Source organism: Pan troglodytes, chromosome 4 (assembly GCF_028858775.2).
Source record: "Pan troglodytes isolate AG18354 chromosome 4, NHGRI_mPanTro3-v2.0_pri, whole genome shotgun sequence".
Taxonomy (NCBI): Eukaryota; Metazoa; Chordata; class Mammalia; order Primates; family Hominidae; genus Pan; species Pan troglodytes.
Genome location: NC_072402.2, coordinates 61,144,303 through 61,216,391, shown reverse-complemented (window position 1 = coordinate 61,216,391; position 72,089 = coordinate 61,144,303). Strand labels below are relative to the sequence as shown.

The window sequence follows — 72,089 nt, the reverse complement described above, 5'->3', positions numbered from 1 at the left end:
AAAAAGAAAGAACAGAAACTTCACAGTTGGGAAAAGAAAATACCTCATGGATATGGGTTTTATTGCAAGCTATGCATCTGAGTTAAAGATGTTAATGCTGAATTCGCCCACCAAGATCAAAACTCCTACAAAACTCTTCCAGCTGCAGCATTTATGGCTCCAGGTTTTGTTTCAGAAAGTGAGGAATATGTTCCAGGATTATGATCTTATTTCTCTTTCTTGCCTGTTGTAAGCATAACCATAGTCTGCTCTTTTAATGCTATGAAAATGTTCAGTTGGCATTGTTTTTCCCACAACCATGGAAACACCTGCTTCCAAATTAATTTATAATCTATTTTACACCTATGGCTGCAAGCCATAGTCTAGTTTATTTTTTAAGGAATTTTGGTAAAGCATATAAGAAAGTTTATAATGTCTGCTTCTTCTCTTTTTTGTTCCTCATGACATAATGTTGGCTTTTACACATTTCGTTTTATGTCCAGCTTTTTAAGATGCTAATAATATGTAAAGATATGTGATATGTTGGAATATATGTAAAGTTTTTTTTTTTTTTTGACTCTTTCAAAGCATATCCTAACACAGATATTGTACACCACACATACTTTTCTTGAATCTTGGGCCCAATTTCTCCTTTTATTTGGCCAGACTAAAGCATGCAGTAAAGTATCTTTCAAGTTTCTTGAACAAAAAAAGAAATCTGAGTATGCCCACAACTTCACTAACTTCAAATATGAGTGATTCACTTCTGTAAAAATACGTTATTTCCTGCTTAGATTTTATGTTAAGGTAAAGAGAAGTTTTTAATACATCCCAGATGATCCTATGAAAGAAGGATTATGAAAATCAACTTACCTACTGTTTCTTTGACTTTTCTTTGTTCTGTTTATCAATTACAGGGAAACAAAATTTCACAACTAAAACAACATTAAGGCTATTTTAAATATTATATTGAGATTACTAATGAGTTCATATATGTCCATTTTTAAATATATTTTAAGAACATTATAAAAGTAATCAAAACAAAGAAAATAACAAAGAAACACAAACTAAATCAACTTCAGTAACAGAAATGTCTGGTCTGACAAAAAAAAACTGGCAACTAAAATTAATGATTCTTAAACATCTGTCATTGTCAGTTCAAGAATTCTGATACTATGTTACTAGGTATAGAAAAAGCAACAGTTAGGCGGGGCGCGGTGGCTCACTCCTGTAATCCCAGCACTTTGGGAGGCCGAGGTGGGCGGATCATGAGGTCAAGAGATTGGGGGCGGGGTGGGGGGGGGGCTGGGGGGAGGGGCGGCGGTAGTGCGGAGCTTCCAGTGAGCCGAGATCGCGCCAGCGTGGGTGACAAGGGCAAAACTCCGTCTCAAAAAAAAAAAAAAAAAAAAAGCAACAGTTAAAAATATTCAAGTTGAAAATTTTGTAAGTCCTGAACTTCAGAGAAAAAAAGGGCAGAACACAGGGTGGAAATGGAAGCACTTGTTTCCAATAGCAAAATATGAGCTTGCAAGTCAGGGCTAATACTACTCAACAATTCCAGATTCCCAAGCTGAGGATGACTCATAATTCATGAGCATCAAGACTAAAGATGATCACTTGCTTCTTTCCATCACTGAAAGATGGGCTGTGTAATGTAAGGATAGAAACAAATATTTTCAGCCTCTACTAGTTTCATGTGGCATTGTTATAAGGAATTTGTGTTGCAATCACTTCCATTATTCATGATTGTTTTAATTCCCATGCAAGTTAATGAACAGAACAAAGAGGTAGTAAACTAACTCTCTAAAACTAGTGAGTTAAGAGTTTTTGACCAATATTAAATGTTACTCCATTTTTTTTCTCATTAAATTTCCATTCAATAGAATACACACTGATTTTACAAGAGGTCATTAATATACAACATTTTTGTAATGTGAGATGTAGGTCACAATCACTTAAAGTCTCATGGAATTATGTTGTTGTTGTCGTTGTTGTTGTTTTGTTTTTGCATCGCTGTTGTCTGTCATACCAGCCTACGAGCTCACACAAGAGTGTCAGCAGAGGGTACCTTTACAATTCACAGGCTAAGACTCATAGTTCAATCCCTCTGAGCCCTACAGCATTCTTGCTTGATTTGTATATCTTAGTAATCTTTTAAAATTTAAAAAAACAGATTCTAATGCAGAGGAAACAGATAACAGATACATAATCAGCCTTGACTTTATAGGAAAGGATTAGTAACATTACCTTGTAAAAATGAGCACAAGTAATTGCCTAATTGGTAAGCCATGCACTTCTGAAGGCAATGTAAGTCAACTACCTATTTACTTTTTGTTTCATGTATTATATTTACTTACAGGTTTTTTCCTGTCTAAAGACCCTTCATAACATGCCACATTGGTATTGTTCATGCTAGATTATAAAACCTCAAGGCTGGGGCTATGGCATAAAGATACATAGTATAAGTGCTTTACAGAGGGTGGATGGATGGGTTAGTTGTGAAATAAATATTTCTACAAAGTCTTCAGTACTTATAAGGCACCTACTGTTTAGGACACTATCATTTCAGTGGTTCATTTTAGTGTTAGAGAAAAGTAAATTTCACTTTGGTTATCCATTTCTGAGCAACAAAGTGGTTCATTGCCATCTTCCTGATATTTGCAGAAACTGTCATAAGACATTACCAGAGGAAGATTAAGACTGTGGGTACAGGAAAAGATTGATGACTTAGACCTTTTAGTTATCACCTACATAACAGAAGTGAAAACATTCATAAGGACTAAGTTCTTTTTCTTTCCTGCCTCTCTTTCTAAACCTGTTGGCATCATGAAGACTGTTCTTCCCTCCCTGGGTCTTCTTCCTTTTTCCAAAGAATTCTAAAAATGGGCAGCCTCCAAGGTTGAGTCTTCAGGCTTGCCTCAATCAGGGATGCCAGCCTCAATCACTACAGCTATGCTGGTGGCTCCCAAACATATATTTCCATTCCTAACATCCCATAAGAATTCTTGGCCTATATTTTCCAGAAAATAATATTACTTATGTGTCCAAACTCACGTTTTTTGTCCATCTCTCTGACAACTATCTTCTTTACCAGCTTTCCTACTTTAATTATTTATCATTGTACCTTCTTCATATACTCCCCAAATCATTATTCCCTTTCTCTGTTTAATTTTCTTCAAATAATTCATCAACAGCTAACATGCTACATATTTTCCTTATTTACATTTTTATTATCTGTTTCACTTGAACATAAGCTCCATAAGGTTGGGGAGCTTTTGATATCTTTATTCTCTGTATCCCAGTACCAAAAATACAGCACGTACTCAATAAATATTTCTTGAATAAATGAAAATATTAAGTGGATAAATGAAAGGATGAAGCCATAATGCTCCAAAACTTCTAGACCAGAAAAATTAGAATTATATTTGATTCTGGTCTCACATCTGCCATCTACATCTAATCAGTTACAAAATCCTATGATTCATCCTTTCAACATTTTCTCCCAACTGAGTCCAAACCCTAAAATGCTTCCTATGTGGATTTTTAAAAAGCCTCAGGCCAAGCATGGTGGCTCAGACCTGTAATACCAGCACTTTGGGAGGCCAAGGTGGGAGGATCATTTGAGGCCAGAAGTTCAAGGCCAGCCCCAGCAACATAAAGAGACTCCATCTCTACAAAACAAACAAACAAACAAAAAAACATTTAATTAGCTGGATGTGGTGGCATGTGCCTGTAGTCCCAGCTCCTCTGAAGACTGAGGTGGGGAGGATCACTTGAACCCAGGAGTTTGAGGCTGCAGTGAGTTATGATCACACCACTGCACTCCAGTCTGGGTGACAGAGTAAGAGATCCTTGTCTCAAAAAAAAAAAAAAAAAAAAGTGTCTCCAGGCTCCCTCCATTTCAATTACTTTCGTTCTTCAGATAATCCTTCTCAATCCCTAGTTCTCATCACTCTCAGAATCTAAAATCCTCTATAACCTGCATAACCTGACCTCTAATACATACTAACTTTACTGATAGATTCTAATTCCCAATTACTATTTATCATTACATTTTCTCTTTCACTTAGACTGAACTGACTATTCCCCTTATATGCAATGCTCATTCCTACCTTGATGCCTTTACTTGGGATATTTCTACTACCTAATGTCCTTTTTTCTCCTCATCTTATTCAAATCCTATATATTTTTTGTTAGATCTAATTCCCAGCTAGGTTCCATGGAGCTCTTTAAAACCTTTACCAACAACCACAGCCCATATTGATTCTGGCTTTGTCTGGTCTCTGGAAACTCATATTGTCAGAACTTCATAATCCATCACTCCATTGATCAATGGTTTCATGGCTTCACCTTGGCTCTTTAATACAATGGCAACACAAATATAGCTGAACTATTCTCATGACCAGTCTAAGATCAGTGCTGAATTCAACAGAAACATAAGTCCAAAACCCAAGGATACTCTTGAAAATATCTTAAATTTTTACTGACATTTTTTCAAAGAGACACAGCAAATATCCTAAAGCTCCTCCTTTTCTATCATTATCTCTGAAGTCTTCTTAACAGCTGCTCAATAATCATTCTTTTCTCACTTACATTTTCCACCCTTAAAACTCCAGTCCATGCTGCAGTTTATTCCTTTCATTATCCCCTTACCTCTTGAGACTGAATCTATTATTCTTCCAAAGATTGCTTTCTGCCCTATTTTTTCTATACCAATTTAGACTTTGGGGGCTCTTTCCAATAGCGGACATAGACATTAACCAAAACAAAATCCTACTTCCTGGAACGGCTGAAGTAAAAATGACACTTTCTCCTGCAGAAATAGAGAAAGAGGAAAAGCTATAAGTTTTTTACAGGCTTTTTATTCCTGTCATACGTCCCTCCTAGCTAAACCTTGGTGGATCTCTGAAAAGGACATACCACTTGTTCCCTTGAGGCATTTCCCATTGGATGCCAAGCCTTTCCAATCTTTATTCTTCTTCTGTGGGGTTGGAAGATTTATTTTAACAACAAACTTAATTGTGAGGTGGTCTGAGCCAGACAGTGACCTCTTTACCCTGAAGCTCCAGCTATGCACCCTCCACCTCCAGCATAGCAGTGATTTCTGTGCCCCTGTCTTTCACACCCTTGGAGGAGCACATTAGATAAGTGCCTTGCCCAGGCCAGCCCTTCCCTCCAGATGTTTTGTCCTCTGCCAGAGAAAGATCATCTAGTCACCAAGTTGTTTTTCTCACAGTTCCATGACACTGTGGCATCATCTGTGGGCCAAATGGGCTGCCATGTGACAGTGAAGCAGCCTCAGGAGCATAGAATATTGAACAACTCAACCCCTGGGGAAATCCACAGGTGGAAACATTATAGCAGGAGACCAGTGGGGCCAAAAAATGGTAGACACAATGTGACAAATGGAAGGGCAGTGGCAAATGCAAAGAAGCCTCTTTTCATGAGTACACGGAGGACACCCCCAGACATTTTCCATAATAGTTGAGGGGGACTTTGGAAGAGCTAAGGTCTGTCAATAGAGACAGTGTAAGTACAGAACTAGGAACACAATGATACTGTTTATGTGATTCCAAGTTTACTCCTTGGCTCTCCAGCTGGGAAAACAAGGGTTTCGTGGAAAATAAAGGCCACATCTACCTCAAAGTGCTCTTGTAAAATGTGCATCACAATATGTGGAAAGTGTAAACATAGGGCCTAGCACATAGTAGGAGCATGGTTAATGGTTCTCTTTCTACTCCTCTGCCCAGCTGCCCTCTCCCCCCACCCCAAGAGCAGCCTCCATATCTCCCAAGGATTTATTCATTCAAAAAATATTCATCAGGCATTTACTAGGCATTGGAATACAGTGGTGAAAAGACAAAAATAATTATACCTTGCTGGAGAGTAGGGCACAGAGCAGGTGCTTAATAAATATTTGTGAATTGACAAGACCAATCCCTAGTAGTCCCATCTCAGACAACTCTTTACTGGAATCCTCATACCCCAGAGAGCTCTAACCAGGATTTGCTGTCACAGGAAGTAGTTCATGTTGACTTTATGCTTAAGGATAACCAAGAGATGGAAATATAAATAGGTGTCCTGGGGAAAAAGAGATGGCTGAGAGGCCTAGATTGCAAATAAATTGCTAAAATGTCTATCTCCATCAATAGAAAGAAAATCTGGAAATTCCAGAAGGGAAAATATCAACATTTACCATATCAAACCATGCCAAAGCCCATCACAAATCAAAGTAAGAAAGAATCAAATGAAATTGTTATTGCTGAATTTTGTCCTAAGTGTGCATATATCATTCAAGTTATACAAGTTAATTCTTTATCACAGTTGATAATAAGTATTAAAAGGAGTCAGATTACAATTGGATTTCATTTAAACAAAGGACATTGAATAAAATGAACTCTACATTTAAAATAGACCAAAACTTTTAAATATATCAACAAATTACTGTTATAAATTATGATTTCTTAAGATTTTAAAAATGTTTGCCACAAAAGGGTCCATGATATTAACCACATATTCTGGGTTCTCACATTACAAGAAAACATTTTCCCAGTCAACAACCATTTATTGAGTACCTGCTTACCACTTAGCAGGCACCCATCTACTCTCTGGAGAAATGATAATGACTAAGACAAACTATCATGTTATGTGGAGTCTAGAGAATAGTGTAGAGAAAAATAAAGAAATATAAAATATGATTATTAGGAGTGAAAAAATGAAAGAACAGCGAACTCTTTCTGTGGGAGGGGAGATGATCAGACAAAGTACTCCAAGAAAAATAGTTTTTAAATTAAGTCTTGAAAAATAAATAGTTTGTCAGGCAGATGTGGGTAAAGGTGAGGAATAGAAGGGGCACCCCAGTCACCGCAAAGAAATATGAAAGCATATATCTATGATGTACAATAAGAAAAAAAAAGAAATATGAGAAGGTGACAGGTTCCAGGAACCACACATAGTAGCTATGTATGTTTGTCCCAAAGGGTGAATCTATCATTAGACAATATTTTCAGTAAGGGACAAGAAAATACTACCTTATTTGACCATCATATTTCCAGTGGAACCCCTGGCACATAGTAGGTGTTTAATAAATATTTATTAAAAGGATGTTCCCAAGAAGTAGACAGGTCCCAAATTGTGAAGGGTTCTATAAGTTGTGCTAAAACGTGATCCTCTATAGGGCATCCTGAAGAATTTTAAGGCAAGAGTGACATAACTAGATTTGGGTTTTAGAAAGTTTCCATCTTTGTCCTCACAGCTCTGCAGAAGATGGACTGGAGAACAGAAAGAAGGCAGAGAGACCAGGTCAGAAATAACTGTAAGAAATGATGAGACCTGGACCAAGGCACAGCCAAAGGTTGAGAAGGAATGACTGGGAAAACCATCTGGGAAGTAAAACTGATAGTACCACATGACTGCTTAGATATGGGGGAATGAAACAAAAAGGGTGACTTAGAACAGCTTCCAGATGTCTGACACTCCACCAGGAAAATGCACTATTCGACAACATGAAGAATATGAACAAGTATCTTCTATGAAACTGTTTATTAAAAATACATTCACATATATATGCAATAAAAACTCTGGACCAGTTATGTAGATACATGTTGGAAAAACTGGGATTGTTTCATGATTTATTTATTCACTCAAAGAATATTTAACAAGCTCCTGCTCTGGTCATCAGGGAAATAATTGTGTGGGAAAAAACAAATACAGGGCTTCCCCCAGTAGAACTTACAGCTTTGCATAGGAGATAGGCTATTAATTATATTACAGATAGATAGGGAATAAACTATGTGAGGCTTTAAAGGCAATGTTAAGGAGGTTCTCTTTATCTTGAGAGCTGTAAATGGCCATGGAAAGATTTTAAGAAGTTTGGTGGGGAGATGACCAGAGTATTTGCATTTGAAAAAGATCATTCTGGCTATTGTGCCATGAATTAGATTACACTAGAAGATCCACTTAAGGAAGCCCCCACAAAATTTATTCCAGAGGCAATTGGACCTTAAATTTCAAAGAGCAGGACTCACCAGTTTAACCTTCTTGATTGTTTGTAACCAGACTTCATCCTTACTGGTCAGTGTTTGTGCCATACCAGTTATCAAATATTTTCACTATAAACCCATTGCTAGGGAGGCAGTAGCAGAAAGAGGTGGAATTTAAAAGTTTCTAGGAGGTAGAATTGATACCCTTTTAGGATGCCAACAGGTTTTACCACTGGTCACCAGCTTTCTCTGGCTGTTGGTCCATGAGGGTTAGGGGTAGTGAGGGAACAGGAGGGAGAAGCCGAAGCCCACCCATTTGGCAGCAGTAAAAGGCCACACTGGGAAGTCCCAACCCCTTTCTTATTTCTATTCCCCCACCCCCTCCCCAATGGCACTTGTCCACCTCCATCTACAGGAATAGCATCACTTAGCCTTTTGGTTTACAAATGAGGAAAATCAGGCATTAGAAACTAAGTAACATTCCCAGACTAGTTCCAGTCTATTGTGAAACAAATTGTCAGATGTTTGTTTCCCCAGGTAGAAAGGCCAAAGACTTGTTCAATGATGCACTTAACACACGTTGCTCTTTGATCAACATGACCAGAAACAAACAGACCATCCTGTGCACACCTGATGCTTCTTCTTTCTGACTTGTGTTCCTTATGACATTCACAGCAGCCAAAGCAAGCAGAGCAAACAAAACTCACCAGTTTGTTGCTTATTGCCACTCAGCTTAGAAAAAAGACTCAGTTGATAGGGGGATAATTAAGCCTTTGTTCTAAATGAGCTTACAGGATTATCTCTAGGTTTTAGTTCTCCATGCCATTTTTGTCCCCAGGTGCCACAAATAATCGTTTGTTGGCTAGAAGCAGATTTGGCAAGCAGAAAAATTGTAAAGTATAACTAAGGCAAAAGTTAATAACCCATCAATATATTTGCATTAAGCAGCTGCTTTTTGGAAATTATCATGCTACCTTCAATAGAGGGTATAAGCTTCTGTACCCTTAAGCAGCATACAATCTTCATAATAAAAAAGACACAACTACTAAGCATTATGTGATCTGCATCAAATGAAGCACAAACAGTAAGTCTCTGGGAGTCCTGATAATATGTGGACTTTGGGGAATGGCCAGAACATGGGGATAGAGCTGCCAGTGATAGCCAAGCTGTAAAAGGGAAATTTAAGGGAAACATAGTCTAAGAATGAACAAATTGAATCTGGAAGAGCAGAAAAGAAAGGATGGGCCTTCTGGCTTTTGGAGGGCTTTAGGGATTTGGGGGGAAGTTGAGGGTTTTGCTTTTTGTTTGGTTGGTTGGCTTTCTGATACATTTTTATCTACTTAACTGAAATGCTCAGGGAGGAGTAAGAGATAGAAAAGAAGAGCCTATATTTTCCACTCCGGCAAATCTTTTAGAATTTTAGGAAATATTTTTCTAATTCTATCACAGAGTTCTAGTTAATCTTTACCCCTTCCCAAAACTCCTAAAGGCTATCAGTGGTTCTCAACAGTAACCTTTAATAGAGAGAGTAGAGACAGAGTAGGACAAAGCAGAATTTCATGGAAAATGCTCCCCTGTGTGGCACTCCTTTGAGAACCCTGGGATCAAAACATATGTGAGAGATTGTGGTCCATACGGTGATCAGTCAGAGATTCCTAGGTATCAAACGTTTATGTCCATGCTGTAGTTTGAAAGTTCACAAGGGAAGGAAGAGTAAACTGTACCAGAAGCTCATTCCTGAGGGTCTCAGAGATTAATGAGCCAGGGGCATTATTGTCTACAGCCTCTCCAATCTAGAGAATTCTTGTGCAGCACCAAATAACAGAAATTGCTAGCAATGAGAAGCATATCAAGGGCTAGAGAATTGTGTTGGCACCAGAGATAAGACAGCAAAATCCCATAATATGGTGGAGGCTCCATGGCCCCACTGGGTAGGACTTTACCTAGGACATTCTGAGCTGTTCCAATTGGGACTCCAAGGCTTCAATTCAACAAAATGGCACTGAGAGAACCATGTGCTTTCAGCAAGAAAATTCCCCTGGAAATGGCTTGTGCTTAAGGAGAGAACCGCTTCAAAACTCAGGCAAAGAATACCAGAGGCCTGGTCCTAAGAGAAACCCCTGCCTGTGAGCAGACAGTAGATACCACACGCTTGTGGATCACAGCTCTTATTCCTACACACAAGCCCCCTTACTCTTGGGTCACATGGTTGGGGACATATACTCTGGCTTCCCACTGCTCCATAAACTCAAAAATATCTACATAACTACAAAGAGCAGGGGAGAAGCATTGTGGGCTACAGTAGTATGAAAAGCTTTCATAAAAAATGTATGAATAATAACAGCTACCATGTATTGAGCATCTATTGTTACAGGTGCTATGCTTGGCTTATGTCTATATTATCTAATTACATTTTTACAACAACTCTAAGACAGAACTATTGTTCTCAGAGCTACCAATAAGCAGCAAAGAGAGGACTTGAATTCTAGCCTGAGTCTGAAAACACCCTCTTTCTACTAAGCTATGCTTCGATTCAGGGGAGCTACTGAAGCACTTAGTATGATTTGATACAGAAAATAATGGGAAGAAAAGAGAAGGAAATTGCAAAGGTGATCCAGTAGAAAAGCACAAGGCAAGTCTAGATGAAGAGAAATGATAGAAGAAGTGAGGCTACTAAGTTAACTGGCAGTTTTTGAGCATCCACAAAAAAGAGACTAGGATAGTGGGTGACCATGTGAATGGATTGATAGGCTTTAGGGAGATAAGGAAGAATGGGGAACACAATCAAGGGAGATATTACCACAAAGAGAAGCTGGTGCGTGTCCCGGGACTGGGTTCTGACATGACAGGCATACTTGGCTTGACAAACCGGAAAGTGCCTGAAAGAAGAAAGCCTGGATGGAGATGAAAGGAAAGAGACAGACACACCCACCTGCTGGAAAACAGAAATGGACCTACAGCAACAGCAGCTGATACCCCGCATTTTCAAACGGGCTGAGTTCTAACACAAAGGAGTGACAGATTGTCAGCAACTGTTTTCAAAAGAAAGACTATGATCACAAGAGCCAGGACATATCTGGATCTACACCACATGTCACTGGGGCCAGAACAAATGAAAAGCCTCTAGGGACTCAGTTAAGGGAGTTTATCTCTGAGAATTCTTTGTCTTTCATACATTCTTGTGGTCTAGCACTGCCATTTCCAAAAGAAAGATTTGCAGTTGCCCATTTTCCTGAGGAGGGAAAAGAATCATAGAGCCACCATCCAGAGGAACACTAACTCTTCTAGGGACTGGCCCTGAACAGAATCATGAAGGAGCTGAAGCTCAGATTTGACATCTCCAGCTTACCTCGTCTCTACCTCTCTCTTTCACCTTGAAATACTCTTACCTCCCTCCTTTGGTGCCTACTCTGTATTCTAAAGAGTTTTATCTCAGATGGCTGTCAATTTATCATTTCAGTGATTCTAGAACTTCACTGGGTATAAGAACCACTCTGGCTCACCCATCTTCCCAACTAGAGATTCTAGGGGTTTCTGGGTTGGGGTCCCTACATCAGTGTTTTTAACAGAGCTTCCAGATGATTCTGATAGAGATGATTCACAGATGGAGAAACTGCACCAGGGAGTTTGTTGATGATTAAACAATTTGTTGATAATGGCTCAGGTTTTAACAAATAACTCTTGATGGAAAGTATGTGACGCTGAAGGTATCTACCTCAATGGTGGAATGTTGACCAGAGAAGGATATTTGAAAGGCAGAAGATTATCTCTGGTGCTCTCTCATTCAATGTCATTTATCCTAAAAGAAGAAAATAAGTCTTTCTGTGTCGCAAACAAAAATATTTTGCATCATTCCTCTGATTGTACAGTTTTAAATGCAACCAATGTAGTCATCAAAAATCATGTTTTTGATATATATTTAATCACAGAGAAAGCTGTTTACAGCATGTTAGAGTGAAAGTAGAATTACAAAACCTTTTTTAAAAAATCATTCATCCTATAAACAAATAGGGCTCAAATCAAACTCTGTAAGAGACAGTTACTCACCAGTTCATAAGGTTGACCCTTAGAGCTTCCTTCCCTGCCCCTACCTGCAGCTCTCATGGTGCGAAGACATCTTTCTGCCTTGATTGCCAAGACAAATCCACAGCATCATCTGAATATTTCCAAACTATCCACAAAATTATATAGCAAACAAAATTTATTTAGTTTAAATGTAAAGATATTGCCATTTTTCTCAACGTCACGGTCAAAACCAAACATCAAAACCGCAGTCAGTGATCATAGCTCTGTTTTTCATAGGTTTAATTATAGTGCCTATGCTTTTTCTTTTTACTTTATTAATTTTACTTTGAGTTATGACATTTCTTTTTTGTGTTTGTGTGTGTGTGTGTGTTTGTTTGTTTGTTTGTTTGTTTGTTTTGAGACTGAGTCTCTCTCCGTTGCCCAGTCTGGAGTGCAGTGATGCAATCTTGGCTCACTGCAACCTCCGCTTTCTGGGTTCCAGCGATTCTCCTGCCTCAGCCTCTTGAGTAGCTGGGATTACAGGCACACCCCAGCACACCTGGCTAATTTTTATATTTCTAGTAGAGATGTGGTTTCACCATGTTGGCCAGGCTGGTCTCAAACTCCTGACCTCAAGTGATCTGCCTGCCTCAACTTCCCAAAGTGCTGGGATTACAGGCGTGAGCCACCATGCTATGCCAAGTTATCACATTTCTTACACATTTATAACTACATTGAAAACACAGCTCTTAATAACATAAGCTGATATTCAAAAGGAAAGTAAAATGATAAATTGAATTCTATAGGTCTCTTTTGACCTTGACTTTATCCACTTTAAATTGTCATTGCCATTTCCATCACTGCTTCAGAGAAATTTGAGAAACAATATAATTTTCATGCAACCCTTGATCCTAAGACAGGTCTTTCTTGAAACCCCCCCACCAAGGCCTAAAATTTAATAAGCATCATTAGAAGGCAGTTTTCCAGGTTCTTGCAAGCTTAGAATTAATCTGGGGGCTGACTTCTCATCGGTTAATCTTCCTTTTTCAAACGTATCCCATTATTTGGGGGAAGGAGAGGGTAGCAGGGAGGAGGTCATAATTCCAAAGGGTGTCTTTGAAACTGCCTTTGCAAAATTATGACTGAGACAGTGAAAGAGATCTAACTTAATCGACTCCATCTTGCTTCTAACTTCCAAGCTGTCCTTATTCATTCTTGGGCATAAACTGAACTAACATTGGGAGAAACTTATAGTTTATAGTTTAAAACAAAGACAATAACATCCAAAGCAGACCTTCTTCTTGCCTAGGGACTAGATTGCCTTTGTAGGACTAACACTATCCGTGAGTGAGAAATTATGGCTTAGGAGTCATGCAGCTGGAGGCTTCAAGATTCTGACCCTCCCTAAACTGCTTCTAACATCAGTGTTTGAGATATTTTGCAGACCCAGGACTTGATGGATCAGCTGGCACCACCCAGATCGATAAACTGGCCCATCTGATCTTGTGTCTCCTCCTCCTCCCACCAGGAACTGACTCAGTGCAAGAAGACAACTTCGACTCCCTATGATTTCACCCCTGACCAATCAGCACTCCCAGCTCACTGGCTTCCCCCCACCCACCAAGTTGTCCTTAAAAACTCTGCTCCTCAAATGCTTGGGGAGACTGATTTGAGTAATAATAAAACTCTGGTCTCCCTCACAGCTGGTTCTGCGTGAATTACTCTTTCTCTATTGCAGTTCCCTTGTCTTGATAAATTGGCTCTGTCTACACAGCAGGCAAGGCGAATCCCTTGGGTGGTTGCATCTTTTCAGTCCTACCTGATGTTGACATAAGTGCCATGTTCCAAATTTGAAAATCCTGGTTATTTTCTAAAAACTTCTAAAGATTAAATATATGATGTATGTGTCACATTATCTCCTGAAGCAGAATGCACTTTAAAAATATGTTACTACTTTCTAAATCCAATCATGAATTATTTAATTTGTGCACCATGTGAAGATAATTAATACAAAGTAAAGCTGCTGGTTGTCATTTTTAAATAATTTCTCAGTAGAGTTCATTTCCAATAAATAAACTTGATATTCTAAGATTTACTCCTTACTTTTTAGAAAAGTGGTAAACATTAACAGAACATACTCCTAGAACTTTCTGAGAATGATTTTTGTTTTCTCACAAATTCAGAGAATTGGAGTTCTCACTGGGGACGCTGATGAGAAGAGAGAAGGACAAAGACTCTCTGGAATTCCTCTGTTCCTTCTTTTTACAGACTCCAGAGGACCTGAACAAGCACACGTGTTTTAAAGATGCTAGGCTTATGGTAACAGTGTTTGCATTTGATAAGGGAAACCATGTACAGCCTCCACTTGCCTACAGTATTACCAAGAAATCTATAACATCTCTTTGAATTGAATCAGGCTTCATTCATTTATTCATCAAATTTTTATTCATTATTTTCTATGTGCCAGAATGGTGTAAAAGAATCAACAATGCATTAGTCAAACAAAATTGACCTCATCCTCATCTCCAATTGGTTAGGAAAGAGTTTGAAAATGTAACCAAACTAATTCTCAGACTAAGTGTAAATAGATTGAAAAACATATTTTTTAAATGTTTTGTCCTCCTGGAAGTAAAATGAATTTCTACAAACCATAACTTTGTTTGGTAATTGAAAGTTTATTAAACCATGACCCAAAAATCCTTGTCTTCAAGCCATTCACTCCAGGACAAAACCTCAGAGAAGTTATAAAAATGAATTGGGATAGGGATTTTAACATATTTGAAAAGAGCTATAATGTATCATATAATCATTCCTCCCAGTTCTCAAGCCCTAGCTCAAACTTCATCTCATTGTTGAAATCTTTCACAAATTTCACTAAACTCCTGCAAGCCATAAATAATCTTTACCTTTGGGGTTTTATAGCACTTACCAAACGCAGCCTGATGTCACGAGTTCAGGTGTACAGTTGTGCACATGTTTTCCGTTTAATGAGTACCCAACACATTAGAAACAGTGCGGTGCTTAAGAGTGGGGGTTCCAGCCCAGATTTCTGAAGTTGACTCCCATGTCTGTGTGGCTATAGTCTCTCTGTTACTCAGTTTTCTCATCTGTAAAAAAAAAATTATAATAGTCCTACCACATGGAATGATAATGATGATTAAAATACCATGATAAACTGCCATAGCCAAGAGGAGCCTAAGGAAATAGGACGACTAAGGTAATGTGGTATTTCAGATAGACCCTGGAACAGAAAAAAAAAATTAAGTAGAAACTAAGGAAATTAAAACAAAGTATGGACTTTTCTTAATAATATTGTATCAATATTGATTCACTAATGTGACAAATGTACCATACTAATGTAAGATTCTTTTTCTTTTTTTTTGAGATGGAATCTTGCTCTGTCGCCCAGTCCGGAGTGCAGTGGCGCAATCTTGGCTCACTGCGACCTACGCCTCCCCACCTCAAGCGATTCTCCTGCCTCACCCTCCCAAGTAGCTAGGACTACAGGCGTGTGCTACCATGCCCAGCTAATTTTTGTATTTTTAGTAGAGACAAGGTTTCACCATGTTGGCCAGGCTGGTCTCAAACTTCTGACCTCAGGCGATGAGCCTGCCTCGGCCTCCCAAAGTGCTGGAATTCCAGGTGTGAGCCACCGCGCCCAGCCTAATGTAGGATATTGATAATAAGGGAAATTGAGTATAGGGTATGTGAAACTTTCTTTACAACTTTTCTGTAAATCTAAATCTACTTTCAAATAAGGTTTATTGAAAAAGTAAAAATTAGAATTAGGAGAAACTTTAAATGTTAATAAAGGCAAACCATTTAGAAGACTATATGGCCTATAGTAGGCACTCATTAAAAGGTAAGCAGCAACTGTTAGGAGTACTACTAGTAATGGTACTGTGAAGCCAACAAAAGCTTTTAAGCAAAATTGCTGATTTCTTATTCCCTTAGGCTTTCTCTTCTGTTTTTGTTGTTGCTTTTGAGGTTTTATTTTTTGTACAACATTTAGCAAAAGGCTGTAACTGTAAACAGAACTATGATTTAATTTTTCAATCTTATTATTTCAGCATTATGTAGGAACGGGTTTAGTGCCAAAGACTGTATTCATCATCATGTCTTTTGGTCATAATCATATGCAGTATGATTAGATAAATAGGCACACCCAAAATGTCAACGGCACCTGTTTGAGAAGCTATAAACTTATTCCATTGGTTTCCATTTCACATGTTCTTTTAGTTACTGAATTATAATTTATCGTGTGTATTTCATAGTAACAAGTACAAATCTAGTCATTTCATGCCCTTTAACAGCTTTACATTATCTACAAGATTGAGTCTAAATGTCCTAATTTGTCATTCTAGGACCTGTACAATTTAATCTTCACAGATTCATCGATCACCTGCCCCATAATCCTATGTTCTTCATGCATTTATGCTTTTTCTTGTGCTTTTTCCTGTAATATTTATCTATTCATTCTTCTTATAATAAAATAATTCTCATCCTTTGACATCTTTTCCATATGTTATGAGCACTTCTCCTATTTCTTCAGAAAAAAATTAATTATTGATGCCTCCATTCTTCCACAGCATTTTACCCATAATGATTATAAAAATTTTAATCTTCTGGGGAACACTAAAATATGATTTATTCGTTTTCATGTGTATTTTTTGAATTGGATTTACTGATTTCAAAGGATCCTTTCATGGAAACATAATGACCATGACTAGCTAAGCCAAAAAATTCACATAGAACATGTTTCTATACTGAAATCCCTTAGACATGATATATATCATCTATGCTACACTGTCACTCACATGGGTTAAGGTTGCTTTGGAATTAGTGCATAGTTGTTTAATGTGTTTAGTCTATACCTTAATTAGACACTCCTTAAGAGACACAATTGCATCTCTCTCTTCTTTTGTTCTCTTGAGAGTCAAAACCATCAGTCACAGTAGCTGTACATAATAAAGTGAATAGCCACATATTTATAATACTTGGCAACCTTCACTCTTTATTCAACTAGTTTAATTCTTAGTGTTGATTGTCTTCAATTTTATCTTTGGGAATTGCCAGTACTTAACCTGCCTGAATTTTCTTTTATCCTTAAGCAGCTAGGGATACATTAAAAAATGTTGCTTCACTTTATAGAGGGACTAGGGTTTCCTCAGAAAAAGCCAAAGTTGACCAATAAACGTATATAATTTTTCTTTACAAAATTAACATACTGAATGAAAATTCAAATAATACCAAAAAGTGGAAAGATCAATCCCTCCCTAATCCCCCAATATAGCAATTTATTATATAATGTGTATACTTCTCATTTCTATATACATTTAAAATCTCATATATATTAAATATATACATTTTTAAATTTTTACACACATAAATTTATATCAACCATTCAACTTAACAAATAAGACACATTTTCTTATGTGTATGCTTCACTTTTTTATTTTTATTTTGACCAAGCCATATGAATCTATTTGCAAAGAGAAGTTTTGATGAGAAGCAGAAATTCTGAATATGGAATATGGTAAAGAAAATAAGTGCCCAAATTCCACATCTGTCTTACAGACATACGTTTTTCCTCAATGAACCAAGGGGATCAAGTTCTGTGGTATCAGAGACAATCCTCAAAAAGCCCAGAACTTAATTCTTAAATTTAAACTTAATCCTGGCCCACTTTATTTCCACATCTTTGATATTATTGGTTCAATATTCTGTTAACCCAACTCATACTCTTATGCCAGATTCCTAACAAGTAGGTATCTTGACAAGAGAATTTCCCTAAACTCCTAAAATTATGAAGCCAGTATGTTAGATTCGATGGCAGACTTTGCTAAAGTATGAAATCTGCTCTCTACCACCAGTTGAATTCGGGTACATCTATTTGTGCAGTGTGCTAGACAAAACCGTGCTTCTACAAGCCAGAATCAGACTATGCCCAGCATCCTCTTAAAAATCAAGCCAGCACAGAAGGCAGTATCATGTAACGTTGGTGCAATCATTCAGGAACTTCTATATATTCAGTGACTCTACTTCTAAACCCAAAGCACAAGAAACAACATGAGATCCCATGGGATTCTGTCCTAGATGATGCAAAATAATCCCAATCCAAAAATATAATCCAAACCTGAGGTAGTGTAGCCACCTTCACAGAGGAAACCTTCACAAATCCATTGAGGAGAGAACTAAATGCAAATTCCACCACCTAGGAAACTTATTGTTCAGAGATGCTTGGGCAGCCTAAAAAAATACGACACTTGTTTCAAGAAGCTCCCTTCTGGTGGAAATCACCCCAAAAGGACTAAGACATGACACCAGGCAGTCAACTAAACCTGTGCCCTGTAAGCACCTGTTCAAAGGACAACCAACAGTAACTTGGATCCCCACCCACGTTCCCAGCAGTCTCCACATCAACACCCATGCGCCAGAACTGACAATGAGTGGAAACACAAGGGTTCCAAAAACACAGTTCCAGAGTCACTCCATCAGCATTTAAGTTCTGCTCATTGAATCTCTGTCACCGGACATGTGCACTAAACCACAGCAGCTGTGCCAACCACAGGCCAAAGGGGCTTGATTAGAGGCAGAGCCAAGTTAAAAGGAGTGGGAAGAATGTGTAGAAGCTGAACAGTTAGTAATGTGGCATATACTCTGACTCCTGGGAAACCAAAGCGGTCAACAGATCTGTGCTGCATATTTCAAACCTAGAGGACCTTTTTGTTAACTGAGATTTCATGCAACCCCAGAGGTGAACAGGCAAAGCCACCAATGGTGACAGCCTGTCTACATGTGTGCTTAGATGAGATTGTACTGTGCGTCATTAATCTGGCAGCTTTGAGCCCCATTCATACACATAAATAGTAATGCTGTCAGCAGCAGCATCTACTAGCACCAAGGACAAAAATAAATACTTCAACATGAAGTATAGACACAGGCCAAGACAGGTCTCTCTTGAGTTTTGAATTCTCATCATAGACTAAAGATGACTGATGGTGATAGTGCTGTGGTTAATGGACATACCACTGTATTTCCCATCACTTTTCAAGTACATGCTTCTGATTCCCTTGATTATTTTCAGTCTTTGCAAATGTTATTCTTCCTGAAATCCCCACTCCACTTTCTCAGTTGCCTCAGCTAACCAGTGGTTTCACTGAACTCCCTTTCATTTCTGACATGTAACATGCAAGCTTTCATTGTTCAGCTACCTGGGCATTTCTCTTTTCCCCGGCACCCTCCCCCAACCATTTCACCAGACTGTGCTAGTCTATCAAGATGAAAACAACACTATGACACTCGGAACAAACTTCTCCTGTCAGATGCACACAGGGGGCCCTCTGTTGCACAATCTGCACTTGTTCCTCATGCAACAGAGATTCAACTCACAGATACGAGATCCAGACTGCAGATCAGAGGGGAGACTGACTTCTGCCCTTCATTTGAGCCAAAGAATACTTATCTCCTTATTTCCAACTTCTCAAGTTGCAGCTAGACCTGGGGAGATGTAAATATGTAAGTAAAACCAAAGACCATATTCACAGGTTATCCCTTTCAAAATGCCAGTACTTTTCAGTTGGCTTATCGCAGGCTGATTCAACTCTTTATTCATAAAGAGCCAATAGCAAGAAAAGGCAGCTCAGTGTGCGGGAAGGATTGCAGGAGTTACCGCCATATACTGATCTTTTTGTTCTGACACATTGATATGTGGGATTGGGCTGTGGGCAAAGTTACTATGTCTCTCTTTCTTGCAGCCCTAGGCTATCCTTAATCCATAGCTCTGCTGAAGAGATCCTTTCTAGGGCAAACATAACATAGGAAATTTAAATGGTTGTTGCTGGTGTTTAATATTTATTGAACACCCACAACTGGACCAGGCACTCTACCGATGTGTAGCTTGCATCTTATTAGAATTTTCTGGGGAAAAACATCACTTTGACTGAAAGCTATTTAAAAAAAAAAAAAAAAGCTGTTGAGCTATTGTAAGAGCAACAAGAATACACATTTCTCAAATATCTCTAATTGCTTTTCATAAGAATACAATTTTCTGCTCCTTCCATTAAGAACAGTCATTAACATGATATACTCAGTGATCCCAACTCTATAGTGCTTCTTTAAACATTTAGTTACATTTGCTAGTAGCTCAGGCTGAAAAAAAACATCACTATGTTAAAACATATTTGTAAAGGTTTTTTTTTTTTTTTCCAAAACATGTGTAATATAGTTGAAAATAAATTGACCTCACTTTCAAGCTGCACATTGTTAGTCTTTGTCTTGGTTCCCTGCCTTTCTCTTCCTCAGAACCCAAGGTTGGAGCCTCTGTAGCACTCGATCTGCAGAAACCAAGTCTACTTCCTTTCCTGAGATAGTCCGAACAGGAAAAGGAAGCATACGGTAGCCATCACCCCACTCTGTATTCTTACAGAGCTTGGCAACAGGTAACTTTCCCCAGACCCAGGAACCTTCCGTCCTGTCACCTATATCTTCATTGACAACCTGATCTGGAACCCTTCCTGAAACTCAATCTGCAGGCTGAGAACCCTGAACCTTTGTCTACTTCCTACCTGCCTTCCTTCTCAAAGCTAGACCCTGAATGTTGGCAGGAATCCTGAAAAGTGAGAAGTGTTTTTGACTCCTACATTTTCCAGAATACCATGATCTCTGCTGGTAAGACGCTGCTTGCCCTGTTGGACTGGTATTGGTGATCTCCTTAGATTTTAAAAAAAACTCTGGATGGATATGCACCAAAACGTTAATCATGGCTATCTCTGGGTGGTAAGAAAACACATGATTTCAATTTTCTTTTTTATTATATTTTCCAAATATTCTGCAGTGACACGTATTACCTTTTTACACAGGAGGAAAAAAAGGTTTTCTTTTTTTGTTTTGTTTAAAACTTACCAAGACATACCATTATCCTTCCCCTGTGTTTCTGTTTCAGTAAATTCTCTTTTTCTCTTTTCCAAATCCAGCCTGTTGAAAAGAGTGTTCTCTCTACAAAGAAGGACAAATCTAAAGACCAAATTCTAAGAGAAAATATTTTTAAAGGGTTTTAAAATCTGTTATACCATAAAAAAGCAAGGTATTGAAATCAGATCCTTTATAGCATAGAAAAAATAAGTGATTTATTAATGATATCAGGAATTGAGATTTTCACAGCACCATGAGAATGATAAAGTAAAATTCTAAGTTAAAAATTATAAGATAAAAAATTAAATTAATATAAAGTTAAAACTCAATTGGAAAATGTAGATCAAAACCACACAGAGGGGCTGGGCTCAGTGGCTCACGCCTGTAATCCCAGCACTCTGGGAGGCTGAGGCAGGTGGATCACAAGGTCAGGAGTTCAAGACCAGCCTGGCCGAGATGGTGAAACCCCATCTCTACTAAAAATACAAAAATTAGCCAGGCGCGATGGCGGGTGCTTATAATCTCAGCTACTCAGGAGGCTGAGGTGGAGAATTGCTTGAACCTGGGAGGTGGGGGTTGCAATGAGCCGAGATTGCGCCACTGCACTCCAGCCTGGGCGACAGAGTGAGACTCCAGAAAAAAAAAAAAAAAAAAAAAAAGCCACGGAGGTGAGAGCAAGACCCAGGGAATTATGCCCAGCATGTTTTATGCAAAAGATGTTCAGCTGTGAATAAGTGTCCCACTCCCTCACCTCTGTTATGGTTTAGTTGCAAGATGTCTATCTTTCTGTGCTGATGGAGAGCTGCCTTCTTATAACCACAGAGTTGGCACCCTACCTGGGAAATGTGTTTCCTTGTGAAACAGATTCCTTAAGTTGTGCTGCAGGCTCTGTGGGTCACTTTCCTCTCTTATGTCTATCAGTACCAAAGTTCACGGTTGTGCATTTGAATTTCTTTAGGCTGAAATTTACAGGTTGCTGCTTTGTGTTTCTTCCTTATAAAATCTCTTTATATGATTTTAGCTTCAAGTAGAATTTACTTTCAAAAAGAAAAAAAAAGAAAAAAATGCAATGAGATACTACTTCACAACTATTAAGATTGCTATAATTAAAATGATGATTAATAATAAAGGTTATAGAGGCTGTGGAGAAACTGGAACACTCGTATATTACCAGTGGGAATGTAAAATTGTACAAATGGTTTCCAAAATACTGTTCAGAAAACAGTGTGATAGTTCCTCAAAAAGATAAACATGGAGCTACCACATGACCCAGCAATTCCACACCCAGGTATATACCTAAGAGAAATGAAAACATATGCTCACACAAAAACTTGTATGTGAATGTTCATAGCAACATTCGTTGCAATAGCCAAAAGGTGGAAAGAACCCAAATGTCCATCAACTGATGAACAGTTAAGCAAAATGTTGTATATCCATACAATGGTATATTATTCAGCCATTTTTATGAAATGAAGTACCAATACTACATGCTACAACATGGGTGAAACTTGAAAACATTATGCTAAGTGAAAGATGCAAAATCATACAAAAGGTCACATACTATATAATTCCATTTATATGAAATGTCTAAAATAAGCAAATCCATACAGACAGAAAATAGATTAGTAGTTGCTAGGGGTTAGGGGAAAGGAGGAATGGGAAGTGACATGAGTAAAGGTTTTCTTTCTGGGTAATAAAAATGTCCTAAAATTAGCTGGTGATGACAGTTGTAACTTTGAGAATATACCACAAACCACTAAATTATACACTTCAAAAGTACATTTTGGAGGGCACAGTGGCTCATGACCATAATCCCAGCACTTTGGGAGGCCCAGGCAGAAGGATCACTTGACTGCAGGAGTCTGAGACCAGCCTGGGCAACACAGTGAGAACCCATCACTACAAAAAATAAAAAAGAGCCAAGCGTGGTGGCACATGCCTGTAGTCCCAGACACTTGGAAGGCTGAGGTAGAAGGATTCCTTGAGCCGAGAGGTCCAGGCTCCAGTGAGCTGTGATCATGCCACTGCACTCCAGCCTGGGTGACAGGGTGAGTGAGACCCTGTCTCAAAAAATAAAGTGAAGTTTATGGTACTTGAATTACACCTCAATAAAACTGTAAAAAATTTTTGTTGTTTGTTTTTGAGACAGAGTCATGCTCTTGTTGCCCAGGCTGGAGTGCAATGGCACAATCTCGTCTCACTGCAACCTCTGCCCCCTGGGTTCAAGTGATTCTCCAGCTTCAGCTTCCCAAGTAGCTGGGATTAACAGGTGTGCACCACCACACCTGGCTAATTTTTGTATTTGTAGTAGATACAGGGTTTCACCATGTTGGCCAGGCTGGTCTTGAACTCCTGACCTCAGGTGATCCGCCTGCCTCCACCTCCCAAAGTACTGGGATTACGGGCATGAGCCACCATGCCCAGCCAAAGCTGTAATCTTTTTAAAGAAATGGAACTGGAAATATCAACATAAATTTGTGATTTTAAAAAATATATTTTTCTAGCTCTGTACAATTAAAATATCCTAAAAGCAATGTCTAGTAGCAAGGAGTACCTCTAGCACCAGCACCCAGATTTTCACCTCTAATGCCATTCCCCAGTTATAAAAAAAATCAGGTCTTCTTCTTGGAGAAAGGCTAATTCTGTGCCTGGGTCAGCAAAGATATAAGGTCAGTCTAGGACAATTTGCACCAAAAGCAAGCAAACTTTCCAAGATTAACAGGATTGTGTGACAAAGATACAGAGGCTACCTTGAAGGGACTTCCACTGGCCAAGATTATAATGCTTTAGGCAATAAAAGAACAATGGTTACAGTTAATTGAAAATCTATGAATACCCATAAGTCCATATTGGTATCTTTTGAGAACCAGTCTTTGAGAAAGGAAAAACAAGAGCAAACAACAGAAACCTCATTTGTCAACATCATTTGAAATAGCCATTCAACCTACATCTTACTTTAAAAACATGTAAAGGGGGAAAAAATAAACATTTATTCTGCCTTTTCAGTAGAGATTAGGTTTCAAAGTAATTAAATAGCCCCCGTGATAAATATATTTGAGCAGAGATCTGAAGGAAGTGAAGGAGCAAGTCATCCTTGCATCTAAAGGAAAAGCTTTCCAAGTCAAAGAAGCAATAAATGTAAAGTTTCTGAGGCAGGAGCACATTTGGAGATCAGTAAGGTTATGGAGAAGAAGAATAAAGAGGAGTTCAATGGGGATATGGGGGAAATGCCTAGGAGCACTGTCTAGGGTTCATAAATGATCTGTCTAAATCATCTGGAAATGAAAGCCTTTTTTCCCCCCTCCAGTAATGTATGTAATTACCTCCTATATTCCCCTCAATCACCTTCACCTTTTTAGTCTAAAGGTGACAAACATATGTGGATAATACACCTTTATATGGTGCCTACCACAGATACTACTAATTGATTATAGCTTTAGAATCCTTTTCTGCTCCCATTAGATCAAGTTTACCTATTTGTCATTCCTGTCCTATAATCTGAAGAGGTATACACATGTAATCTTTGTCCTGACTGATCCAGAAAGTCTGTGTTGTATGAAAAACACTACATGACTTTGTGGCGTCATTGGTTCCCTAAACCTATCAGCAGCATTTCACTTCCACTTAGTGCAGTTTCCCCAGAAACAAAGCCTAAAAGGAGGGCTTAGGTCAAATGTAAGCTGTTGATTGGAGTGTGTGATTCAGGGGAAAATATTGAGAAATGGAGGAGAGAAGAAAGAAAGGGAACCAATACAAAGGTGCATTACTGAGCTGGCCACCTTCACTGTGACTGCTCGCTCAACTGCACAGAAAACCTCAAATTTTTTTTCAGAAAGAAAGAGGAAGCATTTATCCATAGGCTCCCATTATTGATAATATCAGGTCAGTTCTGTAGAATGACTCACCTTCTGGATTTGTCTGTTTGCTTCTCTACTGGGTAGTTCTACATCCTGAATTTCCTATAAATGGGAAGTAAGAGCTAACATCTTATTAGATTCCATTTACACATTTGTGGCTAAAATTCATCAGAGGTAAGGTTATTTCTTTGCATTCCATCACATCAGGTTGCAGCTATAGCTGGTTGTTCCACCACGGCAATATGAAGATTGACCACTGGATTTGCATGATGACCCTTCCACTATGTTGTTATGATTTCCAGCTTGAAACAATAGTCATCTGATTTATTTGGAACCATATAAATGTCAATTCCCCAGCAAACATTTTCCTAATGGTTTTCATATCACTTGGTACTCAATTACACTCTATAAATACTATACATACTTAATAAATATTGTTTAACGTATGACTAAATGTCAGCGATCGCTGGGGATGGATTTCTCATCTTCCACTCTGTTTACCCTCACTCCAGGCATTGGATCCTAGGTGGCCTTCTGGAGACTGAGATTGGTCTACACAACACAAAGATTCTGAAACAGTGGTGTATCATGAGACAGTGTTTGGACCTCTTTCTTTTTTTTTTTTTTTTAGATGGAGTTTTGTTCTTGTTGCCCAGGCTGGAGTGCAATGGCACAATCTTGGCTCACTGCAACCTCCACCTCCCAGGTTTAAGTGATTCTCCTGCTTCAGCCTCCCAAGTAGCTGGGATTACAGGTTCGTGCCACCATGCCTGGCTAATTTTTGTAATTTTAGTAGAGACGGAGTTTCACCATGTTGGCCAGGCTGGTCTTGAACTCCTGACTTCGTGATCCGCCCACCTCGGCCTCCCAAAGTGCTGGGATTACAGGTGTGAGCCACCGCACCCAGCACCTGGCCAGACCTCTTTCATCCTGTCGTCATGTAAGTTTTATATCTTGAGTGCTGCTGTCCCTTAAAGTTAGTGCTTAGGAAGTGCAAGAAGGAACATGTGTTATCTAGGGTATTAGTGAAACAACCACCTATTCTTGTTTATTTGTTTGATCAATTCATTTCAAAGTGCCTGGTATTCTTGGTTGTAATTCGTCATATCTAGGTAAAGCTGGCTGTTTCCAGAGTCAGCAAGGAAGGCTGAGCTGTGTTACCCACAAAACATTTCTTGATAAAGGTGACCCTGGCAATTTAGGGCGTTCAAAATTTCTTAACTCCCACAGGCTCATTGAATCCAAGTCTCAAACAGACCTGTCCTTCCTCCATTATTACCTATGTCAGAAAACTATACTACCATCCATTCATTTATTCATACCAGAAACCCAAGAGTCATTTTTGTTTCCTCCTTTTCCCTTATACCCCACATTCAATCAATCAACAGAATCTATCAATTCTACCTGATAATTATATCTTGAAGGTAACCCTTTTACCACCTTTAATGCCTTCCCATTTATTTCCACAGTTCAAGTGGGGAGAGAGTTTCTAAGTGAAAAGGGACCCATGCCACCTTCTACTTACAATATTCCCATGGATTTCCTCTGGAATACCAGTAAGCCCAAGATTTTACAAGAGCTTATATAATCTAGACCATCCACTTATTCATTTTCCTCAATTTCCACTCTCCTTCTCAAACTCTGTGCTTTGGTCATTACTAAACTACTTTTGGTTCCTCAAATGATTCCTTTCTTGCCTCCTGGGCTTTGCAAATACTCTTCCATCTCTCCACAAGCACTGCCTTCTCCTGGCTAACCCCTCCTCAACCAAAAATTACAGCTAAAGGTCACTTCATCAAGAAGGCTTTCCTTGACCCTCTTCCTCATAATGTATTGAATAGTACTTACTTATTTAATATCTGCCTTCTCTTTCATCCTAAAATCTCCAAGAAAGCTACAACTAGATTAGTCTTGTTTGCTTCTCTATCTTCATCAGAGAATTTAGAAAATGTAATTGATTTTTTATGCTTGCATGTTTTATGTTCTTCAGCTTTAGTTTTTATGAATAACAGTAGAAAAAACATTATCTTTAAAAGTATCTTAGGTTGCTTAGAATATGGGAGTAATTACAGATCTGTTTCTTTTTCTCATTAATCCTTGGGAAGCCTAAATTACAATCACTTCCTAGAAGCTAGGCGGTAAAGTACTTCTGACTCAGCCTTGCCCTATTGTTTTTGGAGGGATCTAGGAAATGGTGATAATAACACTTACCTGGCAGAGCAGTTAAAAAAAATAGAGATGACGTATTTCATATGTCTAGCATGGAATGGGCACTAAAACATGGTAGCTATTATTAAAGAATAAAATAATAGATATATGCATGGATTTCAGAGTGCCTGTGACCTCCTTAAAATGAATGCAACATTTTGTGTGGCTGTGTATGTGTTTGTGTCTGTCTGCTATTCTGGGGAGATGGTCCATATCTTTCAATAGCTTCTCAAGGGGACTGGGAAGAAGAAAAAGTTAAGAATACTGCCTAATGGTTTTATTCAGGAAATCTGGTGCTCTGGCAAAAATGAAAATGTTGACAATGTGATTGTTGTGTCATCTGGCTGGCCAAAGCAATGTTTTCTGCTAAAGCAAAAATTAGAAGTATTGGGGCCAAAATGATCTCAACTAAATGGTTCTTCTACACTGTTTCCATCTGCCCAGCATGTGAGCCATTAACACATGTTTCCTGTTGACGATTTTCATATCTTTATTTGCAAGGAAACTGCACTGAGACCAGTTCAAGAGAATCATTTATTTAATGTATTGAAAAACCAAATAAATGAACTTCCTGTATATATACTCATGATTTTATATTGCTAAAAAGTGACTATTTATGGGACATTAAGCACACATTGACCAAGACTGCCTTTAAGTAATTCATCTAGTAGTTCTCATTATACGTGTGTGTATATATATGTTTAGTCCAAAAAATAGCAAGTCTCACCATGTGTTGAAATAATTTATTTCAACACTTAATGCATCACCTGTCCCGTATTTCCACATGTTGTGTCATCACCATTTGACCTCAACCCATTGTTAAATATTTAATAGTACTGTTGGATAAACGATACAAAGTATTGTTTACTTTTGAATGTGGCATTTACATGAAAAACCAAATAAGCCAATACATGCTACAAAAGGTACAAGTTTAGGGTATAGCACTAGCCCTTCTGGTGGATGCAAAACGAGATATAAGGGGAAAGTAAACTACAGAGAGGATGAATGGGTCAGGGAGAGCAATAACAACAGAAAAGATGCCATAACTCTCCAATAAAGAATAAAGGCAGAAAGTAACTGCCACCCAAATGTTGGCATAATGGAAACTGCATGTTTCCATCTCTCAGAACTTAAACACAATAATGGATAGTTTTGAGGAGGAGTCTATTTGCATGAACATGATGAAATAATACTCAACAAAACACTAACCAATAGAGAATTATTCTTAACACTCACTGAGTGTAAATCTCATGGTGATGAAGATTATTCATTTAAAGGAATGACTATGGTCTAAAAGAAACACCAAAAGAGTGCATGCCAGAGATTTTGATGAGTCAGCACACCACTCCTGGTAAGTGTGCTCAATACACACTTTTTGACTGACCATAGACAATCAGCTTGGGGAAGTCTGAAAACAAGTATCAGCCTACACCAGGAAATCTTTATAACCTATTGAGGTCCTTTGAGACACAGAGCTTAAAATGACATATAATATCCTACTTCAGCATGTTTTTCAATGACAGCCAAAATAAACACACACACACACACACTACAGTTGAGAGAAGCTAAAGAAGAGTTATGTAAATACAAAGACATACCATGTTATTGGTTTTGAAGACTCAATATTGTTAAAATGTCATTCTCACCAAATTGATCTACCCTAATCATAATCCCATCGAGCTTTTTTTGCAAAATCAACAAACAGATTCTAAAAGTTATATAAAAATACAAGTAGGATATTCAAAGTGATCTTGAAAAAAAAGAAAAAGTTGTAGGAATTACACTACCTGTCTTCATGACTTACTATAAAGTCACATTAATCATGATAGTGTGGTACCAGCATAGAATCAACAAATAGATCAACAGAACATAAGAGAGAGCCCAGAAATAGATACACACTTATGAAGCTGTTTGATTTTTTACAAAGGTGCAAAGGAAAAGTGCAAAATTGATTTGGAATGAATTCCCCATTGAGGAACAATGACTGTCTTAGCTCATGCTGCTGCTATAACAAAATATCTTAGATTTGATAATTTTATAAACAACAGAAATATATTGCTTATGATTCTGGAGGCTAGGAAGTCCAAGATCAAGGTGCCAGCAGATTCAGTGTATGGTAAGACTCACTCTCTGCTTCCAAGACTAACTGAAAATTCTACAAGATGATGAAATAGGATATTCAAAATCATGTTCTACTAACTTGTAAAATTTGAATTTACTGTAAACATAATTGAGGATAGCAAAGATCACCTGGTGACTATCAAGCAGGCCATCCAGAGACAAAATTCCTTATCTGAGGGATTCAGAAGTAATTCGACTTTCCCATTATCTAAACCAGGCATATGGTTCCAGGTTTCCTTCCCAAAAATTTGTTAAGTAACTTGTATGCATATTGAAACTCATTGTGCAACCCTTGCTGACATTAAGGCACCAAGGTATCTACAAACGTTATTATTTAACATGACCTACATGGCTAATGTGGTCCAAATTACTCTTAAGCTCCTGCTTTAAGGTCCATAAATACCCCTAAGGAAAAATCTACCAAAACACTCTTGGTCCTCTCTTGCTGAGAGGCTCTGCTGCACTTCTTCTGCAGCATTCTTTCTTTCTAATAAAACTATCCTTTTTCAAACCTACACTGTCATCAGTAAATTCTTCTTACCAACCCACAGGTTGACCACTTTTCAATGCCAGGCCTCTGACATCTCGCCTGGCAACAGTATCTCACTTCTTAATTTACCATTCAGCATCAGAAATGAGACAGGATTCATGTCAAATTAAAAAGTGGGGTGACAATATGATGGATGATCAAACAGCAATTGTATCAACTACTGATGGTAATATTAAATAGGCAAATACCTAGAGAAGAACTAGTTATTAAGTGTACAAACCACTGCTACTCTATGGAAAGCTAAAATAAAGGACCAGAAAATAAAATATACCAAAGTAACTACAGCATGCTACTCACCTTCAGCCAATGAATAATCCAGAAAGGTGGCTCTTACTTTGATTGACACGTTGTTTCCAACATAAAGTAGGGGAAACTGAACAGCAAATCCTAGTTTGCCCTCCTCACACCTTCTATGCAGTTGAAAGTGTAAATGGAATCAGGGTTAAAAGTGCTAAAGGTCACACACAGATATTTTCAGTCATATCCAAATATATGAATCATTTATATTGTCAAAGCGACCTAAAATACTTTAGAATTTTCTATTAATCCAATGTAACATCCCCATTCTAAGGCATAATTTGAATTATTTACTAAGATTTATTTTAACTACTTAATTATGTTGAACTTGAATATATTAATATGGCTAGTTTAAGTGACTATGTGACAAGTAGCTTAGCTGACTTCTGGAAACCCAAAAATATTTCTAAAATTAAAGGGGAAAGCAAGGCAATAAAAATGTTACACAGAAACAAGTAGTATCAAAAAGGAAGAGCTATCCATGATTGATCAGCTCTGTATAACACCAAAGCAACACTGAAAAGAGAAAAGTTCAAGTAATCCGTTGTTTTCTCAGATATATATATATATATATATATATATATATATTACATAAAACATATTTTTCTAATGATTTTTTAAAACCTTAATTGACCGGTAGTTTGGATATCTTGGGTAAACATTGCTTCTACGTACTCACATTTCTTAACTTTTTAGTTCTGTAATGATTCAACCAATACAGAACTATTGCCCCCATCCCCCTACTCAAATCCTTATGCTAGCCTATGAAGTTGCATAATGCCAAAGACTATGACACATTAAGTAACTGTTTTGTACCTAGAATAAAATCTGATTTTAAAATCATTTTAGCCTATTTTTCAAATGCTTAACTTTTGTTGTTTAATCAAGATTTGATTATTTGCACTTGAAAATGTATTCATTTTGCCAAACACCTAACTTCAAAAAAAGCTTGACATTTAATCTTAAGGCAAAAAAAAAAAAAAAAAGCTACTCAGTTCATGACTTTCAAATAGTCTCTACATAACCTCACCCCACTCCCTCCATATTCTCTTTTTAGGTACTGAAATTTAACCAGGTCAGTTCTGGTCTCAAATAACAATGTCATATGAGTTTAAATAGCTATCTAGGGAGTTAGATTGAATCATTTGCTAAACTCTAATATTTTAAATTTATAAACTTCAGAAGGAAGACAGCTTTTGAAGCTGACAAAAGACCAATCAGAAAACAGTAGTCTTTTTGTGTGCTGCCCAGAAATTCAGCTACAAAGTGGTCCTATTGTGTTTCTCATAATTTACATTTTTATTTGGCAGAGCAGAAAGGAAAAATAAGAAGTCAAACTTGGAGGCATACAACAAAAATGAAAGGCGACATTTTTATTTTAAAATGTCCCCTTGACATTTAGATATCTACAAACCCAATATTTAACATTTACAGGCGATATAACAGTAAAAGAAATAGCAGCTGTTTTTCTGTGATGTCACTGAACAGGTGTGGTACCATTTCATACCAGAGAAATGGGATGGATCTCTTGCTGATGCCCACAGAAAGCCTATAAGGAACCAGTATTGACCTGTGTCTCATTTCCTCAGTTATGATCTGAAAATAACCCTAGATGGCAAGAGTCATGGTGACTGATCTGTGCTGATTTGGAGCAGACATTCTCCCAAACAGATCAATACTATCCAAGGTGCAGCTGAAAAACAGGATGAGCTTGTGTCACTAAACAAACACCAAGCTGCTTATTCAAAAGGGCAAAAGCAACACAGCACTTATGTTTTCCACAGTGTGTTTGCCAGTGACCTCAACCCTGACCTGCAGGGTCACCTTCTCTGGGACGAGAAGTAATCCTGTGTTGGGTCACCCTCTGGTACTGAGGGACTCCTATTTGTGGTGGCATTTTTTACAATGAGAGCTACTGTGTCTGCTTTGGCTTAGCCAAGACAATTACATGATGCCAAAACAACTAGTCAAGGCAGTCAATTTAGTCAAATGACTGGTCTGAGCATTTGGCATTACATAGACAAAAAATGAAATAGAAATGAAATTTTTACTTTTACCCAATCATACTGGAATTGTGAGGATACAACTTAAATTAATTTAGAAAGTTTTTGTGACACCAGTTGTTTCTATATACATAAACTAAAATAAGTATCTGGACAAACTAAATAGTTTTGCTCAAACATGGAAAATTTTTTGATTAGCCCCTCCAAATTGCTTCTATTCTAATCTTCATTTAGCTACATAGACCTTCCCCCCAAAAAGGTAATCTTTGTGTATACTTGTATGACCCTTTTACGTCAACATGCTATATGTACATATAGGAATGAACAAAATTAAAATCTAGTAAGAACATACAAGTTATATCACTATTCTCCTTGCTATACGGTTATAAAATATGATGAGATTATGAACTTTAAAACAATCTTCCCAAAGATATTGAGAAAATAAATATGGATTAAAACGTGATTCTATATTTCTCCAGGCAAGATGACTTCATATACAACTAGGCATATAAGTAAAATTTAAATATTTTGTGTAGTCCTAGGGTGGAAAGTCTAAGAAAAAGACCCCAGTTTCCAGAGGCTACTGGCCAATTCAGGACCAATAAATATATTTAAACTGGAGACAAATATAAAATCATGTAATTATGTATGACCATTGATAGCATTGCTGTAAGATCCAGTTACTTACCATCTGAGATCTTTTATGCATTTGGAATGTTTATTTTTCAACCTTGGATATACGGTTTGATACCCCTAACTTAAAAAGAAGCTGTGTCTCTTGCTGCCATTAAAAGACAGGGTAGGGGGAAAAAGTCAAGTAACAATACTTGTTAGCTTCTCTTTCCTTTAACTTATCCTTGGGCAGGGGTGGGGGAACCTTTAAGCAGAGAAAACAAACTTTCCCTCCAGCACATCATTGTATAAGGACTATACCATTTCTCTGAATAAAGAAGAAATAAATTCAGCTTTGGAACTCTGCCATTGAGTGGCGGCTCCTGCAAAGGGGACAGTTTGCTATTAATTGTTAATGTCGTCTGCCATTAGAGGGCACTAAACAACTCTACATTAATGAGTTGGAGGGAAGAGAGAAAAGGAGACTGGAAAAGAAAGAGAGGGAGAAAAGGGAGGGAGAGTACGGGTAGAGTCTGGGTAGAGGGAGGGAAGGAGAGAAGAGGGGAAGGAGTAGGGGAAAGAGAGCAGAGGGAATGGGTTGGAGGACTGGAGGGAAAGGGAGAAGGGGAGAGAGACAGCGAGACAGAAACAGACAGAATGATTCTGGAAAGATTAAGAAGGATGTGGAGCCCCCACAGCCGTCTGAAGTTAGCAAAAAGCCAGTCTCCCCCGGGCCGCCCGAGCCCCTCCCCTCCCGTCCTCATGACGGTAATTATAAAGCGAAAAGCGGCGGCGAGGTCACCCGTTTTTACCAGCCTGCTGCACCGAATGCGCGCGGTGCAGGTGCGGCGGCCGCGGGGCTTTGTGATTCATGCCCACTTTCAAAGGGGGGCTTGGGCCCGTCTGAGAGGCACCCAAACAACTGTCTTCTAATATTAGCACGGCTGTATTTCGGGATCTATTATAGTCTGTCCAGACAGATCCCATTGTAATGGGATCTTTTATTAAAAGATTAGCACTATCTCCTGCAGTTGGTGGAAAAAAATCTGTTATCACTGAGTTATTTGCAGTTGTGGAGGGGGGAAGGTTGATGGAAGATGGGGGGTGGGAGGGCTAGAGGAGGACTGGAGGAGGGTCTGGCGGGGGGAGGGCAGTTGCAGGGGGGGAAGAAGGGCAGATTTGAAATTCGTAGAACAAATCCCAGTGACCTGCGAATGTCCAAGAATTTTGTCTGCATACTTCGCTATCTGTTGTCCTTCGGGCTTCAGATGCGAAAAGAACAAATTTAAAAGGCAGCTTTGGAATAAACAATATAGCATTTTCCGTGAAGTAATCGTTTTATATAAAAGGAAATATCGCCTCCTCAGTTTCATTCAGCGGTGCCAAAAATGTTATAAATGAGAGACCCGCCAACTTTCAGCGAAGAATGCCAGGCACTGTACTTAATAAACTGAGGCTACAGAAGTTCATTATGGATGTTGCAATCTTTTTTATTCCGCGAAAAGAGAGAAGACGAGACAGAAAGAGAGAGAGATTGGAGCCGAGGAGACTGAGAGACAGACAGAGGCACACAGGACAGAAACTGGGGAGTCTCCAGGCGGGAGAGGAAGGGGGGCCAGACCGCCTACGTCGGCGCCCCCGCTCCGGGCTCCGACTCCAGACGCCGCGAAGTGAAAGGGGAGAAAAGAAAGGGAGAGGGCGAGGCTGTGCCGCGGGGAGACCGGGCCTGAGGTGTTAAACATTTTTGTTTGCTTCCGACTAGTCCAGACGAAGGGCCGCGTCTCGGTAGCGCTCTGCCAGGGTGGAAGGTGCCGGGGCCGGGGTTCCTAGCAACACCTCTGGGCTGGGGGTGGCTGCAAAGTCAGGCGCTCACAGACCCAGACACAAAACCTCGCGGGTCCCGCGCCCAGGCTGCGGGTGCCCGGAACCGCCGCGAGGCCGGCGCGCTCCGACCCGACCCGGGGCGGGATATTTGGGCAGCCCGGGGCTCTCCGGCCGTTTGCAAAAGTCTCTTTGGAGCGGAGGAGAGGCAGCACGGAGACAAACTCCCGGGTTCCCCCCGCTCCCCCCGCCACCGCCTCCAGCGCCCCCACCGCGCCCTCCCTCTCACACTCGCGCGCGCGCGCACACACACTCACACACACACACACACTCACACACACACCCGCCACCCCGGGCGCGCCGGCGCTGCCGGCGAGCGGCGGCGAGCAGGACTTGAAGTGGGTGTTCTTCCCCACTCCCCACCCCCGACGCGTAGCCCCCAACCCCCGCCCCGGTCGCCTTCCCCCTCCCTCTCGCTCCTACGCAAATAAGAACTCGACGATTCCCCTCCAGCCGTTTTGATTTCGGGCACCTCCGAAAGATAATTGGGAAGGGTTTCCAGAAGGTGGGAAATGTCACCTGATTCACACTGAACTTTTGAAAGCTCCCCACCCCCAAGGAGCCGCGCACACACTCGCTCGCGGCCGCCCTCCCACAGCCCCACACACTGGGAGACCGCCCACCGCAAACCGCGGAGACCCCCGTCTAGATTTAAAGCGCGGCTGCGCCCGGCTTCTGACGTCCATTGAATCGCGCGGGCGGCCGGCGGCGAGCGCGGGGCTGCGCCGGGATCGCTGCGCCCTCCGCCGCTGGCCTCTGCGACGCGCGCCGCTCGCCCGAGCCACCCGCCGCCGCGCCGGCTCCCCGCGCCGCTGCGCTCCTCGCCCCGCGCCTGCCCCCAGGATGGTCCGCGCTAGGCACCAGCCGGGTGGGCTTTGCCTCCTGCTGCTGCTGCTCTGCCAGTTCATGGAGGACCGCAGTGCCCAGGGTAAGCGAGTGGGGATGCGCTGGGGAGGCTTGGCTGAGGACAGGGGGGTCGACTTTTCTGTGGTCTCCACTTGGTCTGTTCTGAGCAACGCTGCTCTCGAAAGATGTTGAACCAACTTGGGGACTCCGGGATGGAGAGGAGTGGGAAAATTGTAGGCAATGACACTTTAGGACTGGGAACTGAGTTTGGAGCTCGGTTATCTTGAAAAAGGAAAGGGAGCGAGCTGGGGTCTTAGTAGTTAGGGTTAGATGCTCCAAGTTCTGGCCATGATAACTTTAGATGTGATCTCCTCTGTTTGGCTCTGAAGAAGGGAACAAGTATCAGTAGTAGCCTGGAGATTTCAGTCGACCCATTTGCAGTCTCATCTCTCTCCCTCCCACATCTTTTGGATACTTAAAAAAAAAAAAAAAAAAGGAAAGAAAGAAAAGAAAACCTGGGGGTTTGGGGGAGAGATACTGAATTTTATTTGGTGGCTGGGGGACGTGGTTCCAGAAACTTTGCCCAAACTTGGAAATGTGGGTGCTGAAGATTTTCAAGGGAAGTAGCTTTCTGCCTAGTGGATGCTTCTTCCAACCCCATCCCCCATTCTCGCAAAAAAAAAAAAAAAAAAAAAAAAAAAAAAAGCCAAATTATTACCCCAAAGTGCTTTGAGCACTTTACAGTTTTTTTCCCCTCTGCCTCATTCTTCTTTCTGACACTTAGCTTTCTGTAAAACAGTGAGCAGCCCATAACTGACTTAAATTCTGAAATGGGTTAAGAGCAAATTTCTGAAGCTTGCCTTTTAAAAATAGATTTGTTTATTTCAATTAGTCTTTGGGCAGAATGTTTAAAATAATAATAGCAGCTTGCGATCCAATGATTGTTAAAGTCATATTGGTGATTCATGAGAAGTCTTCTCGACCCAAATCCGAACATTAAAAAGGGGGAAGAGGGAGAAATCACTTGCAAATATTTCTTGCTAGGTATGAGATAGGTACTTATAACCGTGAAATGGTAGGAAGACTCCCCCCTCCCCCCACCTTAAGGCATTACTTTCCCTGCTTCAGCGTTAACATTTTAAGTATGTTGTAAACTGCCCTCCTGGGCACTGCCCCTCGCCGTCTGCATGGCACTGCGCTGGGTTGCCCGCCTTTAGGGGAGAGGCTCTGCCTGGTGCCCGGACGTGGGCGCGGAGGAAAGCAGCCCTCGGAGATTTCGAAAGATCGCGGTGGCCGCGGGCGTGCTCCGGTCTGGCGGATTGCAAAACGGGCCCGTCGGGCTGGCTGCGCCTGGAGGCCGCGCGGAGTAGCTCCGGGCTGGGCCGGGTCGCTTTCTTGCTTTCATTTTTCAGAAGTGCCTTTTGCTTGATCTGTTTCTCTCTCTCTCTCTTTCTTTCTTTTCTTTCTTCCTCTCTCTCTTTCTTTCTTCCTTTTTTCCTTTCTTTCTCTTTCTTTTCTTTCTTTCTCTTCTTTCTTTTCTTTCTTTCTCTTTCCTTCTCCCTCTCTCTCCCCTCCATCTCTCCTCTCTCCTCTCTCTCGTTCTCTTACTTTCTTAACCCCTGTCACAAATAATTCCTGTACCCGCCTACATGAAACCAGCATGTAAAAACATCCGTCGCACCCTGTTTTTGTCAGGTTCTTTAATCTGCTCTTCGAGTCTCTGCAGGTTATGAAATGGGACGAATAAAAGTAAACAGTCTAGTAAAAGTCAATGCAAGCTGCACGTGTTGTGTCTGGGTCACTGGTAACTGACATTGATATGGCTGGGGCGCCCTGTCTTCTCCCTCTCTCCCTCCCTCCCTCTCGCCCACCTCCCATCTCTGTGATCAGGGCTTCCCCCCCACTGCCTTCTTTTTCCACCCCTCCACCCCTTTCGATTTATTTCCTACTTTTCTCCCGCGTCTCTCTCACTTCCCCTCCTCCACGCTCACCCCCTCCCCATTCCCGCCGGGTCTCCTTCGCTAGCCACCTTGCTCTCCCTGCCCTGCCACCGCTCACTGCTCACTCACCCACCTCCCCACCCTTGTCTCTTCACAGCTGGGAACTGCTGGCTCCGTCAAGCGAAGAACGGCCGCTGCCAGGTCCTGTACAAGACCGAACTGAGCAAGGAGGAGTGCTGCAGCACCGGCCGTCTGAGCACCTCGTGGACCGAGGAGGACGTGAATGACAACACACTCTTCAAGTGGATGATTTTCAACGGGGGCGCCCCCAACTGCATCCCCTGTAAAGGTAGGACTCCTTCTTCCCGACTTGCAGGCCCTCAGTAGAGGGCGTCTTACCCTTAGCTTCCCCGCTACCTGACTGGGGTTTGGGAGTAGGAGAGCTTTGTTCCTGGGCTTCCCCTTCCTGTCCCTTGCCCTGGTAAGCCGTGCAGACTCTAATTCTGCCTGTTACAGGCTGTAGGGAATACACGCCAGACTTCTTAGCCAAGTGTGGTGGTGAAACCCACCAACCTGTGCTCCTTAATGAGAGAGATCTGGGTGTGGGGCACAGCCCAAGGTCCACACTCTTTCACCAACTCCCAATATTCCAGGAGAGAGTCTGGGGCCCCTCCAGCGCAAACTCAGGGCTGCATGATTGCGCAAGGCACCCGAAGCCCTCCTGGCTGACCTGCAGACTGCCTGGCTCTGGTTTTAATCCATGCCTGTTTCCAACTCACAGAAACGTGTGAGAACGTGGACTGTGGACCTGGGAAAAAATGCCGAATGAACAAGAAGAACAAACCCCGCTGCGTCTGCGCCCCGGATTGTTCCAACATCACCTGGAAGGGTCCAGTCTGCGGGCTGGATGGGAAAACCTACCGCAATGAATGTGCACTCCTAAAGGCAAGATGTAAAGAGCAGCCAGAACTGGAAGTCCAGTACCAAGGCAGATGTAAAAGTAGGTCCTACCCTGTTGAGCAAGACTGGATCTGTCCCCTCCTCCAGCTTTGTACCTAAAGTAGACCCTCTAGAAGACCCTTGGGGGATGGTGTAGTCCGCAGTAAGAGCCTGATAATAGTAATACTGAAACCAAATAAAGGAGTCCTTTTCTAACCTCTAGAGATTCATTAAGAACACTGAGGGGACCAACCTAGAGTCATAGATTCTCTCTTGAAAACTACAGGGCTCCCAAAGTGCCTTTTGAAAGCTGGATGCTTCAGTGTCATGATTTCCTTGGTAACTTCAAGTGCTCACCCCCTAAGGACTAGAAGGTACCTATTCATGTGTGTTTCCTTCTTTGTTCCAGAGACTTGTCGGGATGTTTTCTGTCCAGGCAGCTCCACATGTGTGGTGGACCAGACCAATAATGCCTACTGTGTGACCTGTAATCGGATTTGCCCAGAGCCCGCTTCCTCTGAGCAATATCTCTGTGGGAATGATGGAGTCACCTACTCCAGTGCCTGCCACCTGAGAAAGGCTACCTGCCTGCTGGGCAGATCTATTGGATTAGCCTACGAGGGAAAGTGTATCAGTAGGTATTCTGGATTGAGGAAGGAAAAAGAGAAAACAGGCTAGTTCTATTATTAAACTGTGGGGTTAACTAATAAGTAAAGCCCAAGGCGTCCCCAAACACCATAGGGAGAAATACGCTGCAATTTGGGGAAACTGTTGTGACCACAGTATTCCTCATGGAAACCATTGTCTTCTGGAGGCATTGACACATATATTCAAATGCCAGCAGGAAGCAAGGAACAGTATTCCGTCTTAGAAAACTTAGAACTTACTCAATTTTACACATTTTTTTAAGTGCCAGACTTGCTGGAAGCGAAAAATAATTACTTAGCAGTTCCAGAAATCTGTTGTCAGATTCTAGTAATTAATGGAATTCTTTCTTTTGTAAAAGATCCCACTTGTGGGAAATAATAAGATACATATTTAACTTGAGAATATTGTAAAATCCTGTTCTTAAAAAAATACCCTTTTAATGCACTAATGTAGTATGTAAGAAACTGCAGGGGTTTTGTGTGTGTGTATGTGTGTGTGCATTTGAGTTTCAGTTTTATTATCCAGCATTTTTGCATAATATCTCCATTACCCCCATTAGTAATAGGCTATTACTATTATGTTTATATAAAATAAATTATGTTTATATTTATTGATAGAGGACTAGAGAAAGGGAGAAAAGGGGGATATGGGGAAATCAGTTTACTCATCACAGATGTATTATATCCTAGAAGCAAAGTCCTGTGAAGATATCCAGTGCACTGGTGGGAAAAAATGTTTATGGGATTTCAAGGTTGGGAGAGGCCGGTGTTCCCTCTGTGATGAGCTGTGCCCTGACAGTAAGTCGGATGAGCCTGTCTGTGCCAGTGATAATGCCACTTATGCCAGCGAGTGTGCCATGAAGGAAGCTGCCTGCTCCTCAGGTGTGCTACTGGAAGTAAAGCACTCTGGATCTTGCAACTGTAAGTGCGATTTTTAACCTTGCTGCCATTTAAGGCTTTCCCAGGCAATCCCTAGGGAATGGACACTTACAAAGCACGCAGATCTCCCATAAATCCATTTCTGTTCAAATTAGGTAGCTGCTAAGTATCACCAGCAATTCAATAATCCACAGAAAATTCTCTGCGATGTTTCTTGGCTTTTAGGACTTATCTGGTGATCATCAATGGGGTTGCCTCTAAAAATCTATTTCCAGTTGTTTTCCCCTATTTCTTGTGCTTTGGTAGTGTGCTTTGCTGTTTGCTTTATTAACATTTGAGTCTAAACTAACTGCTTCAAAAGTTTTTTTTCTTTTTTCCAACGACAGCTTCATATTATCACACATGGGCTGCTGCTTTTTGCAGTTGCCTCTACTAACTCTGAATTAAGGACCCAAAGCAGTTATACCTAGAACACAAGAGCGCTTTTTATCTAATTTCAGGAATCTGCCCGTAAAACCTGAGCCATTGATTCTTCAGAACTTTCTGCAGTTTTTGACTTCATAGATTATGCTTTAAAAAAATTTTTTTTAACTTATTGCATAACAGCAGATGCCAAAAACAAAAAAAGCATCTCACTGCAAGTCACATAAAAATGCAACGCTGTAATATGGCTGTATCAGAGGGCTTTGAAAACATACACTGAGCTGCTTCTGCGCTGTTGTTGTCCGTATTTAAACAACAGCTCCCCTGTATTCCCCCATCTAGCCATTTCGGAAGACACCGAGGAAGAGGAGGAAGATGAAGACCAGGACTACAGCTTTCCTATATCTTCTATTCTAGAGTGGTAAACTCTCTACAAGTGTTCAGTGTTGACATAGCCTTTGTGCAAAAAAGAAAAAGAAAAAAGAAAAATATACTGTCCATACTGTAAATAAGTGTATGCTTATTTATTTGGGGGGAAAACTATACATTAAAGGACCTTTGTCCTAAAGCTCTCTCCCAGGCCACCTTGTTACTCATTGGACACGGAGAGGCATTCATTGTGAGGTCTACTGGATGAGGCCCATAGTTGAGACTTGTAGACATTTATTTATACTGTGTCATGTTTTATAATTTATACATAAAATGTCTGGTTGACTGTATACCTTGTTTTTGAAGAAATTTATTCGTGAAAGGAAGAGCAGTTGTTATTTATTGTGAGGTCTCTTGCTTGTAAAGTAAAAGCTTTTTTTCCTTGTAAACCATTTAAGTCCATTCCTTACTATTCACTCACTCATCTGTCTCCCTTCATTTCACTGTTAGACTCTTTTCCACTTTCAACAAACTTGCATGTCAGTTTCTGTCATGTTTATTTATTGGATTCTCTGCTGCCTGATCTGTACATACATGATCCCTCGGGTTTTGTTTACAAGGAACCTTGACTGACCAAAAGGCATTATAACTCTGACTCAAATACAAGGTACAGAAGATAAGCATCTTTGAGGAAACTCCTACTTCAGTTCTTTTGTTGTGATGAAGACATTTGTGAGAGAGGAGATGATTAGAATTCTAGTAATGTACTTTTAAGATGTTACAGATACAAAGAAATGATGTGGGTGTCAGGAGACTAAAGGATGTTGAAGGCTACACATTCAACCTTTTGTTAGGTGTTTCCTTTAAGCTACTCAGCTGTACCTTTTAAATTAGTTCTTTTTCAACCAATATATCACTAAAAGTTATATCAAAGCTTTATCAGTTCAAGTTTCTTGCTTTTCATAATACTTTTTTCTGATGCAATTTTATATTTTCAAACATGGCAAGTTAAAATATAAATTCATTTAAATATATAGTTTTGTACTTTTCTACCATGTAAATGTGCAATGTATATAAAAGTTATAATGTGTATTTGTAAATAAATGATGAGTGAAAAAATAAAAAAATTTTAAAAAGCCCATGGTTTCAATTCCTGATGATGCAAAGAAGTTATTTGGACTTTTGAGTAAAAATGTGTATGACACCTTTGCTGAGGAATGTAGCTATCTCTGAAATTACATGGCCAGGGCAGTACAGATCACTTCACTGGAGTTTGAAAGATAAAGGGATCTGAGGTCCAGCAACCCCACTGTAGGAGTGGCATATACCTGTCACTAACCACAGAAGGAACAGACTGTAGATGTGGGTTCTTTCCTGCAATATGCCAAGGCTAATATTTCCTCTTTAAAAACACCATCGTTTTAGCTGTCCTTGTTGCAAGCTCATCACCATAGCCAGGGACACGCTTCATCTTACTTTCCCATAAATCCAGTGCAGTTTCAGTCTTTTAAAAAACAACACACATCACAAGGAAAGGTGACAACAGATATAATATTTGACAAACACATTCTAGAAATCAGAATATCAGCTGCAGAAGTAGACATTATAGTGTTGGAATGCTAGGGACTTGATGAGGTGAGGATGGGGTGGAGGTGAATTTCCACAATGATGTCCACGGTTAGGGATCAAATAATGTCACTCATTGTAAGAGGAAATGTATCAATATTTCACAGTTTACACTAGACACTATTAGAGCTTCAGAATGGTGTTTAGGACATCAGTCAATGGTCCCTGTAATACATAGGAATACATAACTAGATCATAAACATAAGTTTCCAATTCATTGTGTGCTACATACTCAAAGCCTAAATATATTAAAAATATCAAAGAAGTACAAGATGCAAGCCTCAGATTGGCATTTGGGCCATCATTCACTAGTCCCTGTAATATAATGCATAGGAATATATAACTGGAGCATCAACACAAGTTTCTGATTCAATTCCAATTCCAATTATGTACTTACATATTCAAAGCCTAATTATATTTAAAATATCAGAAATTCAAGATGTAAAGAAGTATCAGGACTGTGGGAGGGAACTAGCAAAGTATAGTCAATATTACCAGCATCGCTAAACAATAATAAACATATCATTTCTTTCAAACACCATGACCCAAGTTCTTCTTAAAAGTTTATCCCTTTTGTGAAAAGCCTCTTTAATATGAATAGTTATTCAAAATTGTCGCCAGAGACTGTTGGCTCTCAACTGTGGCCACCTAATGAGAAATTTGGTGGAGGTAGAGGGACCTCTTCAGTAGACAGTTTATATAATGATTAGAGCCCTGTTGGATCTTGTTACCTTTCAGCCCTGTGTTCCCCAAAAGGAAAAGAGAGGTGCAGAAAACAAACAGGCTGCCATTAACTGCAAAAGACAAGGGTCGTAACTTCTCTGGTGTAGATTAGCTACTGGCTTGCCACTAGAGAGAGGCTCTCGGGAAAGGAAACGGGCAGATATGGTTTCACAGCCCTTCGTGGAGTTGATTTGTTGCTTGATCCTGGGATGCTACAGATGCTTTAAAGCTGCCACTGACGATCAGAGTAAAAACGTCAAATTTAACAGGCACCGATGTGTGTCTTGGCAATGGGAAGTGATAAAATCAACAGCTTGCCTTAGAAAACATCCAGATTATTTATTTAAAATTTTTATTCCAAATTTGTCAGCATCAATCATTCCTCTTAAACACTGGACGGTATCTCGTTTTCCTCCTTGGAGTTTTCCAGTTTCCAGTCACCTAGCATTACACTTATTAGTACCAAAAAAATAGAAATCTCTTTTAAAATTAAAAGTAGATTAATATCTTTAGACTATTGTTAGAATTTCAACTATGGCCCCAAAAAGTCTAATTCACATGCATATAGTGTAATTAATAGAATGGAATTACAAAATATAAATTAATAATAAAAGATCTGTCAGAAGCCTAATTTAAATTAAAATGTTTATATACTACATGGGATATGATTCCTCAAGTATAGCAAAAATAAAGTCTGGCTAATTAAAGTTATTCTCAAATGGGATAGCTAAATGCAGTACCTGACCTTTGATCAGATCTTCTTCCTAAGGAAAATAATGCTGTAAATAACAATATTGGGCTGGTTGATAAAATCAGAATACTGTCCAAAGATTAAAGTATTGCATCAATGTTAAATCTACTAAAATTTGATTACTGTGTTGTGGTTATGTGAGAGAATACTCTTTGACTCAGGAAATACACACTGAAGTATTTTGGAAAAGGGGCCACAATGTATAAAACTTACTCTTAAATGACTTAGAAAAAAATATATAGGTTTTATTATTTTTTTCACATGTATGCAAAGAGGGAGTATATGAATGATAAAGAAAATGGAATAAAATGTTAACAATAAGCGAACCTGAATAAAAGTTATAGGGTATTTTTAGCACTATCTTTATCTTTGCAACTTTCCTATGAGTTTGAAAATATTGTATATCCAAATAAAAAGTTAATGCTTTTTTTAAAAAGTCATTCTCAAGAAGGAGAGGTGCACAGCAAACTGCTTCTCCCCATTCTCTGGGAAAAGAATGAATTATCAGAGTCATTTAAAAAAATGATTTTGTATGATAAAAAGACTGGAAAACAATTCCAGTGACTTTAACAAGGCTACTGGGGGAATTCACATGTGCAATGAGAGAATTCCTAACACCTAAACCATACCCAAACTGAGAAACAGCCTTTTCTATGATCATCTTACAATTTAGAATGATTAGTACCTTCATTGTAACACTCCAAACACCCAACACCCTCATTCTCCCCACTGCTTGCTATGTATTATTTGACAAGCAATTTAATCCCTATGTACTTCAGTTTCCTCATCTACGTAATCACAACAAGAAAAGTCTCTCTCTCATTACAATGTTGTGAGGATTAAAAGAGATATAATGTGTAAAGTGCTTAGATTCATGCTTGGCACTTAAAAAACAGTCAGAAAATAAGTGTCCTCTAATATTATAATAACTATGATTAATTAAAGAAAAAAGGTGGTATAATAACTCATCAATCAAACCTTACCTTGAAAATGCAATGAATGAGAAATGGTAGAGGAATTTCTTCAGTAGACAGTTTGTATAATGATAAGTGAGCCCCAGTTCTCTGATGCTCCAAAGGCAGCCAGAATACCCATGCCACTGTTAGGGCTTCAGGGAAGCCCTGTTCCCCCAGTATCTCCTGGGCAGAATTCTCACATATAACATATATCAACATATAACATATATCAATCGAGACCAGAAGCCCAAGCGGAAGCCATTTTTAAAATGGAAGGTAAGCGTACTTTTAAAGTATTTTATCCATGTTAATATTTAATAAAACTTCATGAAGTTCTAGGTGGTATGGCAAAAGTGTACCTTTCAAAATAAAACGTTTAGATATATTATTTCCCATGAAATTTAGAAAAAATTCACTCACCATCTGAAATTTTCAAAGCCACAAAATGTGTCTTTTGTCCTTTCATTCACATTCTCAGCACAATTCCTGGCAGTACAATAAATTAACTCAGTCTTCTTTAATTTTGATACAATTTCCTGTAGGATGACTATAGACTCCTGCAGATGATAACAGGATAAACTATTCCCAAACTGTCTCAAAAATCCGAGTATAAATTGTGCAGTTGCCAGATATGAAACAATGCATATATTATACAATTAATAAACTTGTTTATTAGAGTTTTCAAAACCTGTGTCCTAAGAGTAACATGTTTCCCTTCTTCCCATTCCATTTTCCATTCAGAGCAGCCACACAATTCTTCTTCAGCCAAAAGCTGTTGTGTAAATAGACACCAGGCATGCCTGCCCTACGTAGTCAGTGGACCTGCCCAGACATGTCCAAATCCCAGCTTCTATTTTGCTGGAATCCCCCCATGAATACTGGATGGTTCCTGGGGTTTGCCATCCTTAGACCTCAGATATCTTGGCTGGTATCACCAAGATTCCTGTGGCAGAGTCCTTCAGACACATACTCCTTGGATTAGACCAAATGTAGTCCTGGCAGTGCTGTGTCATTTTTCTATTTTAAGAAAATGGCCAGGGAACCAACTGGCAATGTTGGGAGCCAGATACACTCCCACCAAATAAATATCTGTTGTACTCATTCCCCAAGGACTCAAGTCTCTGTCTAAAGAGCAAGTATACACTTTTCTTAAGAATATTGGGCCCTAAGAAGTTGTTAGAGGCAAAAGTCACAATCCTGGTGAGAAAGAGGGGGCTCTACATTGATTCCAGTTTGGAAAGAAAAGATCTTGATAAATTTCTTTTTCAGCACCAAAAAAAAAAAAAAAAAAACCAATGGGATGATAATGGTCATAGTACAACTCATAAGCAATGATAACAACAAAAGACCAAGATGAAGGCCAGTCTCTATAGTTTCTGGAGATTGCTGTGGGCTTATGGCTCAAATGACAGCGGGTTGCAGAGGTGTTAGATTATTTAAAAGGCAGCAACACCTGGGACTTCTAAGATAGAGTCAGTGCCCCAGGAGAAGTCATCAAATCGGACTTAAAGCACTTTGTTCATTGGGCATGTGGAACCAGAGCCTAGTCAATACAATTCCCAAATAGAAACAGTGCTGCTGAAGGTGTAGTGCCTAGACCAAGAACACCAGAAAGATCTGGGAGCTTGTTAGAAACACAAGTTCTTGAGCACTATCCCAGAACCACTGAATCTAATTTACTAGGGTAGGGTCTGGGAATCTATGTTTTAACAAGCTCTCCAAATGATTCTAATGTGTGTTAAGGTTTGAGGACCACTACTCTAGAATCATTTCAAGCTCCAAGTGAGCCCCAGTTCCCTGATGTTCCAAAGGCAGCCAGAATACCCATGCCTCTGGTAGGGCTTTAGGGAAGCCCTGTTCCCCCAGCGTCTCCTCGGCAGAATTCTCACATATAACTTGGTCCTGTGCTACAGGGATGTACCTGGTGGTGGCAAAGGCATTTGGCCATAAAAATCACAAGGCGTATGTTTCCTGATAGAATATTGTCATCGTCTACCATCTTCCCAGTGAGACATAGCTGAGTTGACTAAGAGGTGTAGACGCACCTTCACCATCGCTTCCAGCCATATTAATTAGGTGGTATGTTTTTCAAGAAGAGACTAGAATTTTGAATGAAGGGTAGTAACATTCCAACTCTGGTTTTTCACTAATTGGCGTTTGGTCCACTTCCCTTCTCTGGAACTTACCTACAATTTCTTGGAGTTCTGCATCATCCCTTAGGATACTACTTCAGCCTCATCCATGGGTCAGGAAACCAAAACTGCTATTTGCCTTACTACCTCTTCTAAGGACTGGGAGATCTAAGTAACCTGCTGCACTAGAAACATAGGCTCCAGGCAATGGTAAGTGAAACCTTCCAAGGGATGCATGCAGAATAACAATGCCCCAAGGTCCATTGCCTGAACTAAGAGGTGAAAGGGCCTCTCTCTCCATTTTCTTGCTATTCCACCCTTCCTGGTCTTGTATCATTTTCCACCTCAATCACCTCAACCATCCTCTTCACCAGAACCTTGGGTCTGTGAATACCTACCCATTTTCCCACACCCTCTGGCTGAAATCCTAACTACTAATGAGTGAAATCCACCTTCTTCACACCTATCCTATGCTGCAGAGCAACAGTGAAATCCTTCAGTGCCACTACACAAGTATGGGATCTGGTCTCAACTGGGTTATTTAGCCTCCTGAGCAGTATTTTATAAATACATATTTATATATTATATATATAATATATGTATATAATTACCCCCTAGAGTAGTTTTATTCATATACAATTATATATATAATATATGTATATAATTTTATATATATATATCTTCATCCCATCTCCCTCACTGGTATCTTTAAACTTTCTCCACTCTCTTCAAGCAGGCTTTTCACTCCCACTCCACTCACTATCAATGAACCTTAGCTTTTCTAACGAACTAGAAAAGAATTACCTCAGCTTCCTCCACTGTCATCATTGGCTGTAAGTTTGCCCAATGCCATACCTTTTCTAAGTTCCTTCATTCTAATCTCAGAGAATCTTCCATTTCGTACTTTGTTTTCCACCACACCTTCTTGCTTCTCCTCCAGAAACTCACTCTATTAACAGACTTCACCTCCATCATTTTTAAGTTCCCCCCTTGAGTAGTTTTATTCATCTGAGCTTATAAATATACTTCACAGAATTTTAAAAATAAGATTATAGAAAATTGAAACAATATAATTATTAAAGTTTGCTTAACTAAAACATAGACATGTATATATACATATATAATACATACATACATAGTATATATATTATAAACATGTTTATTATATATATACTTGTTATATATAAACATGTTACATATATAAAACATGTTTATAATATATATATACTTCAGCCTTGGCTAGACCTTCAAAAAAAAAGCTTCTTTTGTCCAGGTATGGTGACTCACACCTGTAATCTCAGAATTTTGGGAGGCAGAGGCAGGAGGATCTCTTGAGCCCAGGAGTCTGAGACCAGATCGGGCAATGTGGCAAAACCAAATGTCTATGAAAAATACAAAAATTAGCTGGGCATGGTGATGCACACCTGTAGTCCCAGCTACTTGGGAGGCTGAGGTTGGAGGGTTACTTGAGCCCATGTGACGGCTAATATTAGGTGTCAACTTGATTGGATTGAAGGACACCTAGATAGCTGGTAAAGTATTGTTTCTGGGTGTGTCTGTGAGGGTGTTGCCAAAGGAGATTAACATTTGAGTCACTAGCCTGGGAGAGGGAGACCCACCCTCGATGTGGGTGAACACCATCCAATCAGCTGCCAAGGCAGCCAGAACGAGGTGGGCAGGGTGGGATAAGCTGGCTCTCTGAGTCTTCTGGCTTTCATCTTTCCCCCATGCTGGATGATTCCTGCCCTTGGACATCAGACTCAAGGTTCTTCGGCCTTTGGGCTGTTGGACTTACACCAGTGATTTGCCAGAGGATCTCGGACTTTGGCCACAGACTGAAGGCTGCACTGTCGGCTTCCTTACTTTTGAGGTTTTAGGACTCGGACTGAGCCAGTACTGGATTCCTAGCTCCTCAGCTTGTAGATGGCCTATTGTGGGACTTCACCTTGTGATTGTGTGAGTTGATTCCTCTTAATAAACTTTCTTTCAAGTATACATGTATCCTATTAGTTCTGTCTGTATGGGGAACCCTGAGTAATACAGACTAGGAAATCAAGGCTTCAGTGAGCCATGATCGCACCACTGCACTCCAGCCTGGGTGACAGAATGAACTCTGTATCACCAAAAAAAAAAAAAAAGCTTCTTTTATCTTCTTCTAGACACGACCCTCGGAGTAGTCTCCACTCTCTGTCTTCACTGCGTCAACTCTCTCTCATTCCTCAAACCACTGCAATTTGGTTTTTTCTCCTACTATTCTTCTGAAGAGACTTGACAAAGGTTACCAACGAATTCCAAGCGACCCTATATAATGGACACAAGGACACTATACTATCTTTATCTAATAAGACCACCCTTTGAATTGTACAGTGTTAACCAGGCTTCCCTCTTGTCAATTTCCCTGACTTTTGTATTCCCACTCCCTCATATCTCTCCATTTCTTACGGGTCTTCCTGATGACCTCATCTTCTCTCCAGTGAAGCAGGGATCAAAAACTGGCAACCCATGGGCTATACCTGACTTATATTTTATTAGGTCACTCAAATCTCTAAAATAATTTTGAATTAGTTGGTAATATTTAAAACTCAGGAAATTTCACCCAAAAAGTTAGACTTCTACTTTCTCTTGAAAAAATCTGAAGCCTGGGCATCACTGACTCTGAGACACGACACAGGCACAATCCCCAGGAGCAGGGAAACAGCAGCTCTCTCCTTTAGATGGGGTAAGTGTCCCCCAAGTCCACTGCACCGATCATTCTCCCTTTGTCCTTTGCCTGGTTTGCTTCACTTATCCACATTTCTTGACTCCCAAGTAAGCTAAGAATTCCATTCTCCAAAAAAATAATAAAAAGAAATGAACAAAGCCTCCAAGAAATATGGGACTAAGTGAAAAGACCAAATGTACATCTGATTGGTGTACCTGAAAGTGACGGGGAGAATGGAACCAAGTTGGGAAACACTCTGCAGGATATTATCCAGGAGAACTTCCCCAACCTAGCAAGGCAGGCCAACATCCAAATTCAGGAAATACAGAGAACGCCACAAAGATACTCGTCGAGAAGAGCAACTCCAAGACAAATAATTGTCAGATTCACCAAAGTTGAAATGAAGGAAAAAATATCAAGGGCAGCCAGAGAGAAAGGTCGGGTTATCCACAAAGGGAAGCCCATCAGACTAACAGCTGATCTCTTGGCAGAAATGCTACAAGCCAGGAGAGAGTGGGGGCCAATATTCAACATTCTTAAAGAAAAGAATTTTCAACCCAGAATTTCATATCCAGCCAAACTAAGCTTCATAAGTGAAGGAGAAATAAAATCCTTTACAGACAAGCAAATGCTGACAGATTTTATCACCACCAGGCCTGCCCTAAAAGAGCTCCTGAAGGAAGCACTAAACATGGAAAGGAACAACTGGTACCAGACACTGCAAACACATGCCAAATTGTAAAGACCGTTGAGGCTAGGAAGAAACTGCATCAACTAACGAGCAAAATAAGCAGCTAACATCATAATGACACGATCAAATTCACACATAACAATATTAACCTTAAATGTAAATGGGCTAAATGCTCCAATTAAAAGACACAGACTAGCAAATTGGATAAAGAGTCAAGACCCATCAGTGTGCTGTATTCAGGAAACTCATCTCACATGCAGAGACACACATAGGCTCAAAATAAAAGGATGGAGGAAGATCTACCAAGCAAATGGAAAACAAAAAAAGGCAGGGGTTGCAATCCTAGTCTCTGATAAAACAGACTTTAAACCAACAAAGATCAAAAGAGACAAGGCCATTACATAAGGGTAAAGGGATCAATTCAACAAGAAGAGCTAACTATCCTAAATATATATGCACCCAATACAGGAGAACCCAGATTCATAAAGCAAGTCCTTAAAGACCTACAAAGAGACTTAGACTCCCACACAATAATAATGGGAGACTTTAACACCCCACTGTCAACATTAGACAGATCAACGAGACAGAAACTTAATGAGGATATCCAGGAATTGAACTCAGCTCTGCACCAAGTGGACCTAATAGATATCTACAGAACTCTCCACCCCAAATCAACAGAATATACATTCTTCTCAGCAACACAACACACTTATTCCAAAATTGACCACATAGTTGGAAGTAAAGCACTCCTCAGCAAATGTAAAAGAACAGAAATTGTAACAAACTGTCTCTCAGACCACAGTGCAATCAAACTAGAGCTCAGGATTAAGAAACTCACTCAAAACCGCTCAACTATATGGAAACTGAACAACCTGCTCCTGAATGACTACTGTGTACATAACGAAATGAAGGCAGAAATAAAGATGTTCTTTGAAACCAATGAGAACAAAGACACAACATACCAGAATCTCCGTGACACATTTAAATCATTGTGTAGAGGGAAATTTATAGTACTAAATGCCCACAAGAGAAAGCAGGAAAGATCTAAAATTGACACCCTAACATCACAATTAAAAGAAGTAGAGAAGCAAGAGCAAACACATTCAAAAGCTAGCAGAAGGCAAGAAATAAATAAGATCAGAGCAGAACTGAAGGAGATAGAGACACAAAAAACCCTTCAAAAAATCAATGAATCCAGGAGCTGGTTTTTTGAGAAGATCAACAAAATTGAAAGACTGCTAGCAAGACCAATAAAGAACAAAAGAGAGAAGAATCAAACAGACACAATAAAAAATGATAAAGGGGATATCACCACCAATCCCACAGAAATACAAACTACCATCAGAAAATACTATAAACATGTCTACGCAAATAAATTTGAAAATCTAGAAGAAATGGATAAATTCCTGGACACATACACCCTCGCAAGACTAAACCAGGAAGAAGTAGAATCTCTGAATAGACCAATAACAGGCTCTGAAATTGAGGCAATAATTAATAGCTTACCAACCAAAAAAAGTCTACGACCAGATGGATTCACAGCCGAATTCTGCCAGAGGTACAAGGAGGAGCTGATACCATTCCTTCTGAAACTATTCCAATCAACAGAAAAAGAGGGAATCCTCCCTAACTCATTTTATGAGGCCAGCATCATCTTGATACCAAAGCCTGGCAGAGACACAACAAAAAAAAGAGAATTTTACACCAATATCCCTGATGAACATCGATGCAAAAATCCTCAATAAAATACTGGCAAACCGAATCCAGCAGCACATCAAAAAGCTTATCCACCATGATCAAGAGGGCTTCATCCCTGTGATGCAAGGCTGGTTCAACATACACAAATCAATAAACGTAATCCAGCATATACACAGAACCAACAACAAAAACCACATGATTATCTCAAAAGATGCAGAAAAGGCCTTTGACAAAATTCAACAACACTTCATGCTAAAAACTCTCAAAAAATTAAGTATTGATGGGACATATCTCAAAATAATAAGAGCTATCTATGACAAACCCACAGCCAATATCATACTGAGTGGGCAAAAACTGGAAGCATTCCCTTTGAAAACTGGCACAAGACAGGGATGTCCTCTCTTACCACTCCTATTCAACATAGTGTTGGAAGTTCCGGCTAGGGCAATCAGGCAGGAGAAGGAAATAAAGGGTATTCAATTAGGAAAAGAGGAAGTCAAATTGTCCCTGTTTGCAGATGACATGATTGTATATCTAGAAAACCCCAGTCATCTCAGCCCAAAATCTCCTTAAGCTGATAAGCAAATTCAGCCAAGTCTCAGGATATAAAATCAATGTGCAAAAATCACAAGCATTCTTATACACCAATAACAGACAAACAGAGAGCCAAATCATGAGTGAACTCCCATTCACAATTGCTTCAAAGAGAATAAAATACCTAGGAATCCAATTTACAAGGGACGTGAAGGACCTCTTCAAGGAGAACTACAAACCACTGCTCAATGAAATAAAAGAGGATACAAACAAATGGAAGAACATTCCATGCTCATGGGTAGGAAGAATCAATATTGTGAAAATGGCCATACCACCCAAGGTAATTTATAGATTCAATGCCATCCCCATCAAGCTACCAATGACTTTCTTCAAAGAATTGGAAAAAACTACTTTAAAGTTAATATGGAACCAAAAAAGAGCCTGCATAGCCAAGTCAATCCTAAGCAAAAAGAACAAAGCTGAAGGCATCACGCTACCTGACTTCAAACTATACTACAAGGCTACAGTAACCAAAATAGCATGGTACTGGCACCAAAACAGAGATATAGACCAATGGAATGGAACAGAGGCCCCAGAAATAATGCCTCATATCTACAACTATCTGATCTTTGACAAACCTGACAAAAATAAGAAATGGGGAAAGAATTCCCTATTTAATAAATCGTGCCAGGAAAATTGGCTAGCCATATGTAGAAAGCTGAAACTGGATCCCTTCCTTACACCTTATACAAAAATTAATACAAGATGGATTAAAGACTTAAATGTTAGACCTAAAACCATAAAAACCCTAGAAGAAAACCTAGGCAATACCATTCAGGACATAGGCATGGGCAAGGACTTCACAGCTAAAACACCAAAAGCAATGGCAACAAAAGCCAAAATTGACAAATGGGATCTAATTAAACTAAAGAGCTTCTGCACAGCAAAAGAAACTACCATGAGAGTGAACAGGCAACCTACAGAATGGGAGAAAATTTTTGCAATCTAGTCATCTGACAAAGGGCTAATATCCAGAATCTACAATGAACTCAAACAAATTTACAAGAAAAAAACAAACAACCCCATCAGCAAGTGGGCGAAGAATATGAACAGACACTTCTCAAAAGAAGACATTTATGCAGCCAAAAGACACATGAAAAAATGCTCATCATCACTGGCCATCAGAGAAATGCAAATCAAAACCACAATGAGATACCATCTCACACCAGTTAGAATGGCCATCATTAAAAAGTCAGGAAACAACAGGTGCTGGAGAGGATGTGGAGAAATAGGAACACTTTTACACTGTTGGTGGAACTGTAAACTAGTTCAACCATTGTGGAAATCAGTGTGGCGATTCCTCAGGGATCTAGAACTAGAAATACCATTTGACCCAGCCATCCCATTACTGGGTATATACCCAAAGGATTATAAATCATGCTGTTATAAAGACACATGCACACATATGTTTACTGCAGCACTATTCACAATAGTAAAGACTTGGAACCAACTCCAATGTCCACAGTGATAGACTGGATTAAGAAAATGTGGCACATATACACCATGGAATACTATGCAGCCATAAAAAAGGATGAGTTCATGTCCTTTGTAGGGACATGGATGAAGCTGGAAACCATCATTCTCAGCAAACTATCACAAGGACAAAAAACCAAACACCGCATGTTCTCACTCATAGGTGGGAATTGAACAATGAGAACACATGGACACAGGAAGGGGAACATCACACACTGGGGCCTGTTGTGGGGTGAGGGGAGGGGGAGAGATAGCATTAGGAGATATACCTAATGTAAATGACGAGTTAATGGGTGCAGCACACCAACATGGCACATGTATACATATGTAACAAACCTGCACATTGTGCACATGTACCCTAAAACTTAAAGAATAAAAAAAAAATAGAATTCCATTCTCCACTCCTTCACTTTTCAATCTATAGAACCTTCTGTGTATGTCTCAGTATACAAATATAATCAAGTGTTTAAATGAAATCCATATGCTAGCCACTGCAGATCTCTATGACCAATCCTGGTATTTTATTGATCACACTTCTTCTTTTTTCTTTTTTTTTTTTTTTTTTTTGAGACAGAGTCTTGCTCTGTCACCCTGGCTGGAGTGCAGTGGTGCAGTCTCGGCTGACTGCAACCTCCACCTCCCAGGTTCACTCTATTTTCCTGCCTCAGCCTCCCGAGTAGCTGGGACTGCAGGCGCCCAACACCAAGTCCAGCTAATTTTATGTATTTTTAGTAGAGATGGGGTTTCACCATGTTAGCCAGGATGGTCTCTATCTCCTTACTTTGTGATCCGCCCGCCTTGGCCTCCCAAAGTGCTGGGATTACAGGAGTGAGCCACCGCGCCCGGCCTGATCACACTTCTTCTATGATCAGGAAACTGCACCTCTGCAACAGACCCACAGAACCTACTGCCTCTGCTGAATGAATGCCCTTTACCTTGCTTGTTTCCCCACAAAGATTCCTTCCAAATCAAAATTTAATGGGAGTACGTCTGACTGATGCAGCTAAGTTCCTACAAGGGAAGCTGGGAAATGTAAGATTACCTAAATTCTAAATTGGGAGGTGGGATTCAGCATAGAGAAGTAAAACATTGTAGGAAGGGTGTCCCAAAGATCTTGGCAGCCACAGTGATAGGTAGACACTACTAGATGAACCAAATAAAAGATTAGTATTGCTGAGCATGGTGGTTCACACCTGTAATCTCAGCACTTTGGGAGGCTGTGGCAGGAGCATTGCTTGAGGCCAGGAGTTCAAGACCAGCCTGGGCAACATAGCAAGACCTTGTCTCTACAAAAAAAAAAAATATATATATATATATACACACACACACACACATATGCAAGGCATGATGGTGCACACCTGTAGTCCCAGCTACTCAGGAGGATAAGGTGAGATGATCCCTTGAGCCCAGAAGCTGGAGGCAGCAGTGAGGTATGCTTGCCCTACTACTCTCCAGCCTGGGTGACAGACCAAGACCCTAGCTCAAAAAACAAACCAACCAACAAACAAAAACAAAATAGGGATTAAGTGGTTAAAGATAAGACTGCAAGTGGCTACAGCCAAAGAGAAAGAACAAAATTCATCAATAGGTTCAAGGGTATTTTCTCAGGAGCATACAACAACCAGAAGCCATTCACAATCTACTACAAGCCAAATGCTCCATTTAGTAAGACAGCCGCCTCCAAATGATGCATTGTTGCAACACAATTCAGAGGAACGTGGGGAAGACAGAGAACTAGAGCAGAGAACAGCAACAGCAGGAAGACACAGTGAGAAGCAATCTCCCAAATAACAAACAAAAGCAATCAGCATTTGGCAGAATATTGTGTAAACAAAAGCTTCCTGAACTCCAGCCTCTAGTGGATCAGTGCAGGAGCTAGTGTTTACAAACACATCATTGAGGAGTCAAGGTAAGGGTAACCTCAAGCAAAGACTAGAAAAGTAAGAATTCTCAGATAATAATAAAAATCCTTACATGGGAAAATCAGGTCTCCAGTGCTAATGACATATGCCAGAGAACTAGATGATAGAAAGACAAAGAACCAGATTAGGCTAAACATTTTCCTTCACTATTATCTAGGAACAGGTAATGAATACAGACTAATGTAGCATCATGAGGGTTATTTGTTTGATTAATTAGTTGATTATTTACCGTTCAAAATTTTCCTGAAGTGCTTTTACATCTTATGGGCCAAATTACACCTAAACAAAAACTCACAGGTGTCATTATTTATGTTTTATAATAGGAGTTGGGGGATCAACTGTAATATTTTCAAAAATCTTACATAGGACCTCAGTATTAATGTAAAATTTCAATAGTCAATTAGGAGGAAAATATAAACAAATTTATATTAACATGTAATAAGTCAATATAAAATTGAGAATTTGTCAGAGAAAGACTACACTTTAAAAAATTCACCCGGATGTCCAGAATAGAAAAGTCTATAGAGACAGGAAGATTCCAGGTTTCCAGGAGCTAAAAGAATGGGAGAGAAATGGTAAACGACTACTAACAGGTACAGGAATTCTTTTTAGGACAGTAAATACATTCTAAAATCGATGGCAGTGATGGTTCTGTTACTGGCAGCAAATCCTTATCTGTATGGGGTCTGCAGCAACCTCAATTCTTGCCTCCTCTGAAGAAAGAATTTGACTGAGGGGCATAAGGCAAAAGGAGAGACAGAGGCAAATTTTAGAGCAGGAGTGAAAGTTTATTAAAAAGCCTTAGAGCAGGACAGAAAAAAAGTAAAGTACACTTGGAAGCGTGCCAAGCGGGTACCTTGAGAGATCAAGTGCATGGTTTGACCTTTTGACTTGGGGTTTTGTATGTTGGCATGCTTCTGGGGTCTTGCTTTCCTTCTCCCCTAATTCTTCCTTGGGAAGGGCTGTCCGCATGCACAGTGGTCTGCTAGCAATTGGGAGGGGAGCATGCACAGCGTGTTTATTGGAGTTGTATGCATGCTCACTTGAGGTGTTCTTCCCTTGCCAGTCGAATCTTCCTAGGAGGTCATATACCAGTTAAACTCTGTCATTTTGCCTTTGAATGCACATGCTTGAGCCCTCTTGCCAAGCTCCTGAGATCTCATCGGGAAGCTGCTGACCAACATTTCATGTGTTTTCTAACTATTGGGAGACTCCCTTCTCTGGCTCCAGCGTGACCAATTATTATTTTAGAGAGACCGTTAACAACTGCCTGACCATCATCTGATGGTCACCTGACATTCCGTGTGGTGATGGGGGGTGAGGGGGGCCCTCTCCTGCCCTGCTCATGTCTGACTAGCTACCTACTGTAACAGTACTGAAATAAGTGCACTATTACCACAGAGATGGTGGGGAAAGAAGTCAGGATTCTAGGGGAAAAAGACTTAATTTACCAAAGCACACTCTTCCATTAGCATCACTAAAAAAATTCTCAAACTAGGGAAATGATAAATTTCCGGGTCTTATCATATACTATTTTTGTCCTAAAAGCCTTACCATAAAAATTAAAACTACAACAACCAGAGTCACATGAAAGTTTTACCAAAGCAGAGAAAATAATTTTGGTCCCACATGGCTGTCAGTCTGGAGGCAATTAATTATTATATTCCATGTTTTTATTGATGTGCTGCTAAGTTTCATCACACAAAAGTTCATTTTTCCCTTTTGCATGTTAAGTGATAATGGAAAAGAAAATTATTATTATAAAGCACTTTAATCTACGTAATGCTTTAGTTTTACTTGTTCTACTTCATAATGGAAAAGTATACAACTGTTTTGCAAATATATTTATATACCTTCATTTCTTCTGATAAGAGCAAATTATTTTTTCTTTAAGAAAAATTTTCACACCTAAAATAAGAATGTATTATTTTCCACTTAGAAACTAAGTAGAAAACTAGATTCTGTCATCTGAATGTTAATTTTGTTTTACTAATTTAAATTATGTTCACAAATTACAATTTTTTAATTGCAGCTTTTCCTTACAAAATGTGGGTGGAGTAAAGAGTTAACTATGTGTTTTCTCCCGAACACAATCTTTCACAATATCCTCCAATCTTATCCATATTCTTATTGTTTAAAATTGAATGTGCACTTTATTTTCAGATTTTAATTTGTTAATTTAGTTCCTCTGGGATGAAAAGAAGTTGAAAATTTATGCAAACACTTTGTTTTCTGTCTAGAATATTAACTACATATCTCTAGATATAATATGCCACATACTATAGCAATGATGCATATGCATATATAACAAACAGATATCCAGAGATAATCTTTCCTTGAAACCCTACATCAGTTCATATAGGGCTCCTCTGTCACCCAAAGCCAGCTGGGGTTCAGACAGACCAAGGTTACTAGCAGCTTACATGACAGAGGAACACATATGCATTGCACCACATCGGGATTTGCCCAGAGGATTTTAATACATGTAGTACAATGCTGTGTGCACTGATTATTATTATCATTATTTTTTGCACTTCCACTCCCCATCCGTTCTCCATCCTTCTCTCTCCTCCTCCATGCCCTGGAAGGGTGAGCCCTGGAGACATCATCTCCCATACCCCCATGGGAGCTGGTTTCCGTCTAGATTTGGCCAGGCTGCTGAGAAGAGAGCAGATCATGGGAAGCTAGGGATGTAAGAGACTGACTCATTTCTGCCTCTCTGCTTCAGCACCACCTCTCTAACAGTAGCTGATTTCTTCCAGGACTACCCAGGAAAAGCACAGTGGCTTTATCTACAGGTTCCCAGCTCTCTTAGCTCCAGAAACTCTGTGCCCACCCATCCTTACCCCCACACCAATCCTTTCCTTTCTAGCGAAACATCCCTTTTTTTACCCCCCTCACCCCAGCACACACCTCTGTGAGTAGTTCAGCCATGACTGTGGGTTTTTTCTAGCCTATCTAGGTGAATTCTGTTTTCCAGCCAGAACCACGCCTGACAGAGGAGCCATCTAAGACTTCCTATCCAGACCTGATTTTTGGTTGATCAATCCTTAATTCATATAGGAAAAAGGAGAGAGAAAACACTAAGGGAGAAAATCGTTTCTCTACCACAACCCGATACGACTGCATCTCAATTTGATCCACCATATTTCATACCATTTAAAAACACCACTTTCCTGACACTGCTTCTAAATGTTGAATCCTTACCCAATACATCTGAATGTCTGCATTTTTTTTTTTTATCTAATTTAGAGAGTACAGCAGTTTCTCAGATGGGAAATAGGCAGTAAAGACAGGTGGCTTCCACTGAAAACCAAAATGAGATTTCATGAGTCCTCTTCAGCCATTTTATTAGCACTCTCTGATTTTAGGGCTGAAGCAATCTGTTCCACCACCCCTCTGTTCAGACTTGTTTCCAGGACCACAGTACCAATTTGTCTGAAAGCAAAAGTTTTCTGCTGTGTTTTTGATAATGAATCTGCTATAGCACATTTTATTTTCTTGCACAACTGAGGCGAGAACTCTAGACTCAGAATCTGCTACATTTTTTAATTAACAAAGGAACTTATCCTATTTATTTAATGGAGAGAAAGTCTTTTGTGGTGGTGTATGCCTGTACTCTCAGGTACTCAGGAGGCTGGAGGAGTTCAAGGTCAACCTGGACAAAACAGCAAGACCAAGACCCCATATCTAAAAAAAAAAGAAAAACTATAATGGGGTCAGTAAGATCATAGTCAGCGTGTTAATTATCACAAGATAGGTTAATAAATTCACATTGCTAAGGCAAACATTTAAAACCAAGTAAATAAACATAACTCGGATAACAAATATTCTGTCACATTGTTTCTTATAGTCAGTATAAACATGCTTTGAGATTAACATAGCCTTAAGACTATAGGTTACAATTGTTAAGAAAAAAAAAACAAAACCTGTATTTAGAAGCCACATATCATAGAAAGCTCCCTGCTCTTAATAAAAATTTTAAGGAATCATAATTGTGTTTAAAAGAGACAACATTCCTATAAAACAGAAGAGCTTTGCTCCTCCTCCCACCCTAGGCGGAGAGTTATTTGTATATTGTGTTCTTAAAATCACCAAATATAAGCACTTATTTGAAAGAAAAGAAGGCCAATTGATTTGATATGAAATGCATGCATACCATGGCTGTAAAACTTAAAAGGAACAAAAGAATATGTAGGGAAAAGAAAGTATGTTTCTCTCCTACCCCAAGGCCCTGGCCATCAAGTTCTCCTCCCCAGAAGCAACTAATGTTACCAGTTTTCTGTATATTTTTCAGAAATATTCAGTGCATAAGCAAGCATGTAACTATATTTTCATTTGTTTTTCATAAATTATAACATACTAGATATTCTATCGTACAGTTTGCTTTGATACTTCTTATATCATACAGATTATTCCACATCAGTATACAGTTGGCTTATTTTTTTTTTTTTTTTTTTTTTTTTTTTGAGACACAGTCTCACTCCGTCACCCAGACTGGAGTGCAGTGGTGTGATCTTGGCTCACTGCAAGCTCCACCTCCGGGGTTCACGCCATTCTCCTGCCTCAGCCTCCCGAATAGCTGGGACTACAGGCACCTGCCACCACGCCCACCTAATTTTTTGTATTGTTAGTAGAGACGGGGTTTCACTGTGTTAGCCAGGATGGTCTCGATCTCCTGACCTCGTGATCCGCCCGCCTCGGCCTCCCAAAGTGCTGGGATTAGAGGCATGAGCCACCACCGCACCCGGCAGTTGGCTTATTTTTGACATAAAGATACATAGTTAAATTGCATAGATGTACCACAACTTAGTCTATTTTTAGACATTTAGATTGTTTCCAGTATTTTGATATTTTAAACGATGCTTCAAATAGGAAAGAATATATATTCTAATATATCTACATATTCATGTAGATATACATATTAGAATTAATTCCTAGAACTGTAATTTCTGTCAAAGGATAGGCATGTTCTACATTTTGACAATGGAAATATATGGTAGAAATTTAATCAATGATAAAGATTTAAGGTAGGAAAATCTAATTGGAATTCAAGATCTAAATGTCTGAAAATATATAAAGTGAATAGCCAAAATATCTGTTTTAAAAATGTAAGCTTTTTATAGTTGAACAGAGACAAACTAGTAATCAGTGGGATTTAACTTGGTTTGAGAATGAGAATAATAATATAGAAATCTTGGGAAATAATTATCAACCTTTGGAGTAACTAAAACTAGTTCTACATGGATGTTTCATTCAATCTTTTCTAAAGTGGAGAAAAAAATGTAGGCAGAGTAATTCAAAGTCATGTCTTATTCTCTTTTTTAAAAATTATTTGTTTTTAATTCTTATGAGTACACTGTAGGTGTACATATTTATAGGTTACATGACATATTTTTATACAGCCATGCATGTATAATAACCACATCAGGGTAAATGGGATATCCATCACCTCAAGCATTTATCTTTTGTGTTTCAAACAATCCAGTTATACTCTTAGTTATTTTTAAATGTACAATAAATTATTGTAGACTGTAGTCAACCTGTTGTACCATCAAATACTAGACCTTATTCTTTCTATCTAATTAAATTTTTGTACCTATTAACCATCCCTACTTCTCTCCCACCCCCATACCGACTATCCTTCCCAGACTCTGGTAACTATCTGTATTAGTCTGTTCTCACACTGCTATAAAGAACTATCTGAGACTGGGTAATTTATGAAGAAAAGAAATTTAATTGACTCACCGTTCTGCAGGCTGTGTAAGAGGCATGACTGGGGAGGCCTCAGAAAACTAACAATCATGGTGGAAGGTAAAGGGCATGCAAGTATGTCTTCACAGGGCAACAGAGGAGAAAGAGCAAAAGGGGAAGTGCTACACACTTTTAAACAACCAGATCTCATGATAAGTCATCCACTATTATGAGAACAGCAGGGGTGGAGCCACCCCCATGATTTAATTACCTCCCACCAGACCCACTTCCAACACTGGGAATTACAATTTGACATGAGATTTGGGTAGGAACACAGCACCAAGCTATATCATTCCACCCCGGGCACCTCCCAATTATCATGTTTCAAAACAAAATCATGCCTTCCCAACAGTCCCACAAAGTCTTAATTCATTCCATCACTAACTCAAAACTCCAAGCCCAAAGTCTTATCTAAGTCATGGCAAGTCCCTTCTGCTTATGAGCCTGTAAATTCAAAAACAAGTTAGTTACTTTCAAGGTACAATAACAGTATAGGCATTGAGTAAATGCTCCCCTTCCAAAAGGGCGAAATCAGCCAAAACGAAGGAGCTACAAGCCACATGCAAGTCTGAAACCCAGCAGAGTCATCATTAAATCTTAAAGCTCCAAATTAATCTTCTTTGACTTCATGTCTCATATCCAGGCAACACTGACGCAAGTGATGGTTTTCCAAAGTGTGGGCATCTTCATTCCTATGGCTCTGCAGGGTACAGCCCCTGTGGCTGTTTTCATGAGCTGGCATTGAGTGACTGTGGCTTTTCCAGGGGCACAATGAAAGCTGTGGGTGGATCTACCATTCTGGGGTCTGGAAGACAGTGGCCCTGTTCTCACAGCTCCACTAGGCATTGTCTCAGTGAGGATTCTGTGTGGGAGCTCCAATCCCATATTTCCCCTTGGCACTGCCCCAGTAGAGGTTCTCCATGAGGCCTCCACCCCATGATAGACTTTTGCCTGGACATCCAGGCTTTTCCATATGGCCTCTGAAATCTAGATGGGGACTTCCAAGCCTCAATTCTTGCCCTCTGTGCACCCCCTGGCCCATCATCACATGGAAGCCACCAAAGCTTGTGGCTTATACTCTCAAAGCAATGGCCTGAATTGTACTTTGGCCCTTTTAGCCATGCCTGGAGCTGGAGCGGCTGGGATGTAAGGCACCATGTCCTGAGGCTGCACAGAGCAGCTGGGCCATGGGCCCAGCCCATGAAACCATTTTTCCCTCCTAGGCCTCCAGGCCTGTGAAGGGAGGGGCTGTCGCAAAATGCCCCAGGGGCATTTTCCCTATTTTCTTGGCTATTAACGTTCGGCTCTTCATTACTTATTCAAATTTCTGCAGCCTTGAATTCCTTCCCAGAAAATGAGTCAGGCTGCAAATTTTCCAAACCTTTATTCTCTGCTTTCCTTTTTTTTTTTTTTTTTTTTTTTTGAGATGGAGTCTCACTCTTGTTGCCAAGGCTGGAGTGCAATGGCACGATTTCAGCTCACTGCAACGTCTCCCTCCTGGGTTCAAATGATTCTCCTGCCTCAGCCTCCTGTGTAGCTTGGATTACAGGCATGAACCACCACCCCTGGCTAATTTTGTATTTTTGGTAGAAAGGGAGTTTCTCCACATTGGTCAGTCTGGTCTCTAACTCCCAACCTCAGGTGATCTGCCTGCCTCAGCCTCCCAAAGTGCTGGGATTACAGGCATGAGCCACTTTGCTCAGCCTCTCTGCTTCCCTTTTAAACATAAGTTCCAGTTTCTGATAATCGTTTTGCTGTTAGAAGCAACCAGGCCAAATATTGAACACTTTGCTGATTAGAAATTTCTTCTGCCAGATATCCTAAATCCTCTCTCTCAAGTTCAAAGCTCCACAAATTTTTAGAGCAGGGGCACAATGCCACCAGTTTCTTTACTAAAGCATAGCAAGAGTATTCCAGTTCCCATGAAGTTCCTCATCTCCATCTGAGAACACCTCAGCCTGGACTTCAATATCCATACCACTATCAGCATTTTGATCGCAACAATTTAACAAGTATCTAGGAAGTTCCAAACTTTCCCTCATTTTCCTGTCTTCTTCTGAGCTCTCCAAGCTGCTCCAACCTCTGCCTTTTACCCAGTTCCAAAGTCACTTCCACATTTCCAGCTATCTTCATAGTGATGCCCCACTTCTCTGGTTCCAATTTTCTGTATTAGTTCATTGTCACACATTGTCACTGAAGAACTATCTGAGATCGAGTAATTTATTTTTTTTGAAAAAGAGGTTTAATTGCCTCACAGCTCTGCAGGATATACAGGAGGCATGGCTGGGAGGCCTCAAGAAACTTACAATCATGGCAGAAGCAAAAGGGAAAGCAGGCATATCCTCACAGGGCAGAGCAGGAGAGAGAGAGAGAAGAGGGAGGTACTAACACTTTCAAACAACCAGATCTCATGAACACTCTATCATGAGAACAGCAAGGGGGAAGTTCACTCTTATGATTCAATAATCTCCCACCAGGCTCCTCCTCCAATACTGGGAGTTACAATTTGACATAAGGTTTGAGTGATGACACAGAGCCAAACCATATCACCATTCTTTTACTCTCTATCCTCATGAGTTCAATTGTTTTAATTTTTAGCTCCCACCAATAAGTGAGAACATGCAATATTTGTCTTTATGTGTCTGACTTACTTCACTAATGACCTCTACTTCCATCCATGTTGTTGCAAAGGACAGGTTTTTATTCTTTTTATGGCTGACTAGTACTCCATTGTGTATATGTAACATATTTTTAATCCATTCTACTTTTTTGATGTTGGCACTTATAGCTATAAACTTTTCCCCTTAGTTATGCTTTTGCTGAATCTACAGATTTTAGTATGTTAGGGTTCCATTTTCATTTGTTTCAGGAAATTTTTCCATTTCCTTCTTAATTTCTTCATTTCTCCACTGGTCATTCAGAAGTACATTGTTTAATTTCCACACTTGTACAGCTTCCAAAATTCCTCTTGTTATTTATTTCTAGTTTTATTCCATTGTGGTCAAAGAACAGGCTGGATATTACTTTAATTTTTTGAATATTGTAAGACTTGTTTTGTGACCTAACATGTGGTCTATCCTTGAGAATAATCCATGTGCTAAGGAAAACAAAATATATTCTGCAGTCATTAGATGAAATGTTCCATAAATAACTGTTAGGTCCATTTGGGCAATAATGCAGATTAACTTTGATGTTTCTTTGTTGATTGTCTGGAAGGTCTGTCCAATGCTGAAAGAGGGGTGCTTAAGTCTCCAGCTAATTGTTTTGGAGTCTATCTCTCTCTTTAACTATAGTAATATTTGCTTTATATATCTAAGTGCCCCAGTGTTGGGTGCATATATATTTACAGTTGTTATATCCTGTTGCTGAATTAGCCCCTTTATCACTATATAGTGACCTTCTTTGTCCATTTTTAGTTTCTGTCTTGAAATCTATGTTGCCTGTTATAAATACAGAGACTCCTGGGGTTTTATGGTTTTCATTGACATGGGATGTGTTTTTTAATCTTTTTATTTCAGTCTGTATGTGTCTTTAAAGGTAAAATCTGTTTCTTGTAGGCAACAGATCAGTAGGTCTCTTTTCTTACCCATTTGGCCACCCTGTCTTTTGATTGGAAAGTTTAGTCCATTTATTAAAGAATCTGTGTGCTTGGGGAGGGAGAAGGCAGAGAGGCAGAGACTATGCATTATTCAATGTTATTATTGACAAGTCAGGACTTACTTGTGCCATTTTGTTATTTATTTTCTGGTTGTTTTGTGGTTTTCTCTTCCTTCATTCCTTCCTTCCTGTCTTCCTTTTAGTGAAGATGATTTTCTCTGGTATATGATTAATTTCTTGCTTTTTATTTTTTTTGTGTCTGTTGTATGTTTTTTGATTTGAGGTTACCATGAGGCTTGCAAATACTATCTTATAACCTATTTTAAGCTCATAAAAACTTAACATCATTTGCATAAACAAAAACAAAAAAAAAAGGAAAACTAATAAAAACTCTACACCTTAACTTTGTCTCCCTGCTTTTTAACTTTTTGTTGTTTCTATTTACATCTTATTGTACAATGTCTTGAAAAGTTGTTTTAATTTTTTTTTTGGTTCATTGCTTAGTCTTTCTATTTAAGATTAGTTTACACAGTGCAGTTATGGTGTTATAATATTCTGTGTTTTCCTGTGTACTTATTATTACCAGTGAGCTTTGTACTTTCAGATGACTTCTTATTGCTCATTAACATCCTTTTCTTTCTGATTGAAGTACCCTTTTTGCATTTCATGTAGGACAGGTCTGGTGTTAAGGAAGTCCTTCAGCTTTTTCTTGTCTCAGAAAGTCTTTATTTCTCTTTCATGCTTAAAGGATATTTTCACCAGGTATATTATTCTAGGATAAAAGTTTTTTTCCTTCAGCACTTTAAATATGTCATGCCACTCTCTCCTGGCCTGTAACATTTCCACTGAAAAGTCTGTTGCCAGATATATTGGAGCTCCTTCATATGTAATTTGTTCCTTTTCTCTTGCTGTTTTAGGATGCTTTCTTTATCCTTGACTTTTAGGAGTTTATTTAATGGCTTGATGTTCTCTTTTGGATTAAATCTGCTTGGTGTTCTATAACCGTCTTGTACTTGGACATTGTTATCTTTTTCTAGGTTTGGAAAGTTCTCTGCTATGACCCCTTTGAATAAACTTTCTACCCCTATCTCTTTTTCTACCTCCTTTCTAAGACCAATAACTCTTAGATTTGCCCTTTTGAGGCTGTTTTCTAGATCTTTCAGACATGCTTCGTTCTTTTTTATTCTTTTTTCTTTTGTCTTCCCTGACTGTGTATTTTCAAATAGCCTCTGTTCAAGCTCACTAGTTCTTCCTTCTGCTTGAACAATTCTGCTATTAAAAGACTTGGATGCATTCTTCAGTATGTCAGTTGCATTTTTCAACTCCAGAATTTCTGCTTTATTATTTTTAACTATTTCATTCTCTTCATTAAATTTTTCTGATAGAATTCTGAATCCCTTCTCTGTGTTATCTTGAATTTCTTTGAGTTTCCTCAAAACAGCTATTTTGGATTTTTTGTCTGAAAGATCACATATTTCTCTTTCTCCAGAACTGGTCACTGGTGTTTTATTTAGTTTGCTTAGCAAGGTCATATTTTCCTGGATGGTCTTGATGCTAGCAGATGTTTGTCAGTGTCTGGGCATTGAAGAGTTAGGTATTTATTATAGTCTTCACAGTCTGGGCGTATTTGTACCCATCCTTTTTGGGAAGGCTTCCCAGGTATTCAAAAGGACTTGACTGTTGTGATGTAAGCCATATCTGCATTAGGGACACCCAAAGCCCGGTAACACTGTGGTTCTTGCAGATTCATAGAGGTACCACCTTGGTGGTCTTGGATAAGATCCTAATTCTCTGGATTACCAGGCAGAGACTCTTGTTCTCTTCCTTTGCTTTCTCCCAAATAGACAGAGTCTTTCTCTCTGTGCTGAGCCACCTGGAGCTGAGAGAGGGATGACACATGGACCCCTGTTGCCATCACCACTGGGACTGTGCTGGGTCAGACCTGATGTTAGCATAGCACTGGGTCTTGCCCAAGCCCTGAGATAACCACTATCTGGTTACCACCTATGTTAGCTCAAGACCTTAGGGCTGTACAATCAGCAGGTGGTGAAGCCAGATAGGCTTGTGTCCTTCCCTTCAAGGCAGTGAGTCAGGACCTGGGTGAGTCCAGAGATACCATTAGGAGCCAGGGCCTGGATTCAAAACCTTAGAAATCTACCTATATTCTATTGTACTGTTACTGAGCTGGCACTCAAAGCACAAGATGCAGTCTTCCCTTTCTTCTTCCCTCCCTCCTCTAGTTCCTCCACAAACAGAGAAGCCTCATACTGTGGCCACCACCACCACAGTCCCACAGGGAGTACTGTCAGGCTCCCACTGATGTTCACTTAAGGCCCAAGGGCTCTTCAGTCAGCTTGTGATGAGTATTACCAGGCCTGGGACTCACCCTTTAGGACATTAGGCTTCCCTCTGGCCCAGGGTAGGCCAAGAAAGGCTGTCCAAGAACCAAGGCCTAGATGTGGGGACCTCAAGAGCCCACCTGATGCTCTACGCCCTGTGGTTGAGTTGGTACCTAAAGTGTAAAACAAAGTCCCCTTTACTCCTCCTTCTGCTTTTCTCAAGCGGATAGAGTCTCTTCCTATAGCCACCATAGCTGGAAATGTGCTGAGTGTCACCTGATGCCAGCAAGTCTCAGAGTCTCACCCAAGGCCCACAGTGTACTACCTGGGTATTACTGCTGGTTATGCAGGGCCCAAGGGCTTTTTTTTTTTTTTTTTTTTTGAGTCAGAGTCTCATTCTGTCGCCCAGGCTGGAGTGCAGTGGCACAATCTCAGCTCTCTGCAACCTCTGCCTCCTAGGTTCAAGCGATTCTTCTGCCTCAGCCTCCTGAGTAGCTGGGATTACAGGTGCACGCCACCACGCCCAGCTAATTTTTGTATTTTTTAGTAGACACGGGGTTTCACCATATTGGACAGGCTGGTCTCAGACCCCTGACCTCGTGATCTGCCCGCCTCAGCCTCCCAAAGTGCTGGGATTACAGGCGTGAGCTACCGGGCCAAGCCCCAAGGGTTCTTTAGTCAGACATAATAGGTTCTGCCAGAAATGGGCCCTTCACTTCAAGGTAATGGGTTTCCATGTGACTAGAAGTGTCATCTGGGAGCTGGGTCCTGGAAAGGGGGCCTCATGATTCTGACTGGCACCCTATCTTACTGTGACTGAGCTGGTATCGAAGATGCAAGACAAAATTCTCTTTATTCTTTTCTCTCCTCTCCTCAAGCAGAAGGAAGGGGTGTCTTTTTGTACCCATGAGCTGTGCAGCCTGGTTTTGGGGAAGGGGCAGTGCAAGCACGCCCTTAGCCACCCTGGCTAATGTCTCAGTAGGTCATATGCCCCTGAGTCCACTGACTATGAGCCCAGCTCAGAACTAGGACTTGCCTAGAAGTTGCAGTCTTTGTGGCCTAACTTTATTTAGGGCCCCAGACCACTCCAGGCTGCAGTGGTGAGGCTTGAGGGAACTCAAGTTCTGAGTGCTGGGATAGGCAATTTATCTCTGGCCAGGGCCGGTCCAAATGCTCCCTCTGTGGTGGAGTGGGAGTGGCATCAGGTAAGTGCAGCCCTATTCTGCTTTCCACTGTGACAAGGCAACACTGAGTTAAGTGCAAAGTCTCACAATTGCTGCATTCTCCCTCCCCAAGCACACAGATTCTCTGCACCATGCAGCGGCTGGAGGGGTAGGGGGAATGGTATGGGGGAGGGGCATTGTTGGCAATTCAAGACTGGCTTTCCTATGCTTTTCAGTACCTCTTTCAGTAATATGAAGTTAAAAACCACCCGGGCGCGATGTCTCATGCCTGTAATCCCAGCACTTTGGGAGGCTGAGGCAGGCAGATCACCTAAGGTCAGGAGTTCGAGACCAACCTGACCAACATGGAGGAACCCCGTCTCTACTAAAAATACAAAATTAGCTAGATGTGGTGGCGCATGCCTGTAATCCCAGCTACACAGGAGGCTGAGGCAGGAGAATCTCTTGAACCTGGGAGGTGAGGTGGAGGTTGCGGTGAGCCGAGATCGTGCCATTGCACTCCAGCCTGGGCAACAAGAGCAGAACTCCGTCTCAAAAAGAAAAAAAAAAAAAACAGGTACTGTGAGTGCTCACCTGATTTTTGGTTCTTATGAAGGTGCTTTTTTGTCTGTAGATAGTTGTTAAATTTGCTGTTCTTGTTGAGTGGGAGGATAATTGGTGCAGCCTTCTATTCTACCATATTGCTCTGCTCCCCTCCAAAATCATATCTTTAAAAATGACCACATGGAGTCTGAACAGGATATTCATAAAATGGATGAGTCAAAGGAATATTGTAACAATATATTGTAAATAAATAAAGGTTTTCTATTTCCTTTCCATTTCATAAGAGGGTTTTCATAAACAAGGGTTTTCTATTTCCTTTTCACTCAAATGACATTAGGATTGTTTTTGCAAGATATTCTCTAAATGAATTTTTTAGGAAGTTTATCAATTTTACAGAATTATTAGTACCATAAATTGATATATAACAAAGTACCACAAATTCAGCAGCTTAAAGTAATCCCTATGTATTTGCTCACAGTTCTGTCTGTCAGAGTTCAGGCATGACATGGCTGGACAAGGTTGAAACCAAGGTATTGGCTAGTTTGTGGTCTCATCTGGAGCTCAGGGTCCTCTTCCAATCTCATATGGTTGTTAAAGAACCCATTCCCCTGAGGCTGCAGGTCTCAAGTCTCCATCTCCTTCCTGGCAATCAGTCATAGGCTGCTCTCTGCTCCCCATTCATTGCCACATGGCCCCTTCCAATTTCAGAGCCAACAACAGATAGAGACTCTCTCCAGAGTCAATTCACACTTCAAACTCTAACTTCCTCTCTGATGCCTAGACCCATATTTAAAGGGTTTATTCTATAAGGTCAGGCCCACCTGGATAATCTCCCTGTTTTAAAGTTGACTGATTTGGGAATTTAGTGACATCTGCAAAATCCCTTCACAGCAGTACCTGGATTAGTGTTTGACTGAATAACTGAGAGAAGGCCTGTGTATACCAGGGGCCAGGAATCTTGATGGCTGCAATGGACTGAATGCGTCCCCATAAAATTAGTATGATAAAACCCGAATCCTAGTGTGATGGTACTAGGAGGTGGGGTCCTTTGGAGGTGATTAGGTCATAATGGTGGAGTCCCCATGAATGGGATTAGTGAGCTCATAAAAGAGACCTCAGAACACTCTCTTGCCCTCCTTCCACCATGTGAGGATGCTATGAGAAGATGGTTGTCTGCAATCCAGAAGTTGGCCCTCCCTAGAACCTGACCATACTGGCACCCTGATCTTGGACTTCCAGCTTCCAGAAATATGAGAAATAAATGTCTGTTGGTAAAGCCACCAAGGCCATAATAATTTGTTATACCGGCCGTAAAAGACTAAGACTGGCGCTATCTTAGAATTTGGCCTACCACATAACAGAATTTATCTTAAAGATAAAAGCTTTTTATGATGTGATGTATTACCATCATATTGTAATTTATCATGATGTTCACTTAAACCACAAAATCAGATAAGAAGCAAATAAGTCTTGGAGATTGTGTGCACTCTCTTTCTCTGTCTCTCTTTCTGTCTCTCTCTCTCTCTTTTCACTTGAAACACTCTATTTGTCCCACCAAATTTCAGGATTATTCACACAATTGTATACTTTATTACGAAGCATATTTTATTCAGAATTTCTTCATAAATGTATGAAAGTTATAAAAGTGTGACATTTGCTACCATGGCAGGAAAAATAAAGACAAAAGCAAGACTATTTAGTGCAATATTTACCCTTTTTTAAAAAGTAAGCATTTCTTCCTTATGCACATTCAAAAGGAGGGGATGACAAATTAACAAAAATGATATGAATGAAATGAAGTGATCCAAATATTCAAATTATGTAAATGTTTAAAGTGAAAAAAAATTTGAGAAATTATTATATAAGATAATCTTACAAACATTCTTATTTGCAAGGTGGGCAATTAACATGTTTACAATTTGTAACTTCACAAAGCAATGCAAATCAGCAGAAGAATCCAAATTTAATTATACACAATTGTACAAAGAGACACTTTCTTTTTTAAACTTTTTAAGTTTTTAAAAAATAATTTCAACGTTTAGATTCAGGGAGTATATGTGCGGATTTTTTACATGGACGCTGAGTTTCAGGATATGAATGATCCATCACCCAGACAGTGAGCATAGTACCCCATAGTGAATTTTTCAGCCCTTGCCCTCCACCCTCCCTTCCGTTTCTAGTGGTCTTCAGTGTCTATTGTTGCCATCTTTATGTCCATGAGTACCCAAAGTTTAGCTCCCACTTGTAAGCGAGAACTTGCAGTATTTTGCATTAATTCACTTAGGATAATGACCTCCAGCTGTATCCATGTTGCTGCAAGCGACATTATTTTATTCTCTTTTTTATGGTTGTCTAGTATTCCATGGTGTATATATACTACATTTTCTGTATCCAGTTCACCATTAATGGCCAACTAGGTTGATTCCATATCTTTGCTATTGTGGATAGTGCTGCAATGATTATATGAGTACACGTGTCTTTTTGGTAGAATGATTTATTTTCTTTTGGATATATAGCCAGTAATAGGATTTCTGAGTTGAATGGTAGTTTATTACAAAAGAGTTTTTTTTTTTTTTCCCTCAGCCCACAGAAGGAACCAACCTTGCCAATACTTTGTTCTTGGGCTTCTTGCTTCCAAAACTATGAAATAATAAATTTCTGTTCTTTAAGCCACGAACTTTGTGATAGTTTGTTATGGCAGTCCTAGCAACCTAGTACAAAGATGAAAGCTAAAATGTTGTACATAAGAAAAAAAAATAGAGAGAGCCTTTCTTGGTATGGTGACCAGGGTGGTGAAGACTAAGATCTGTAAAGCTGGAGAGGCTGTCTGGAGGGTCAAGGGGAAGACAACAAGTCAAAAAGGAACTTTGAGGGGAAGAACAGAGATGTTTAACAGAGATTTTTAAATTAAGATTTACTATGTGGTGTGTGTGATGTCATTTTCCTCTTCACCT

The 72,089-nt window shown here is 39.9% G+C and overlaps 1 protein-coding gene and 1 long non-coding RNA gene across 4 annotated transcripts; one reads left to right on the top strand and one right to left on the bottom strand.

Annotated features, from left to right (window-relative positions):
- Positions 1-34,863: 34,863 nt before the first annotated feature.
- FST (follistatin) lies at positions 34,864-40,833 on the top strand. Of its 3 annotated transcripts, none has more exons than XM_009449166.5 (6): positions 34,864-35,336; positions 37,352-37,543; positions 37,976-38,194; positions 38,543-38,767; positions 39,474-39,701; positions 40,425-40,833. In XM_009449166.5, the coding sequence occupies exons 1-6, from the start codon at positions 35,252-35,254 to the stop codon at positions 40,505-40,507; spliced, it is 1,032 nt and encodes a 343-aa protein (XP_009447441.1). In that variant the 5' UTR covers positions 34,864-35,251; the 3' UTR covers positions 40,508-40,833. The 3 variants fall into 3 exon arrangements, with proteins under 3 accessions (XP_009447441.1, XP_003310757.1, XP_517768.3); XM_003310709.7 differs by having other exon boundaries at positions 34,880-35,336; positions 39,471-39,701; XM_517768.8 differs by having other exon boundaries at positions 35,089-35,336; positions 39,471-39,701; positions 40,160-40,833.
- Positions 40,834-41,993: 1,160 nt separating this feature from the next.
- LOC129143973 (uncharacterized) lies at positions 41,994-70,186 on the bottom strand. Its single transcript, XR_008547996.1, has 3 exons — positions 70,033-70,186; positions 44,928-45,064; positions 41,994-42,242 (listed from the first exon to the last, which is right to left on the bottom strand). It is a non-coding gene; the product is annotated as an uncharacterized LOC129143973 (long non-coding RNA).
- Between the last annotated feature and the right edge of the window lie 1,903 nt (positions 70,187-72,089).

Excerpts from the sequence above, each read along its gene's own strand:
- FST (XM_003310709.7), top strand. The coding sequence starts at position 35,252 with ATGGTCCGCGCTAGGCACCAGCCGGGTGGGCTTTGCCTCCTGCTGCTG. Across the intron at positions 38,195-38,542 it reads GTACCAAGGCAGATGTAAAA|AGACTTGTCGGGATGTTTTC; the intron begins GTAGGTCCTACC and ends TCTTTGTTCCAG. Across the intron at positions 39,702-40,424 it reads GCACTCTGGATCTTGCAACT|CCATTTCGGAAGACACCGAG; the intron begins GTAAGTGCGATT and ends TCCCCCATCTAG.